Below are 68,946 nucleotides of genomic sequence, written 5' to 3'. Positions count from 1 at the left end.
TGATCTAGTACTTTTTATTACCATTTATGTCAATTATACTTTTATTTATTGTGATTTCTGTTGACTCAAACTCAAGTGATACCTAGGGTGAGGTTTTCTTTAACTTCTGTTATTTTCCTATATTCATTAAATTTTCAATTGGAATTGATGTTCCAGGATAGGAGAATCGTTAGGAGATGAGGCAGGAGTGGGTGGTGGGTGAGCACCCTCAGAGAGAGGGATGGGGATGGGATATCAGGTAAGAAAACTAGGAAGGGCAATAACGCTTCAAATGTATAATAAATAAAATGACCAATCACTTATGTAGAAAAGTAAACGAGTCTTTTATTAGTTCTTTGAGAATTCAACGCAACGTGTTTTTGGTCATATTTCTCTCCTGCCACCTCCTTCAGATCCACAACTGCTTCCTTTTCTAACTTTATTAAGTTTTTGTTTTGTAATCCGCATCAGCTAATTTGTGTTGCCTATATATTCTAGATGTATGTAGTCACTCCCTCAGTGTAGTTGACACTCTCCTGTGTCAACCTTAACAATAACAGAGGCTACCATCTTATAGTGGTCATTCACCAATCTAGCAATTTGCTTCTCAGTTATGATTGGGAATTCAGGCTCCATTTCTACTCTCCATGAGGTGGATTTTGACCAGGTTCGACGGCTTTGTCACAGATTAATGCACATGCAAGTCACATAATAGCAGCGAGTTCTTATGTTCCAGTAAACCATGTTGTGTGGAGAACTCACAGTTTCTTGTAGTCTTTCACCAACTATTGTTGCTATATTCTTCTCGCCTGCAACTCTACATTGGTCCCAATCTTGGGAGGAAGAATTGAGATTAGAAGTAAGCCCCCATTTAAAGCCTGAGAATTCAACAATATCTTTTGATCTTTGCACCTTACTGGTTGTAGGTTACCATGTAAGTCACAATTCTAAACTGCATCTTCTCCAATGAGTGCTGAAAGATTAATTATCTTATGGGTATCAAAAGCAGACCACAAAGATCATTATAAAAGTATGTCCACTTAACACAATGAAGGTGGTAGTATTAACATAGAGAGCCTAACATCCATGTAGACTCCTTAGGTTCTAATCTTATAATGGTGTCATGTGACTGCAGTATCGCCTACGTGGAGTTCAAATGGAACTCGAAAAATGCCAACCAACCAGAGTTTGCAGGGGACCAAGCCCCTACCTAAAGACTATACATGGACTGACCCTGGACTCTGACCTGCGTGAGGTTGCAATGAATATCCCAGTAAGAGCACCAGTGGAAGCCACAGGTCCTAAGCTAAGACTGAACCCCCTAGTGAACTAGACTGTTGGGGAGAGCGCAATGAGGGTGAGGGAACACTACAAGGAAGGGAGGGAGGGGATGTTTGCCCGGAAAGCGGAAAAGGGAATAACATCTCAAATGTATAGCAAGAAAGTACCTCGCTAATAATATAATTGTTGGTTCTCATGAAGACGCTTTCACTGTAACAGTGGGCATGTGTTGTGTCTCACTATAACTTAAGAGGGCATACCTGAGCATGACCGGTGATTGCTCTTTGTCTCTGTAAACATGCATAATACTTCCCAGCACATATAAAGCCTACGACAGTAGAATGGAGCTACGAAACAGTTCCAGTTTAATGTCTGCATTTTTGTTATGAGTGTTGTGTCTTCTACAGACAGGGTCTTACAGATAAATTTTATAGGAGAGTCAAGAATAGCCAGCACTGTGGAATTTTGGGGAACAGGTTATGGATCTACTCTCTGGCTCCTGCTTAAAACAAGCACACTACAGGCAACTTATTCCTGGCACTGAACTTTCATTTTGAGTCTCCTAGGTCATCTCATGTTGTTTGCATACATACATACACATACATTTATACATGCATATATTTATATACATACATATCACCCACATATATCTCAATATATATGCGAGCTCATAAAATAATGATTGTTCCCTAAGTCCATTTTCATATTTGTTGTTTAACCCTTCCCAATTCTGTTGTTTACTCTTGCCTTCCTGCTCTATATCTAACATCACCCTTCCAGTTCCAATATCTGCTTTCAATACTTTTATACTGCTGCATTACATATGCCTTGTTTAGAAGACCTCATTACCGGGATCCTGTATTACTCTAAAGATATTAAAAAGAAAGTAAATGTATCTAACTATTTCAAAACTAATAGCCAGAAGTTACAGACATGACAGTGTTTGTTATCCTGGATCTGCTACCTCAGATATGTTGTTTCCATCTCCATTGACTTAATCTATGACTTGCTAATTTTTCCCTACATAGAAATAATATTGCACTGTATCAATATCTCATATTTTCCTTATCTACTCATCAGTTGATGGACAGCTAAGCGGTTTTCATTTCCTAGCTATTGTGACTAGAGAAGCCAAGAACAAGGATGGAAAGGTATCTGCTGCAGTGGAATATAGTGTTCCGAGTGTGTGCCTAGGGCTCGAACAGCTGGCCTCTTGTGGTAGATAATTTCTAGCTTTCTGGTGGAGGAAACTTCACTTAAAGTTGAACACAGATCTCCAGTTTGCAGGGAACCAATAGTACCCTTTCTCCACATTGTCAAATTTTAAAGAAATTTTAGCGTTTTGACTAAAAAGAACATCAATAATGAGGAAGGCATTTAAACAGAAAAGAAACTACACAAGACTACTGCTTTTAGATTACAGTGTGAAAATGGCCAACCTATCAGAAGGAATTCGCAGATTTAACCGAATTCCTACCAAATCCTAGTAAAGATATTTACTTACGTTGAAATAAAGCAATTTTGAATTTGATATGAAACTCAGAAACCCAAGGTAACTAAAAGTCAATTTCAGAGCTCCTTTTTTTTCTGAAAATAAAATCCCTATATACACAAAGCAAACATTTTACTACTAAGTTGCATCCTGAAACCTTTCTCATCAAACTTTAATACTCACATTACGGGTATAACGATAATTTCCAAAGACAATAGTAAAAAATTATGACTACCAAATTATGCTGTAAGGAAAAAAGTAGAGCAAATGTTATTGAAAAAAATACTGATGATGCTGATGATGGACTTAAGGACTATCCGTCATAATTTACAAAGCACTAGTACACAGGAGGTTGTGGGTATGATTATATTACAGAAGCAAAGGAAATCTTTTAAACAAAATATTGTTATCAATTACTATAAGAAATATCACAAAAAGATTGTTAAAACAACTCTATATACAGGTTGTACATATTTCAAAAGAGTCCATGGGGTATCCTTACATGTCCTATTTTATTTTTTTTAAAAAAAGGAGGTTGGGGATTTAGCTCAGTGGTAGAGCACTTGCCTATGTTTAAAAGCCCTGGGTTCGGTCCCCAGCTCAAAAAAAAGAAAAAAAAAAAAAGGCTGGAAAAAGCTAAGCGATGTGTTCCGCTTATTCAGCTAATAGCAAAATTGTCATCAGAATAATCTTGGTTTAGAATATTGAAATGACATCATTTTAGTAGTTTGTAAGAACCTACTTTGGTTGAATGAATGAATTATTGGCTCTGTGAGCATAGCAGAAGAAATTCCATGAGTCTATTCATTATTCAAGTCTTGTTCATAACTATTCATACATTTATTCAAGCATTTTTCCTATAATAAATGAATATTGATGAAAACTGCAACCAAACGCAAAGATGGTTGTCCTATTCAAATAAAAGTCACAAATTGAATACATTCTTGACTTTTCTTGTTGACAGATTTCATCAATGTGAGGATCGGAAGTGATAAGAAAATCTGCCAGCAGGAATGAATTCTGCCAAGAGGAAAAATTATTGCTGTAAGAGAAATCAGCAACTTTAGAGAAAAAACAGTGGGCCTCAAATCATAAAGGACAGTTTTTAAAACCTGTGCAAAATATTTTCAAGAAAACTACATCAACAATGAAACAATATTAGAAATTGATTTCAATGGGCGTTTTCACAAATCTTCACATGTTTGATTTAAGACCTTTATTTCTTTATACTTGTCTGTTTTTTCTGAGAGTGTCTCAAGTATTTTGGATTTTCTTGAATTTCCTAATTAATGGTAGCATGGATTTCAGACTCCCTTTGAATTTTATAAAAGAATGACTGAGCTTCCTTCTCCTGCCTTCAATGCATCAGTGTAGAGTTTACAGACATGTTCTTGAGGGCAAGAACGTGTATTTCACCTAAATCTTTTAGTCCACTTTAATATTTGTCAACTTCTATATTTAAATTAAAAGCCCAAACACATATATTGGTGGTATGGTGTATGGTTTGTATCTCTTTCTCTTCTCTCTCTCTCTCTCTCTCTCTCTCTCTCTCTCTCTCTCTCTCTCTCTCTCTCCTTGTATGTGTGTGTGTGTGTGTGTGTGTGTGTGTGTGTGTGTGTGTGTGTGTGTTGCACATGATGTTTGGCTTATATACACTTATTGCAAGGAGAAAAACTTAAGGTTAGGAGCAGAAGATCAAAAGGCTTAAACTGGAATAGGAACAAGGAAAGAATGGGTCTTGGAACAGTGATCTCTAAGGAAAATATGTTTAATTCTGTATCATAAATGTTTACTTTAAAATCAATTTGAAAATAAAGTAAGGTTAAAAAACAAATATTAAATTCCAAGGAAGCGGATTCAATGAGTGTAGAAACATAACTAAATACATACTGCCATGGATACAAGGCATGCCAGTAGCAGTAGTATTTCAATATAACATAGGAGTGGATCAATAAATTATGATTGGATTAATCACATTCAATATGATAAACACATACCTAGCACTGGTATAGGGTTAGGAACTTACAAAGCTAAAACAGGCTGTATGTCCTAAGAAGCTATAACAAATTACCTCCTAACAAGATGGATATAGGGTTAAACTGACTGCCAATAACTTACTGGGTTATCTCTCTAGATCAATGCATCTTACAATTCTCAACTGCTAAGTTTCAATAATAATAATGATGGTATTGCAGTGATTCATGGATGACCAAGGTTCAGAAATTAGAAAATCATGGATTGCACAAAAAAAAAAATCTCAGTTTGGGACAAATTCCAGCATGGATAATAAAGAGATGGGAACAAAGATGCCCCCGTCCTAGCTAAGGAGCTATGGACATTTGATACCCGATCTGAGAGTAAGTTTCTTGTGATGTTCCTTAGATGACAGTATCCAAAGCATAGTCCCCCAACACCTAAGAGAATACAGACAACACAAACTGGACTCGTGGATTAAAGACAGCAATGATTAAAAAGTTGAAAAAGACAACAGGAAGCGAAGTTATAGGGAGCTAGGGAAGGAAGTGGGCTTAATGAGAATGAATCTGGTTGGAATGCGCTTTGTATGAAATTCTAAAAAGTAATAGCCGTATTGTCTAAAATAAATAAGTAAATGTATTTTAATTAAGGTAAATATCATTCAACCCAAGAATGAGAGTCCCTTAATTTTGCAGGGAAGGTGTATTTTAGAGAATTTGCAGTCTGGAAGTCAAGTCATCATAGGGTAGGATGCAGAACTTGAACTAATGAAACTTGTATACAAATATTAGTGACAATTCCAGGACACCTACAGAATGAAATATGGCTAGAAGGAAACAGACAAAATGGAGGGAGGGACTAGACTGGAAAGATGGGAGGAGGCATGGAAACCTGTGGAGCAGCGCATAAGAGGCAAAGACAAAGAAAAGATACAGAAGGCAGCTCTTTTCTAGAAGGACAGATAAACTGGGGCACAGTTAGAAGTTCTGAAAACGTTATAAAGGTTGAGGGATAGAGGCAAGGAAAGTCCACCATTTGCAAATAAATGGGAATTCCCAGACTACAGGCTCTTCAAAACAACCATTAAAGCAGCTGTTTGGCTAGAGGTTACCTGAGGATGAGGCACACCAGCTTCAGGGCAATCTCAGTCCAAAGAGCTAGAAAAGTTTTTTAAAAGTTCAGCAAAAGCAACCCAATGGACTGGATTTTCCTTTTCTATGTAGTTTGATGAGTTTCCTTTCAGTAATTACTAAAAAATTATTTATTAAGTAAGAATGATCTCCTTGAAGTATATTTTTCTTAATATTTTCACCCTTATAATATGAACTATGACATAGAATGTATTAGATAATAGATAACATAACCACGTGACTGATTTTAATGTATAGGATTTTTGATTAATCCTCATAAGAATGAATTTAAATTAAATTTATTACAGACAAGTTATGTTTTTTACTTTAAGCATGAACACTCAATTTCCACATCAATATTGTGATGTGTTTGGTTTTATTCTCTCCCTCTAAGATCATTCATCAATTTAATCCAAGACAAAGACAGATAGTAATCCCTCTGAACTGAGTATATTTTCTAGTTTCCTTGCAATTGATATAAAAATGCCTAGCCCTAAAGGCAACTTGAGGAACAAAGGGTTTTTAGCAACAGGTTCAGATCACCATCTATTTTGAGAATTCAGAACAAAAGATTCAGGACAGAATTCAGCAAAACCATGGAGGAATTCAACATGATTCACTTTATTCTACCTAAGCTGTTTGTGTTTATCTTGTTTTATAAGCAGCCAATGGACCACCACCACTGAGAATGATGCAGCCACAACACGCTAGGCCCTCTTATTATTTATTAATAAAGACAACCCTACACAGACATGCCATAGCCTACCATGTCTCAGTAAGTTCTCAGTCAAGGACTGTCTTCTCAAATGAATCCAGGCTGCGTCAAGTTATGACAATAGAGGACATTGTCTAATTTTCATACCCTCATGAAGCGTGTGTTAAGTGTGTAAAGTGATAGTACTCAACTTTAACTCAAGAATAATGCAAATTGAGGAGCACAAGTAACATCTCAGGTTTGAACAACTCAGAACGCCCCACGATATACATGGCACATAAAATAATATATTTGGCAAAAATCATTTGACATGGAAAACTCCACAACATTAAAAGTACAAAAGAAAAAGACGGAGACATGGCATAGTGTTATATAGCACATGCTACACTTTCATAGGACCTGAGTTTGGTTTCCAGTACCAACATTGAACATCCTACAACTACTGATTAACTCCAGCTTCAGAGAATCTGACACATAATTCTGACTTCTATGAATACCTTCACACACTCATAGATACTTATACATACATACCCACATACACACAAACACACATACACACATGAACATACACACACATACACACACACACACACACACACATCTACCACATATAAATAAGTAAATGCATAGACAAAAGGGGGAAAACCCCTTTCATTAGGCTGCATTCTGTTTTCCCTACTCACTATGGAAGGTCAAACACAGGAAGTAATAGAAGTGGTTCTCAACATTCCTAATGTTGTAATACTTTAATCCAGTTTCTCATGTGGTGGTGACCTCCAGCTATAAGATTATTTTCACTGCTACTCTATAACTGCAATTTTGCTACTGTTATGAATTATAATATAAATATTCTTTGGAGATAAACGTGTGCCCAGGGGACCACAACTCAGGCTAAGAACCACTGGGATAAGGGTCCAAGCTCAAGGCAGCGAAATGCCCTACAGCAGCCTTTATTACAATTAGAGTTTAAACATTTTTTCTCTGATGGGTAAAACTATGCTTTGAGCACTTCTCTCTATTTTTAGTAAATCCTCAAATACTTACCATTTCTATTGCTTTTACCTTTTAAATTAGTAAATACCACTCTATGGTGAACTATTTTCTAGTCCTTAAACTGAACAGAATTGAGGACTCATTAACAGAGACTTCCAGATGCAAATTCCAACTTTTATGGGGCGATCACAGTAATTATTATCATTTAAATCACTCAATGCTGCACTTTACTGCTTGATCTCAGACTCCAAATGTAAGGAACATTTTTATAGTTCGTCTTATTATTGCAAATAAACAGAAATATATGGATTCCCAATTAAATTTAGCCACCGATATGATTTTACAAGAGAATATTAAAATTATATATTATCAACATTCAACTGATTTTCTAGCCATAGCATCTCTCTCAGATAAACTGAACACAGAATTTTATTCTGTCTTTAAGTTATATTTATTCCATATAGTGTATGGGTATGTCAGTCTTAAAACAGGACTCACTGGACATTTGCCTGAAGTCAGAGTTGATTTAACAGAGCTAATAGAGAATTAGCATATGGTAAAAAATTGTTCGAGGCAGTGTGCAAAGATTTACAGGTAAAAATAAAAGGTGATTTTATGTGACTTTATTTCCCTTCCTCAAATGAAAAACATAAAGAAATATTATATGAATGATACTTTTGCATTTTAAAAAATATTTTACTTATTTACTACATAGCAAGAAACCATGTGCAGTGCTTGAGTGGGAGGTCAAGGACTCTCTCCTTCCACCTGGTCTACCCGTGGATTAACCCCTAGTCATCAGGCTTTGTGGAAAAATGCCTTTACACACTGGTTGAACTTGGGAGTTCTGTGTCTTACGGTATGTGTGCGTGTGTGTGTGTGTGTGTGTGTGTGTGTGTGTGTGTGTGTGTGTGTGTGTGTGTGTGTGTGTGTGTATCGGTGTGTGTACCATGTGTGTTGGGGGGGATGCCATGTGTGTGCTGGTTATCAGCAGCCTCACATATGTGATGGGACATGAACTCAGATCTTCTGTATGAACTGCAAGTGCTCCTAATTTTGATCTCTCTCTGTCTGTCTCTCTCTCTCTCTCTCTCTCTCTCTCTCTCTCTCTCTCTCTCTCTCTCTCTCTCTCTCTTCACCTCCCAATGCACTCCACACAAACACATACACACACACAAACACAAGCATACACACACTGTAGACACATAAACACCAATGTAATATACATTCACACAGAGTGACACACAAACACACATACATCTTTTAACTGAAAGAATCTGTCAGATTTATATAAGATTTAAAATTTCCCACACCCTTCTCTCTCAAAGCAATGCCACCAGCTTGTGACCAAATATTTAAACACATAGCCATCTTGGAGAATTCTTTCTGAGGATTCTGAGATTCCTCAGTCAACCATTTAGGAAGCAGTAGCAGTGCTGGGCATGATAGCTGGTGCCTACAATCCCTGCACTGAAGAAACCAAAATGAGAGGACTCAGAGAGAGTCCTGGCCCAGAGAGGCTGTGTTAAAAAAAAAACAAAACAAAACAAATGAAAAAATCTTTGTAGCTAAAAAGTGGTAAGTGCTGGCCAAGTACCTAAGAGTAACAACAACCCAAGAGCCATGTCTATGCTAAAAAGAATGCAATAGACAATACACAGACACTGAATGCTAATCAAATATCACTCGTGTGTTCCCATTATATTTTGGCAAAGGCAGCCTGAATTATTTGTGGGATTTCCTATGTCCCTAGCTTTCTTTTGGATGATTGAAAGGATGAAATATTTATTTTTTAATTTTTTTACCTTTATTAACTTGAGTATTTCTTAATTGCATTTTGATTGTTATTCCCCTTCCCAATTTCTGGGCCAACATCCCCCTAACCCCTTCTCCTCTCCTTCTATATGGGTGTTCCCCTCCCCATCCACCCCCCATTATCGCCCTCTCCCCAACAATCACGTTCACTGGGGTTCAGTCTTGAGGACCAAGGGCTTTCTTCCACTGGTGCTTTTACTAGGCTATTCATTGTTACCTATGAGGTTGGAGCCCAGGGTCCAGTCCATGTATAGTCTTTGGGTAGTGAAAGCTTAGTCCCTGGAAGCCTCTGGTTGTTTGGCATTGTTTTCATATGGGTCTTGAGCCCTTTCAAGCTCTTCAGTCCCTTTTTCTCTGATTCCTTCAACGGGGGTCCCGTTCTCAGTTCAGTGGTTTGCTGCTGGCATTCGCCTCTGTATTTGCTGTATTCTGGGTGTGTCTCTCAGGAGAGATCTACATCCGGCTCCTGTCTGCCTGCACTTCTTTGCTTCATCCATCTTGTCTAATTGGATGGCTGTATATGTATGGGCCACATGTGGGGCAGGCTCTGAATGGGTGTTCCTTTTGCCTCTGTTCTAAACTTTGCCTCCCTATTCCCTGCCAAGGGTATTCTTGTTCCCCTTTTAAAGAAGGAGTGAAGCATTTGCAAGGATGAAATATTTAAATCCTCTAATTGGCTATTAAATCTCCATACCTTTTATCTTTCTTTAGGGATGTCCTCCAGTTGAAGGATCTTGGTCTCATGATGTAAGCTGATTTTCTTCTACTTAGCAGGTGGCAAATGCTTGGTTTCTATTTTCTTAGGTGGTTTTCTCTTTTAGTCTTTTCATTCTTGTTCTTGAATCTATTTACTCCTGCTCCTTTATTAACATAATCTGATGTTCCGTTGTATTTGTTTTAGCTTACACAACAAAACGAGGAGTGACTTTCTGAACTAAAAAATACATTATCAGTTAAGATTCCTGGTGAGAACAGAGGTAGAAGTTGAGAGTCTGGAATTAGCATATCTGTAGCTATGCAGAAGACATTTACAGTACATCTGTTTCCACCTAACATCTTCCTGATGCCCTATAGGCGTCTGGATCATCTGTAGAGAAGCATTTTGTATCATGTTCTTGTGCTGTTTAAGGAGACAACTTGATTGTAAACTAGTAAGCAAACTGGCACGCGTACCACGTGGTTACTTATGTTCATGTATTCATTTTAATTTACAGAAACACTGTACATACCTGTGGAGTCCATGGTTATGCTTTGATACAAGTATACACTGTGTTCAATTCTAAGGTCATTTACCCCTAGCTACTCTGATGTTTAGCATCCCTATTAGTTATTGAATTATTCTTGTCAATCAATCATTCAGACTTTTGATAACAGCAATAATTACGACTCCCATTTATAACAAAGATAGTCAGTTGGTGATGAGAAAGACACTGGGAAGAGGAAGGGTGTCTTAACAACCTGTGATCTCTTAGCACGATCACTCTACTAGCGACTGGCTGTTAGCCTGTGATAGTTAGGATACACATTACAGCATTTTCTGTCAATTTATTCAGAGAAGGTATTTTAAATCTGAGTAGGTGAGATAAATATGATTGATTGTTCTTCGCTTGACTGTTTCTGCACACAGGGGCTCTTCTTAACGTTTCAATCTGGGACATGTTTATGGGTAATGAGCACTTTCCAACTCAGAAACATAGAAATGAATATTCACATACGATACAGGTTAGGGGTTGTATGAGGACCATGAGAAATGTTCAAAGAACTAAGTCCAAAGATACGTTAAGGAAGAGAAAAAAATCCTAACGCAGACCATGTTAACCAAGTAGTCTCGTAGCCTATCTATATTAACCCTCAGAGATCTGTCCGGACCCTAGGTATGTTCCACTTCCTATTGACTGAGTCTTGTGGTGTTTCACAAGTGGCTTGATTCTAAAGGAAGTCTCCACAGCCCCTGGGGGAGAGTTCCAAGAATAATGACTAGTTTGGACAAAATAATGCATCTCAGAAAGTATTGAATAATGGTTCCTGTGAGTAAGTCCACAGTGTAAGCTACCCAGTGTCACGATGATTGCTTTCTTTGTGGTACCTAAATTGCATATGAGCAACTATCCATTTACTTGGAGTGGCATTAAATCATCTTTTCTACAAACCATAAAAGCTCCATTTTCCCAGCTTGCCAACTTTTATCCTACCCTCCAACTACACCATCGGAAATAGTAAGAAGTATGGGGCCAACAAAGTGCTGAACTGTTCTATCAGGCAGTATGTCAAGGGCCAGGTCTTTACTGCCTTTTAAGAAAAGTTATTACTTTTCTTGTGCGTGCTGATAACCTATAGTTCACAAACGTAGCTGGTACACCACTCTCGTTGCCCTCGCTCCACCACCACCTTAAAAGACACACTGATATTTATGGGCACATAAAATCACCCATGATCTATTTATCTAATCAGATGGGTTCCATTATATGATCAGCTCAATTCTCAGCCAAAGATCTCCCTCTGAAATTTGTTAGGATACAAGTGTTTTCTGACACAACTCCCTGGGCAGAGTAGGGGAAAAAAAGGAATAACCTAATGTATTCAGGTTATACACAGAAGTGACACATATTGAAGTAAAAACTGAACTGTGATTGGAATTTTAAAAATGTTTCTCCTACCTGGAAGAGTGTCTAGAAGGAAAATCACGAGGTATTTGTTTATATCATTTTATAATTTAAACTGTTTTCTAATACATGTTTGTCTATGTATGTTTTCCATGCATCATCTGGTGTATTCATACTATTCCCATTGGATTTTCATAGTATTTCTTTTCAAGAAAATATAAATTTTGCTGAAACACATTACTTTCTGTGATCCTGGTGGCTAGTATTTATTGCAGGCTTATTTATATGTCAGATCTACTGACACACAGTTATATATTAGCTGATAACTGCAGCATTTCGGAGAAGACTAGGTTGATTTCGCGACAGGTTTCAAACTAGCAGGTAAGGAGATTAAGCCTAGATCTCTGTTTCCAAGAACTGGGCAACTCCAGGGAAGTCGAGGCCTCAGGAGCTGCCCTGCCACCTGGCCTGAGGCAAGGACAATGGGTCAGCAGCAGTTTCCAGACTTGCCCAGCAGGTTGCCAGCCCCACACCCTAATGGAGTAGCTATAGAGATGGACCCCCAGATTAACAAGAGGTCACCTGCTCCAAGATTCCCTAATGTGCTTAAATCAGGCCTGCAAGCTCACTTAGGTATCTCTTTATTCTGGTAACTGGAGACCCCAGCATGCGTTAGACTTCTGCAGAATAAAACACTGTCTGCATTTACATAGTATCTGGGACCAGGATACCATCCTTCAGCGAATCATGAACCCTTACATTCCTATGCTGTAGACAGTCGAATGCCCTCTATGACAGATAATTAAGGTACAATGTAGATTGGTTAAAAGCATTTTACAAATTAATTACTAAGCCTCAAATTGATCTGCTCCTTATTTTTAAAATAACAATTTAACATAATTATTATTACTTGTTACCTCTTTCGGGGACATTGGATAGGAATGTATGTCTATCCCCTTGAATACCTGCTTATAGCAGAAACTCTTGTAAAATATCAGGAGCTATCTGTCTGTAGCAAAAACTAAATGTGCTACTAATAATACAATCGTCAGTGCATCATTCCTTTTTCCTAGATAGTGGAATGGAAAAAAAAAAGATACTGCCACATGGAACTGACGAGGATATTAGTGCTCCAGTTGTTGGAAGATGTCTCCAAAGATTCCTGCTGACTCCTCAAAACACATTATTCTCAAACGTGTGCTTTAGGACAGGAGATGACGATATCAAATGATTTCTCACGGTATTCAACAGTGTACCGAGAGGTATTCACATGACTGAGTAGCTTACCAGGAATGCATTTTAATTTTAAAGTATCATAATTAGAACTTCACTGTATTTGGGTAATTTACCAAAGCATCATGGATTAGCTATGCTGTCTCCTGTCTCCTCTTAGTTGTTTGGTCTCCCACTGTCATGGCTGCCTGGCAGCAATAGCTTAATGCTTTATCTCACCATCGAAAGTGTGTGTCAAACCAGCCGTCCCTAGCCTGGGGTATGGCCAGAATTTCAATTGTAATCTCAATTGAATTCATATTTCTTTTGCATCATTCTAAAGTGTAAAACATTCTAAGTCAAATCATCAAAACTTAGGGAGGTTTTATAGATCATTTTAGCATATATATGAACATTTTTGCTCTCTGCCCGTTTCTTGATGGATCCTCAATGAAATTTCATAGATTGGATATTGCAAAAATTGTGTTAGAAGAAAATAAATGTAGCTTTAGCATATAGGGTCCATTACACACACACACACACACACACACACACACACACACACACACACACACACACACACCCGGGCGGGCAAATTGACAGTTTACATGGTAGTTCTACTTTTAAAATACTTTTAGTAGTTTAAGGAACCTCTATTTTCTTCCCGTAATGGCTCTACTACTTTAGGTCTCAATCAATAACAGTTTCTTCTCGTCTTTGCCATTACTAGCATTTGAAAGTAATAGACAATTGTATCGCTCTTGTCAAGATGAGTATTTGGGATTTTAATTTATGGAAAATACTTAATATACACACTGAAATCTAAAATTCAAAGTGGCCACATATTTTCTTTCTTTATACCACCATATTTTCTAGTGACCCTTTAAAGGGAAATTGTCCTTAAAATGATATCGCGTACATATCTAATAATGCTGATAACCTCAATCTTACAGAGGAGCAGTTTAATACAGTAAATGCTGCATCCTCAAACTCTCATCTTTACACACTTAAAATTGTTAAACTTTATAAAAATATACATAGTGAGGCTCCATTTTCTGATTGAAATTAGCATATCTTGATTGTTAGTGAAGTTGAGTTTTGTTTTCAAATGCCCACATGCATATATTGTTTAAGAACTATACTTTGAAGTGATTTGCTTCCTAATTCTTCTTCTTTATTTTATTTGTTTTTTGCTTTTGGCTTTTGGTATATTTCATGACTTTGTCATTTTTTATTTTTTTTTTTTTTTTTTTTCCGGAGTTGGGGACCGAATCCAGGGCCTTGCGCTTTCCTAGGCAAGCGCCTACCACTGAGCTAAATCCCCAACCCTCATTTTTACTTTTTAATTCCAGATAAAGTTTGACATTGTAAATAATTCATCTACTGTGCACGTCGCTCCTTTGCCTTGCTGACCGTATTCTTGGCTATGGGAAATCTTTCACTGCAGTGAAGTCTATCTGTGCTTATTGCCTGTGGTTTCAGAAAAAAAAACCAAATTAAAAAACCAACTCTTATGGCGATCCATATCACACAGTGCTTGCTCCATGTTATCTTCTAAAAGTTTCAAATACTGGCATTTTACATTGCCTTTAATCTCTTTTCATGCTCATTATGCACAAGCACATGTATCTGATAGTATTATTTTCTCTTCTTTTATACTTTTCTATGTTTTTCGTGTAATTTTAGATCAATCTGTACTCTTCTTCGATGACTGGGATATTTAAGAGGATATTTCTGCAGCAAAGCCACCAGAGTGCGGCATAATTGGTTTATTTACATTTTCTACTTTTCCATGACCAATCTCGATAGAATTTTATGTCTCCGAGATAACCCTGACTTTAGCTTTGATCACATTGCATTTCTTCTAGCTTCCTGTTTGGTAATAAAACATTAAGATGTTTCATACCTTTCTTTTATTACATGAGCATTCCAAAGGACTGTGGGCATCTGAATCCAATGCGTGTGTGACTTACTTGTTACTGAGGTTTGACCATAATCCAAAGCAACTTAAGTCAGCTAGAAGCAATGTGAGTTTGGCATTGATCCTACCTTATAAGACTTGCATGTCCCTGTTTAAACTTTAATGAATCTATACAGCTCAACACATGAGAAGACTTTAGAAAAGACTATTTACTGTTTTCAATACATTGTTAGGGACAAAGTCATAGGCTCATATTCGTCATTCCCCAAATGGATGTTAAATGTTTGCAAGGTGTCCTAACTGTGGTTGGTTAACATTTTAGCTACCTCGTCCACATCTTTATTGCATTTAATTTTGTACTGTATAATCGGGAACTATGATGTTCAGGCTTCTTCGGGTCTTGAAAATTGATTTTTTTTCCCATGTAACGCTATTCAAATTGATCTTTCTTTGGATAATGATTGATGAAAGGCCTTATCTCTCCATCTTACATTTCCTATCATTCTCCAGTATGCATTACCAAGCAGGTTTTTATAAATAATCAAAAGCAGAGAAGATGCAAAATTGTTTTTTAATATTGTGCTTCGATTTTTAAGTATATCCAGCACTAAAGAAAACAATGTCTTTTCCTTATATAATGAGCTAAGATGAATAGTAACTAAAGAAATATTAGCCAAGAGGAAGACAAACCGTTCTTTAGAGATGACTGTTCTTTCCTGGTAGCCATTGATGATTTATGACTTATAAACATGTTTTACATGAAGCAATCTGAGACCAAATAGATGTTATTTCACAGACCTCTTGATAAATAAGATATCTCACTACAATATTGACCTGAATTATATGTTGAAGCATCAATGCTTTGATATAATACATATATATTGGATCAAATGATCATTGAAAAATTATGACTATTTGATATGTTTTTTTAAAATTCTGACTGAAAATATCAGTGACATTTGGGATTCCTCTGCTCTAGAATATAGGTCAAAATACGTTTTAGTATTTATTACTAAAAATTTGTAAAATATGCTATCATCTATTAAGGACTATAAAGAGTGTTTTCCAAGTTCATGTTTGGAATACCTTACAATAAATTTTAGTACATTTCTGCAATATAATAGCTACGTAAGTACCTTAAAATTAAAAATCAAACTGTACACTAATATGTAATTTTTTTCAAATAATTATATGAAGGCTGGCATGAAGATAGGTGAAAGTGTTCACTCAACAATCCAACCTCCCACAAACCATGATACCTATTAATCAGCGCATCAGCAAAAGCTATCATCATGCCAAAGAATCTTTAATGCTCCCAAGAGGAGATAGTTACTGGATGAACCTTTCACACTATAAGTAAGAAGGCAGTGTATAACAAACACATACTAAAAGGCCCAGTTTCTGAATGGTTAGGGATGTGTCTTTTACCTTTAGCCTTCATTGTCTTCAATGTCCATGATGCTATATATCCTTGGACTAGTCACTTGGACTAGGTCACTGGGTTAGTCTTGGTTCTGTCTACCACTGTGTCTAAGACAAAAGCTTTTATGCTACTATCTTGCCTTATAATCTGACTTAAGGGAGGCAGGTGGAATGATAGGTGTAAAGATAAGGGGAGAGACACTGGTTTAAGGGCCATTTATCAGGCTGATTTCTACCTGTCGGACTTTCAAGGAAATTTTATGAATGTATCTGAGAACTTTTTGGAACTGCATAGGAGAAAAAGAGAAGGCACATTTCTCATTATCATCTGACTCTAATGGGTTAGAAATGTATTACATTTTTTTTGAGTTACTTTACATTATATTACATTACAATATGTGCCACCAACAGATGATATTGGTCTGTCTGTATTCTAGTTAAAAGGTTATGAGTGGTGCTTGCACCAGGGGATATATAGTTGCACTCACAATGAATACCAGAGAGTAAGGAGCACAGAGTTAGACTTCCATTTCACATGAGGCAGGGTGTGACTTCTTTGTCCAATCCATTTATATCCTTCTGGAATTAGATTCCGAAGGACATCTAGAAAAGAATATGAAACAAATTTGAAATTAATTCGTCCCACAGGCATCAAAATGTGCAGGAACCAGTTTTAGCATGCTAGAATTGGAATAAGAATACTGAATTCTACCCAATATGGTTGTAAAATTTAACAGGGATAAAACATTTAGCACAGTATCTACTCTTGTGCCTGTGCCCAACTATCTTAGCACTTACATAATTCAGTACCATTGTGCTGTATAAAACATGAGTGTGATTTAAATTGATTACAAAAGGAAGCTATGTTTTCTGGGTCTTTTGTTTGTTGTTCTGTTTGGTTTTACTTTGTTTCCTTTTTAACTGAGATTTGTCAGGAAGATGCTCATCAGTAGAGTCACTTGAGAATCAAAGTTGATGGAAGAGTTCCAACAGTGTAATAAGGTGGAAAAAGAAAAGCAGAGGTGATGGAAATAGAAAACAGATGACAGAGGACAGAAAGAAAATTTCGTATTATTTTTTTTTTAACTACACACGAAGTAACTCAGAAAAGAACAATATTACCTTCTTTCTCAAGGCTACCCACATATTATTTGCAAGGATATCACGTTTAAACACTGCCAAGGACATTAAAGACTGTATCGTATCACGTTGAATATAATTGGGTTAAGACCAAGAACTACCATGAAAGAAAATAAGAATTAAACTACGTGTCCCACAGCTAAGACTCGGTGGTGGTTTATGAACACTACAGGGGTCAAAATGATGAAAGGTCAGGAAATAGAGAAGGGGTTGTGTGGGAATGAACAGTAGCATAGAGGTAGAAGAGTTACACAGCTGGGTCCTCCTCTGTTTTTTAGAAAGAATACTAGCAGGCCCCATGGCTTCTGCCAGCATCATTTTTTTTCCCCAGGACCACTCCGGCAGTGCTAATGAGGTGAAAAGTGGCCTGCCTGCTCATTCTCTGGCTCTTTACCTAGTAATAGTGTGACAGGCTGAAAGGCTGGCTGTATGAGCTGTGTTACAGATTAGATCACGCAATCCTTAACAGATGCTCAGAGGGTTTTTGAAATAGCAAGTCTGAGGTTTCAAAACCGCATCTGTTTTTCATCTGAAAAGCTGAAGGGGAAACACAAACACAGCTCCTGTTAATTTCATAGCCTCTCACATATGGTTCCTTCATTATAATGTGTCACAAGCATCTTCCCTACAGATTATTCAATCAATAATGGTGAGCACCAAAACGTCTCCAAGTGCCCAATGTCACTTGATGGCATATACTCTGATCGTTCTATGAGAAGAAAGTGTCTCCTTTGGAAGGCGTTGATTCTTTTGATGGCAATCCCTTTAAGGTTAGGTTTGTAATTTCAGAACTGAATAAAATGTCCAGGTTTTATTTTCAACAAATGAGATACATATCTCTGGTTATATCTTTGAGGTCAGAGGAAAAAAGAATTTACATGTTTCTGTGTCAGTGCTTTCGAGGGAATGTAAAGAGTGGGGGAGAGTAATTTGTAAGAGATGTGAGAATAGCATATCTTCTGATTAATTGCATTTCAAAAAGATTAATGTTACCATAGGATGGAATCCGTATAAACATTAAACATGTTAATGTGTAGCCCCAATGTGAAGGAGATATCTGAACAAGTTTCTGCCTTTGGATTATGATTAAAGAAACAAGGTTCTTCTCAAGAAAGTCTGTGGTGGAACCAAGACTACTATATATATATCTATATCTATATCTATATCTATATCTATATCTATATCTATATCTATCTATATATATATATATATATATATATATTGTGTGTGTGTGTATCTTCTACAAAGTGCAAAGGAAAAAAAACAACAACAGGTTACAACAGTCAGAGTAGCAAGAGAAATGCTATCAATACTAGGATCACTTTTACTAACAGAATATTCAAAACAAGAAGGTATAGTTTGCAAAAAATATATGTTCATGTTCAAATTCACAGTGATGGATCAACATTACACCTTACGAGGCCTGATGAGATCAGTGGCAAAAGTACTAGTTGTGCAAGCATGAGATATGAGTTAGCATTTCATGCCCATGTAAAAGACTGGACATGGTGGGACATCATCTAATCTCAGACCTGGGGAAGCAAAAATGGGCATTGCTAAGGCTCCTCCTATATAGTACATTCTCCAGAGTAAATATGGTAATGGAATATATGTAGATTGCAGCTGGTGCGCTTTTGGGCAAGGTAAAAACTGAACCCAAGACTCCAAGCTAACTGACGTTTGAGAATTATCTACTTCTGGACCACAAGCATATTGGCGTTATTTGGCAAACATTTGAAATCTTGTGATTCATTGCCTGGAAATAAAAGTTCATGAAGATTTAGTTCTTGTTTAATTTAGATCACTTAGATACAATCTATTTGAAAATGATATGTACTGTGTAATGTAATTGCACACATATTGGGGCAGAAGAGTAAGTCAGCTTCTTTTACTACAAAGGTCTGAAATCAGGACCTTGAGCTTAGCATTAGACATTTTCCTCACAGGGTTTTCTCACCATCGCATAAATATACTCTTGAGACTTTTGGGAAACCCAAACATACAGGAACTTAAGACATTTTGTAAATGTTTCTATTTCTAAGTAGAAATAGAAATATTCTAAATGGTAGAAGTTAGGAGGAACTAATGCAATCCTGGTTACCTCAGCATATAATGAGGCTGATTAAAGAGTTCTACATAAACACTAGAGAAAGTAGTTCTGATATAACATGGAAAATGTACTCCCTTATCACACAAGGCAGGTCAGGATGTTTCCCAAGGACTAGAATATAAAGTAATAGCAGGTATTGTCTGAAACACAGGTCTCAAACGGCAACACCTTTGTTGGTTTTGTTTAATTCTTGTTTATTTGTTTTGTTGATTTGCTTCTTGTTTTCTGAAAAGAAAGAGTTGGAGGTATAATTTGATAATATATAGAAAAATATACCACGGAATGAAATATTTTGATGATGTTCAACATAACAAATGTTCTATTTCCCTACTCTTTGATCCTGACCCATTTTAAGGTCATTAATCTACCCCATCTGTTTTGATACTTTAATAAATAATATTTTCCATTATTCTTTTCTTCAGTGTCTTGAATTACATGGATAAAGATTGTGAGAAAATGTGGAGAGTATCATAAGTCTGTATAAACCCAAATGAGGTCAGGGCAGCAATTTTCAGTAGATCTAACTTTCTAATTTATTCTATTAAATTTCTATTTTGACAACTCATTAAACATATTCTAACTTTTAAAAGACCATGCCTCACCTTTAGAGCACAATTTTTACCTAAAGGTCACATACTTCAGCTAATAATACCCCTTGGCTTCATTATCTTCAACATGTCTCTAGTTTTGTTCTTCACTGGTACTATCTAACATTTAAAAAAAAATCTCAAAAGGACTTCATAAACCCAAAGCCATTAGACAAGTTGCAAGAGGAAACTCAACTGTCACTCAAGATATTTGATTTAAAAAAATTCAACCAAAGCAAAGTTTTTCTTCTAGTAACGCTTAAAGAAAATCAACGTATATGTTTCCTCAAAATAAATTTGTTTATACAAATGCACATTATGTATTCAAAATGATAGCAGAAAACTTCATCTAGGCATCAAATTACCTTTTGGGTGTATAGGTAAGTCTAAAATTTGAGCATCTAAGAGTGAGTGAAAGTGAGAAATGTTAACATCCAAGCTCACTGTGAGAAAAAAGTGCTACCAATTTCTTCTCATATCTGAAGATGGTTTGGAATTGGTGTTGAATTATGGTTTGAATTATGAAATGATTACCTAAATAAGCCATGAGTATGTTTAATTCTGTACCTAAATAGACTCATATGTACTCCTAGTCTAAGGCTAGACAGGAGTCTTTTGAGTCTTTCTTCCTTTTATGTAACTATAGATATTAAGCCTATTCCTTCTCTTAGTTCATCTGAAAGTCATATGAGGAATCATTGTTGGGGAATTTAAATCATAATAGAAGCTATTATTAAACTTTTTTTCCCTTCTTTTGAGTCATGCCCAATTTGGTTTTGACCACTGAACTAATCTTTTCCCAATGATTTTCATTATCTCTTTTGTTAGCTACTGTTCCATCAATAATTCCAGGTCTATCAACGTTTTGCTGGTACATTATGATCTTTCTTATTCCAATTCTTTCTTCTTAAGATAATATCTTTTATTCTAATAAGTACAATATGTTTTTCAAATTTCTGAGATGTTTCAGAGGGAAAAGTTTTATTCAAAATGGAAGGAGAGCTACTTTCTGGTGCATCTCATGTGACTTATAAGTTCTTTTTCCCTATTACCCAACTCGAATTACATGCTCTCTGACTATATACAAATTACTATATACAATTTTACAAATGGTCTATGAAAATGTGCAAAATTTCCCAAAACATGGTCAGAAGAGTAGAATTTTCCTGCTGTTGAAACTCTTTCCTAATTCTAAATTAGTTACTTTACTTTTCAAGCTAATTTAAAGTTAAGAGCCTAATTAGCTTTAAAAAAATTATCCTAGAACTGGCACTCAAAAAAAAATCAAAAGAAGGAGAAAGCGAGTTTCAAAAATGTGAGAAGAAAATGGGGAGTAAATATGGAATTTATTTGTTTTAATGTATACTATCAGAAAGTAATTCCAAATTTTGTGGGCTTGAGGAGAATGAAGGTATTACTTAACTAGTAGGGCACTTTACATGTGACTTCACTAAGTACAGCATCTTAAACTGAATCCTCTAATAAAATATAAAGCATTTTTATAAACATTGTGATACATCAAGCATGTATGTAACTGAAAGTATATTCAGGAGAATAAACTAGAAATTGCATTCTGTTGCAGCGTAAAATAATTTTTTTCACAAATAGATGTTCATAATTTGCAATTCTCAACTTTACATACTTAGAATTCTTGAAATTGAACTAGTGTTTATATGATAATAATACTGATGATTTTCTCAGTAATAAATGACTGAAGATCAAATGCAAGCTAGTATCATGACTAAACATACTTTTCAAGATATCACAGCTTACTTAATTTAGCTAAAAAGAATGTATTCTTACAAGCTCTTCGCTGAGATCCTAACACCTCAGGAATTACAAGCTTACTCTCCCAGACTGGTTACTATTAGCTATATCCTGACATTTGCAACCAGTGAGTATTGTAGCAAACCTTCATTAGCATGCAGCCTGGTAGACTTCACTTCAAAAAGCCTGTGCAAGTAAAAGAGGAGAGACTTCTCGTGCTGCATATTGATGACTGTAGAAAAGCCTGTGTGTACACGTCATCGTACAGAGCAGATCAGAAAGGCATCGTGATGTTGAGCCACATCTTTTAACAAGGACTGACGTAAGTTCTTAAGAAAGTGTCACAATTTCCTGAACGTAAAATTGCCTAATGACTGGTGACTTAGTTCCATTTCTATCGCAGTGATAAGGTGCCATGACTGAGGCCACTTATAGAAGAGAGGGTTTCTTTGGCTTACCGTTCTCTGCGGGATAGTAGTCTATGATGGTGGGACACACGTAGGTGGTAGGCAGCTGAAGCAGAAGCTGAGAGCTCACGTCTGAATAGGAAAATAGAAAACAGAGAGAGCTGTGGGGATGGTATGGGACTTTTAAAACCTTATAGCTTGCACCAAATAGCAGAAGTTCTCCAGCAATGCCATACTTTCTAAAGGTCCCAAGTAGCACAAAGAGCTAGGGACCTGGTACACAAATGCCTAAGACTTTGGCACAGAGGGGTGGGTTGTGGATGGCTGGGATATCTCAATTAAATCAACGCTGCTAATAATTTACCCACATCAAAATATTAACATGTACATTTAAATTTTTACATGACAAAGTTAAAGGTATCAAAAAGGAGGGAGAAGTTAACACGTCTGTCCTTTAGCTATGAAAGAGATCGTGCCAAAAGGAGAAAAGGTAATCATGTGAAGCACATGATTATTCTTAGGTAAAAAGGTAAACAACCTCCCAGATGAGAAAGTAGTTTAAAGATCTCCCCATGCATTACTCTGTGAGGTTAGATGACGGGATAAAATGAGGCACTCCGAACCCTTTATATTGCTGACCCAGTTTCTATCCAGTAATTGAAAAACAAAATCAGTTAGAAGCACTTTACACAAACTTTCTTAGAATCTTCAAATCTTCGCCAGAGAGACTCAACTCATTAAGAGAAGCTATGGTTTACTGTCATATGTGTGATTTTGAAAAAAAAAACCAATGATTTCTTGAAGGGCTTTATACAATTAGAAATATGCCCTATAATCAGCAGCGCTCAAATTTTATCCAGATAATAATTAGGATTATTTTCTGACTGGGCTCAACTTGGATGAATTCCTAAAGTGCCTAGGACCTTTGACAGTAAACTTTGCCAAACTCAAATCAATAGGCAAAGAAATACTCAATGAAAGTTATTGTTAGTATTTTATATACAGGTAAAATATAATGAATATTATCGTCTAATTATAAAATTTCTCTACTAAGATCATACCCTAAAGCCTTTGTCACAAACTACTAAAGGTAACTTGTGAGGTTTTAGAGCCGTGCTTCTCCACCTTCTTAATGTTTACTAAGTTGTGGAGATCTCCCCACTCAACAGTAAATTACTTTATTGCTATTTCATAACTGTAACTTTGCTGCTGTTATAAAATATAAACTAAAACACTGTTATGGAGGATACCTGACATGGGACCCCCAAAGGAGTCAGGACCCACAGGCTGAGAATATCTGTTCTGGAGTTTAGCCAGTGTTACTGAACTGGTAAAGTAAGTCACTAGTTGAGTGTCCTTGTGGGTTTTATATCTTTGTACCTGGGAGGCTTCTTGGCCACCATGAGATGACAATATATTCTATGCTCCCACTTGCTTTAATGGTGTCTAAAAGAACAAGGGGCCAGGGATCTTAGACTGATCCATACAAATCCAAATAAATCCTTCTCTGAGTTGTTTCTGTCAGTTGTTTGGTCAGAGAAACTCCCAGTAATTAATATTACTGTGGTGACTACTTTTGTACAAAATCACCTTGCAGCTTAACAGTAGATACACAGGTACAAAGCTCTACTAGGACACAGTTGATCATTATGCTTCAAGAGAGAAGCACCATTGCCTAATATTCTAGATCTGGGAGATAAGATTATGCATGACATATTCAACTGATTATATTCTCTTAAACTTACACATATGAGAGAGCAGAAACACATGGCAAAATTTTATTCTTCTTTTCAGGAAACTCTCAGTTATCCCACAAATGAGTAACCTAACACTCTAGGTCTCACTTTTAACCACTGCCAGTGATGCTTGGTGATGACAGTATCTGAGATTTATCCTTCCAACGAATAATTTGTGAATGTTGTTGAGCTGCAATTATACTAAGGGCTTACATATTCTGTAAAAAAAAATGCAATGTTCTCTTATCTTCATAGAATTATAAACATGGTTACATTTTATCTACTTTATCTAATTCTTTTTAGAAAACACATACACATATACACACAACTGCATTGTCTATATACCTTAAAAAAAGCAGGCATTAAGGAAAGAAAAGAAAAACATAATGACTATAAAACAGGCTCAATTATTTTCGTAGATGTCATCATACAAGTCAAAATTCCAATGGCTGACTATATTTTAATTTATTTGTAAAAGATCTAAATCTGAAGGCTACTGATATTACTGCTCCTTCTCCTCTGAGTCTTTGGCATCTTCTACGTGATGTAGTAATATTCTTAGTTTGCTTATGAGGCAATCTGCTCTTCTTTCATACATAGCTGCCACACAGCTTCCCTCCAGGTTCCTGCAAATTAAGAAAACTACAAAGGCCAGTCTATCATATTGCTTCCAGGGGACTCATACAATCTTGAGCATACATAAATATTTGAATGACATATGTAGGATATATACATATGTATTCTTTATAACTAGTTGCTAGTAATTTCACCCGTGTCTTATACATTTCATATATTCTCATAACATACATGTGTCCTCTAGTAGTTTTGTGTCATAATTTACATAAATTTGACTCAAATCTTACTGAAGTAAATATCTCTTGGAGAATTGCTAGCATGGTTATGTCTAAAGGTCGTAATGCCCCTAGGTATTTTTTGATCAAACTATATACCCTGATTTTTTTTAGTGTGCATAGTCTCTGTTCAATGTCAAAATGGTCCCTTTTTATATGTACTTGAATTCATTTGTAAAAGATATCTCAAGAGATAGACCATCTGTCTTCCAGAAATCATACAATTCAATGAGACATAAAATCTGTTGTCTGAATTATCAGGCATGTTGTTGAAACAGAATATCTTGTATTTAGTTGACCTGAAGTCTCATTCCCATAAAATGGTTCCTGAAATTAAATGTTATGCAAAATCAAACTCTCTCCAACCCCACTTTTCTTCTCCATGCTTTTCCCCTTTACTTCACTCTTTCATATTTTGTTTTTTAGGAATGAGTTTCCTTGTAGGGTACTGAAACATAAGCCTCACAGATTACAATGTCATTTCACAATGTCAAATATTTTAAATACCCCTATGAAGTTTCACATGCTGGCTTAAGAAAAGACCCTACTTTCTTTTGAAAGAGGCAATTTCACACTGCAAATGTTGTCTCAAGATCTTGTCTATATTTATCTCCATTGTGACAGTTGTCACCAGCAAACTACTAATAAATGCCCCCTAAATCTTTACTTTAGTTTCCTCTTCTATGCCTTAGTTTCTTTATCTATTAATCATTAGTTTTGAAGTCAAATTTCTTCTTTTCTCTCGTAGATTTCTCTCTGTATCAATGAAGCAACCATCATGAAAGCTGAAGACTGTACTTCTGTATGTCTTCTTTGCTGTGTGTGTGTGTGTGTGTGTGTGTGTGTGTGTGTGTGTGTGTACTTTGCTTTCTACATGGTCAGTTGTTTCAATTCAAATCCCGTCTTCTGTTTCTATATGTCATACAGCCTTTTAATCATATTCCTAACACCTTGTTTGAAATGTCACAATAAATTACATCTTCCATTATGGTCTCTCAAAGTTGGAAGAATATACATAGATTTCTAAAACAGTGTTGTAATTATGGTATCAGTGTCTCAAATATTCTTGAAAAATTCCTTTACAGTATTGATAATTGTATGATATTGTGCAAAAATAATGATTAGCATCCTAGAAATACCTCACATCACATGATAAAAGTAGAAGGTTTATAAAATGTTTTGATTGTAATATGAATAAGGAAATTAATTTACATGGAAGTGAAATTTCTGGACACAATTTTTAGGTTTGTACTTGACAGGCACAGCACATGCATTCTACACATTATTCTCATTGGAACTAGATGGCTGTTTTATAGTCATTCAGTGCTCCCCCTAAGAGAGCCTGTGCTAGTTTACTTTTCTCATGTGATATCATTATGCATCTAATTCTATGATGCACTTGGATTATACTACTCAAATATGTCAGCTTTAAAATAATTATTTCTCTATGGAATTCTATTCTTTTCTTTTATATTTTTGTTTCTTTTACACATCTCCATAGTTCTTCATGAAGTATTTCTTGATACCACTTCAATATGATCATCCTTTTCATTTTAATTTATTTTGTATGCACCTTTTCTTATGTCCAAATACTTAAAATTAAATATCTTCTTATATAGTTAATACAGACAGGAAATTTACTACCTAAATCATTCAGTATGAAATGTTGAATTGATATACTGATATAAAAATTTATACTCAATTTATGTTCAAAACAGTGTGAAAATTTTATTGCCATATCTGACCTATAATTCACTCCTTTGTTAGAACCAGGGGGGGAAAGGAATTAAAGAAAAATATACTTATTATTTGTCCTGATGGTAAGAAAAAGATTGGAGAGATGGTTCAGCAGGTACAATTGCTTTCTTCATTATCAAAAGGACCAAAGTTAAAATTCCCATAAGCATATTACAAATGAGTTTCCTTGCAGCTATAGCTCTAAGAGATCTGAAGTCCTCTACTTGTCTTCCCATGTGTAGAGGAAATATACATACAGGCACACATACAAAAACCATTGCATAATCACATATGTGAATACATCTATATAGACACATCTATACATAAAATATTTTAAATGATTGTAAGGTAAACTATTCATCCATTTGGGACGATTTTAATTGCTTTTAGGATGATCACAGTAGTATAGAAATGTTCTCAAGTCTGCACATAACAAAACATCTTAAACTATGTAGCAATAGGGGAAGAGTATATTGTTTTCTTACCTATAACAAGAATCATGTCTCCCAAAATACTACAAGAGTGAATAAATAGATAAAAGGAATAAGTCTTATTAATATATTATATATCACATATTTTATATACATATTATATGGATTTATACACATAATATATATATACATATATATGATACATGGCATAAAAAGGAAATGATGATCTAAGGAAGGAGATAAATGTGCTTTAATGTATATGCATGGTAAGAAGTGTGTTGTCACAGAGAAATATTTGATTTGAGAACAAGAGTGTATGATCTGATGCTACCAAACTAGAGGAGTCTTAGAAAGGACTCTGTGTTCAGATTGTTCCTTGATTCCTTGTGTATTCAGAGATAAAAATGTGATTTCCTCTTGTGTAGACTCTTTTGAATTAATACATTTATGGTCTACTTTATAAAGAACTACAAGGATAAGATGAGAGTCAGCTCTTTGCCTTTCTTTCTTTTGAGTGACAGGATTTTGTGTTAGCATATCTATACTTTATTTGTATTAATCTGCTTTTCATCATTACAAAAATACCTAAAACTAATAAATTTATTAAAAAATCTTAGGCCATGATTTAAAACTCCTAAAATCAGACCAGTTTTCTACTTCTTAGAAAAAAATCATAGACAGGATGATTTCCCATGAATGTGTTTATGAGAACTAATAAGTTCCTACATTAATTGTTCTTTTTTATTGTTTCATTTATTTACATTCCAAATGTTGCACCCCTTCTCTGTCTCTCCTCCAAGAGTTCTTCACCCTATACCAAATCCCTTTGCCTCTGAGAGGTTTGCACCCAACCCCCACCTGCCCACCTCTCTTATCTAAACATCTGCTCCCAGCTTATCCCACCTATATCCCCCTTCCTGGTGCATTAAGCATTATTTTTCCACAGGATTAGATCATCCTCTCCCACTGATGCCAGAGAAGGTAGTTCTCTACTACCCATGAGCCCAGGGCCATGGATCAGCCCTCTTTGGTTAGTGGCTTAGTGTCTGGGAACTCACAGGGGTCCAGGTTAGTTGATTCCATTGGTCTTCCTATGGGGTTGCAATTCCCTTCAGTTCTTTCAATCTTTCTCTCTTCCAAAGGAAGCCCGGACCTCAGTCCAGTGGTTGGCTATATGTATCTGCATCTATCTTAGTCACCTGCTGATAGAGTTTCTCAGAGGACAGCCATGCTAGGTGCCTGTCTACAAGCACAACATGGCATTGGCAATAGTGTCAGGGTTTGGTGCCCACCTATGACATATATTAATAAGAAGGAAGGCCCAAATAAGGATGCCTCAATCCAACTTAGAAGGGTGAACAGAATAACCATCAGAGGCAGAGTGAGGGAGAAACCAGGGTGGGAGAGGGAAAAGTGAGGGAAAATGGGTCAGGGGCAGGAAATGGGAGGGGGGAGCCCAGAGGGGCAGGAGAATGAATGCAGATATGCATCTGTGGGAAATGAAGGCAGGGAACCTCTAGAAAGTCCCAGAGAACTGGAATGTGAGAGGCTCCCAGGACTAAATGGGAATGACCTTAGCTGAAATGGGCAACAGTGAGGAGATAGAGCCTGAAAAGGCCACCTGCAGAAGATAGACAGGAACCCCAGTGGATGGATGGGGTCACCAATCTACCTTCAAAAATTCTGACCCAGAATTGTTCCTGTCTAAAAGAAACTAAAAGGAAAAAAAAAAAAAAACAGACAAGATGGAAGGAAAAGCCATCCAGTGACTTGACTAAGTTGGGATTAATCCCATGGGTGGGCACTAAACATTAATTGCTTTTTAAGGCAATTAATTATTATGTGACTCCTAGGCTCCACTTCTCAAAAGGTCTTATCAGGCCCCAACATCACCACAATAAAGCCCAAGATCCCAACATAGAAATCCTTGTAGGTAGGGTTATATCAAACACATTAGCTCACAATGAGCAGAGTGAGGGTGTCAGAAGATTACAATTTCTAAAGTTGTCGCCAATGTTCAAGAAGCTTCCTAGGTTGCAATTGGTTACATTCTTGCTACAGGAAGTTAGAAGAATTACCTACCACGAGTAGAGGAATACAGACTAAGCCAGTTTTTCTAGTTCTGTTGCTACACCCGAATTAAACAGGCCAAAGAGCCCACATAGGAAAGCCCTGAGGGGGAAGAGAATTCTGAAGAGCCAGTCTCATGTAGACTGCTGTGAAGAGGTTGTCACATGGTATGCAGGACAAGAGGGAAATGACGGTGTTCTTCTCTCAATGACTAGATACATATCATTGTAGAAGAATAACTAAACTTTTTGCCTAGTTTTTTTTTTTTTTCAGTCAGAGCTTCATCCCACCATGTTGCTCAGGAAAAACAGAAAGGTCCTTTTCACTACAAAGATTAGTAACAAGAACTGATTGTAAGAAGATGAATATTAATTAAAGAGAAAGGAATCTAAACTTATTAACATGTATAGCAAAGAGTCATGGGTCATAGATCCTAGGTTTACATGAGCTACAGAAAGGAATGGAATCATGGCTTTGGGATATTGTATTCCGTATCAGTAGCCATCTCAGGAAGTATTGATGACTCGTTAACTTGTCACAGGCACCAAGAGCTGCGCAGTTGTATGGACTACCAGGCTTGGCTTATTTTTCTTCCACATTTAACTGCAACCTTTCTCCTAGAATGCAGCTTTCACAATTAAAGAAGCCACATGCAGACAGCTCTCCTTAGTATGTTTTTCTCCGTTCTTTCTGCTGCATTGATTTAGACGTCTTCTGTCTCAGTTTCAGCTATGTCGCACGATGACAATTAAGCTGAGACATTGCTTCCCAGCCAGCAATTTACTGAAGTCGTTTGAAAGTTCGAGATAATATATTTCACAGTCTTAAGTATGACATGTTCTAATGCTTGATGTTTTAGCTGTAGCTTGATTGTTTCAAATTAAAAGATTTTCTTTTAGGCTGAGAACTGTGATAGCTTTGGGTTGCTAATTACACCCAGATTAGTTTCTCATGTTCACTACATTGTGCTTTCTCACACGAAAGTTGTTATTATATTCAACTTTGTGTGAAGGTTCTTATTCTGTTTTATTGTGATAATACGGTATTAATTAATTTATGTTTTTTCAGGTTATATTTCTTGATATTTTAGTAATGGGAAAGATGTCACCTTAATGTGTTCCTGATTTTTTTCCTTTGTCATGCATGTGTGTATGTTCACATATATGTGGGCACATACCTATGTGCAGTACTGTGTGCACATATATTTGTAATACACAGGATTGAATCTTTCTACATTGCTATTTCACCTCATTAACTAAAGAATAGTCAGTTAAAACTTTAGGGTTTTTTTTTCTTTTTTTATTGGTTATTTTATTTATTTACATTTCAAATGTTATCCCTCTTCCCAGGTTCCCCTCCACAAGCTCCCATTCCCCCTGCCTCTATGAGGGTGTTCTCCCCACCCTCCTGTTCCTGCCCCAGCGGCCTTTCATTCCCCTATCCTAAGTCATCAAGCCTCCACAGGACTAAGTTGCTTTCCTTCCAGTAATACCAGATAAGGCAATCCTCTGCTGCATATGCAGCTGGAGCCATGTGTCCCTCCATGTGTACTCTTTGGTTGGTGGTTTAGTCCCTGGGAGCTCAGGGGGTGGCGGGTTGGTTGGTTGATATTGTTGCTCTTCCTAGGTTGCAAATGCCTTCAGCTCCTTCAGTCCTTGCCCTAACTTTCCCATTGTGTTTTGATACTGCCAGTCTCTAGCCAGCTAACTTTCAGGATTCTGTTTCTGCTTCAAGGCTAGAATATAGAACTAGACTGCCATACCCACCAACATTGTATTTATGTGGCTTCTACGTGTTTGAACTTTGGTCCATTTACTTTAACCACCAAGCAATATCCTAAGACATGAATTTTAATGATATACTGTTACATTACTCTCCATTTAGTACTGACTGTAGAGAATTATACTCGGGAGTATAATCCTAGTACTCAGCAGGCTAAGGCAGAAAAATCATGGGTTCAAAGCAAGTCTGTTCTAAATAGTGTGAATGTGTTTGAAAAAATAATTTTAATTAAATTTTTGTAGCAGACATGTGTTCGTGAAATTGGGGTTACCTCTTTTGAGTCATTTCTCTTGCCAATAAAACGATTTTTAGAATGGAAGCACAAGGACAATTTTATTGGCATGAAAGAGGGGAACACAAGCTGTAAATCCTGGTAGCTTCTTGGATTAGCTAGGAATAAAAGCGATATGGAAAGACATGTCCTCTGTGCTTGACTTGAGCAGACAGTAATTACAGAAAGTGGCAGAAGAGAGCTTCTGAGAATGAGCGTACAGAGAAACTGAATGTCTGGGAAACCATGCTCAATCCAGGCTTTGGTGAATACCTGAAAGAAAATGGGATGAAATAAGGAAAAGGAAAGGCTGACATTCAGAAAATTCTGCAGAGAAGAGGCTCCACAATGCTATTTGATATAAGCCCAACAAGCAGCTGCCTTAGGACTGGGGCTTCTTTTAAAAAAATATGTAATTTTTTTAACACTTCAGGCTTTATCCCCCTCCCAGTCCACCCTCTGACCGTTCCTCATCCCATACGTCCTCCCCAACCCTGTCTCAACGAGGACGTCCCCAACCATACCCCAGACGCCACACCAGACCTCTAAACTCCTTGGAGCCTCCAGTCTCTTGAAGGTTAGGTGCATCTTCTCTGACTGAACCCAGACCTAGGAGTCCTCTGCTGTTTATGTGTTGGGGGACTCATCTCAGCTGGTTTATGCTGCCTGGTTGGTGATCCAGTGTCTGAGAGATGTCAGGGGTCCAGGTTAATTGAGACTGCTGGTCCTCCTACAGGGTTGCCCTCCTCCTCAGCTTCCTCCAACTATTCCTTAATTCAACCAGAGGGGTCAGCAGGCTCTGTTCATTGGTTGGGTGCATATATCTGCATCTGACTCTTTCAGCTGCTTGTTGGGTCTTTCAGAGGGTAGTCATGATAAGTCCCTTTTTTGTGAACACTGCATAGCCTCTGTAATAGTGTCTGGCCTTAGAGCCTCCTCTTGAACTGGATCCAACTTTGGTCATGTCACTGGACCTCATTTTCCTCAGGCTCTTCCCCATTTTTTGTCCCTGCAGTTCTTTCAGACAGGAACAATTATGGGCCAGAGTTTTGACTGTGGGATAGCAACCCCATCCCTCAATTGATGTCCTATCTTTCTGCTGGAGGGTGGGGCTTCTAAGAAAGGAAAGGCATATAATTTCATTCAAGGTATTATTAGTCCTCCCTTTTCCTTGTTATGTCTTCATGTGACTCTGATTTCTTGGACAGTGGACTTGACAGGCTCCTCTCAGAAGGAGACTATAGTATGTTTCAGGTCCACCCAGATCCATAAAGGAAACTTAAGATTCTATGGTGTTAACCTCGAGGAAGTGCCTTTGTCTTAAGTGGCTTCAACAACTCCAATGCCTCCATATTCTCATATAATACTGTGAATCTAAGCAGTTGTGAAGCTCTGAAGCTTTACCTATCTGATGTTACTAGGAAAATAAAGGGTGGGGTCAATGTTTCAATAGCCTCCAAGGCTATTGTAACATCGCCTTTTTGCCTCTTGACTGACCCTGAAATAACCATTCACTAAGATTATTTTCTAAGGGGTCTCGGGAACTTAAGAGCATTGAGTCTACCTGACCCAGGTGATAATGTCCCTGTGTAAGCCATTCCTATTCCTTCCAGAGTCCTCCATGGCTTTCCAGAAAGACAAATGAATCTTTTGAAATTATGGTCACATAACAGTGTTTGATTTTCATGTGTCAGATGATTCGATCTCCGGCTTTCACATAACAATTAACCATCCGCCTCCAGGGTATGCATATCTTAAGAAAATAAAATGTCAATCTAGTTCAGCCTATGTGACTGCAGGAAACTTACCTCTAAGTTATAACCAGAACATGTCACATGCCAGAGAATGACAGGAAAATAAAGACGTGCTGTATATAGATTGTCACCCACTTATCTTTGCATGTTAGACTAACACCAGTAATAATCATTTAAATATCAAAAATATCTTTCAAAAATAGGACTTAGAACAGTTGTTCTGGCCTTCATCAAAAGCTACTATAGTAACAATTAATAAAAACCATATTTGGATTTAAGAGAATAATGATATTTTCTTATCTTTATTAATAAAAAAGAAACCGAAAATAGAATATTTTATATAAAAGTAAAAAAGTTAAAATTGCCCAGATATGATGATATATCCCTTCATTCCTACAACTGAGGAGACAGAGCAATGTTGAACCAAGTCCATTTTGTCTACACAGTGAATTCCAGAACACCCAAGGCTACGTGGAGAAATGCTGCCTTAAATAAAAAAAAAAAAAAAGAAAGTAAATTAAAAATTAAAACTAATCAGTTTTGTGATTTGAATGAAAATTATACCAAATCATTCTTGCATTAATTGCCGCATTCATGGAGTTGTTTGGAGAGATTCATGTAGCACCATCTTGCAGGAGAACTTATGTCATTGGAGATGGTTTTAAAAGCCCCAGCCTGCTGCTGGTTTGTTTTCCTGACTTTCTGCTTCCAGTAAAAGATGTGAGCTCTGAGCTGCATACGGCCACTGTCATGCCTGCTGTTTGCTGTTCTGATAACATTTCACAATGGGTTCCTATCTCTTTGGAATGGTGAGCACCAATAATCCATCCTTCTATAAATTGCTTTGGTCCTGATGTTTCATCACCACAACAAAAAGTAACACAAATATTCATCACTTGTTAATTAATGTCTTTTATATGCTTTTTAAGACAAAGGACCACAGAAGAATGGCACATGCTGTATGAGCAGAAATGTTAATTATTTGCCATAGACTGCGTGTTAAATTCTTGGTAGCTGGTCATAGCACCATTTAGAAGGTCCCATATACTAGGGAAAACTTAGTGGAAGGGAAGTTATAGTGCTAGAGAAATGCTCTTTGAAGTAAATATTGAAAGGGCTGCTTCTCTCCTTTTTTCTCTTCTCCTCCTTCATTTCTGGTTTCCCCTCTCTCTTTTCTCCTTTCCTTTGTTTTCTCTTCATTGTCTATGCTCGCGCTCTATCTTTACTGACTACAAGTAGTTAAAGAGCCCCCATTGCCATGTATTCCCAACCATGATATTCTGTCCTTTCCATGGGCCTGAGGCAATGGAACCACATGACCAAAAGTCTGATCCTTTTGTACTAAGGTTAGAATTGAATCATTCTTCCTTATAAAAGATTTGTACTGTGTATTTTGTCGCAGTGACCGCTGACACAGCAAGAGTTGGAATTTGTTCTCATCTCAGTAAAAATATCTACCAGAGGATATTTAATGTCATCTACTAATACAACTATTCATGAAACCATTGCTATATGGGAAATAATATAATAAAAGAAGAAAAGAAAATCTATGTATGTGAGGAGTTTATTTATTACTTTCCAATAATAATACTCACTAGTCATAAGATTAATAGAGGCTCAGGGAATGTATATTTATCAAGACTCATGCATAATTATCTTATTATTATGTTTTTAAGAGTGCCATAGGTGAAATATATAATATAAATGAGATTGAAAGCAATCATAGTGAATTTTATGCCCTTTCTAATTAATATAGTATTATTTTAGCTTTATGAATCCTTCATTTTTATGCAAATATATTTGTTACAATGTCAACTAAGCTTTAAATTGTCCAGATGACTCTATAATGCGGTAGTGAATTTACAATGACAAAAACCGTCCCATGGTGCCAAAGTTTCTCTGTGGAATCTTTCTACTGACTCGCCTGGATGATTTATATAACAGCACTGTGACTAGGCTTCGGAGGAGACACATCAGTGTATAATGTGGACATTTTTTAATGTGGAAACTACTGAGCTAAGTTATAGTACAAAAATAGATACTTTCTCAAATATTAGAAGAAAAGAATAATAAAATCCTAGTGATAAGGAACAAAAGCAGAGTAGACCTGTCTTGTCAGGGTTAATATTGCTGTCATGAAATGCCATGACCAAAGCAACCTGGGGAGGAAGGGGCTTATTTGGCTTTTACATTCACATCACTGTTCATCCTTGAAGGAAGTGTGGAAAGGAACTCAAGCAAGGCAGGAACCTGGAGGTAGGAGCTGATGCAGAGTTCATTAAGGGTTGCTGCTTCCTGGCTTGTGTTAAGTGGCTTGTTCAACCCACCTTTTATAGAACCCAGAACCACTAGCTCCTGGATGACATCACACACACTATTGTGGGCATTCCTCCGTCAATCACTGATTAAGAAAATGCCCTGCTGCAGGATCTAATGGTGGCATTTTTCAATTTAGGTTCCCCACTTCCACGTAATTTTCGTGTGAGTCACGTTGACAAAACTAGCCAGCACTCGAAATAAAGTATGCTGGTGTTAAACAAAATTTCCGGTAAATGCCAGTTTTATTTGTTATATATGAGGACTGTGAGCATAGAATAGCAAACTTTTCAAAATCAGGAAGTATAAAAGTATGGTGATGCGTATCTATTAAACAGTCATTCATCTTAAGAAAACAATTTTTTCATTACTTAATTTCCCTATAATCTTCTCAATATTCTATTCAAACAGATACAAGTCAGGCCACATTATTATAGGCACCCACCTAAACCCTGAAATGTGAACCATTAATTTAACTAATCCATTTCAAAAATTATTACTGCTCTGAGTATTAATATTCACTGTATAGACTTCCATAACAAAGTGAACTAATTTCAAATAAAATCACCTGTCACTTTTTCTTCATTTACTTTTCTAAAGTGCAAACATTTATATTTTATTCACTGTTATAAAGTTGTAAACATCTGCTATACAGAATACCGTAGAAAGAGAGGTGACTGGTATGATCCCAATAATCAGAAGACAGTGGTCAATGGTGCTTTAACACAGAAGCATATTCATCACACAGTTTTCAGATTACAAAACAGAAGGAAAAACAGGCATTCTGCAGCATAAAAGGAATTTATATACATGCATGTAACGTGATTACAGCTAGAGAATATAAACCAAATCATCAATGTTACCTTATTCATACCATTCATACTTATTCATACTATACAAGGAGCTTTATTTTTTTCCCTTTTGCATTACATACATTTTCATGAATTTTCAAAAAGGAACTAAAATGATTGACAGAAAATAAATTCTTAAAGCTACTCTTAATAACAAAATTCCTAGAAAAAAATGCACTTAGATTTTGTAGAATCATTTACGATTTAACTCAAGCTAAAGATGTAAATATTTTAATTAATCAGTTGAATATATATGTACTGGACACCCACTAGGTCATTGTGATCCAAACTGTTTCCATCACTTTGGCCTGAAATAAAATTTTTTGTAATGATTTGCTATTGAAAAAAATTAAAATGACACCTACAACTCTTTTAAGGTAGAAAGCATCAGGAACATCATGATATATTCTGTGCACTAATGCCTGTGAAACTTCCCGTGGTTATTTCAAGTTAATAAGTGCTAGAAGGTAGAGGAACAGAGTGTAAAGTACACAGAGAAGCTGCTTCCTACTCTATTCCATTTTTAGATCTTTGTGATGGTTTCTATATGCTCAGCCCAGGGAGTGGCACTATTAGAAGGGGTTCCCAGGGACTAAACCATAATCCTAAGAGAACACAGGGATGGACCCATGGCTCCATCCACATATGTAACAGAGGATGGCCTTGTCAGTCATTAATGGGAGGAGAGGCCCGTGGTCCTGTCAAGAGGAGATGCCCCACTGTAGGGAAATGTCAGGGCGGAGAGATGGGAGGGAGAGGATGGGTGGATGAGGGAGCACCCTCCTAGAAGCAGGAAGGGTGGATAGCAGGTTTCTGGAGGAAAAACTAGGAAATGGGATAACATTTAAAATGTAAATAAAAAACGCCATTTAAAAAGGAAGGTGTGGCCTTGCTGGAGTAGGTGTGTCATTGTGGATATGGGCTTTTAAGATCCTCATCCTAGCTGTCAAGAAGCCAGAATTTGGCTAGCAGTCTTCAGAAGAAGATGTAGAACTTCTCCTGCACCATGCATGCCTGGATGCCACCATGTTCCCATCTCGATGATAATGGACTGAACCTCTGAACCTATAAGACAGTAAGTAAAATACCTTGATAGCCTCTGCATCTGCTCCTACTTTCTGTCCTGCTTGGGTTCCAGTCCTGAAGAGCAATGTGGAAGTGTAAGCTGAATAAACACTTTCCTCCCCAACTTGCCACTTGGTCATGATGTTTGTGCATAAATAGAAACCCTGACTAAGACAAACTTCCAATATGTCCTGAATATTTTTAAAGGAATGCTACATTCTAAGAGAAGAAAACATTGGTTCTATTGGTAGAACTTCAAAATAATACAAAAGAGTACAAATTATTTCAAAATCACAGATTGAAACGTATACAATTTTTGGAACATCCATCTCATTCAAAGCAATCTACAAATGTAATGGAAGCAGCATCCATATTTCAATGTCATTCTTCATGGGAAAAAAATCTACAATGGAGTGGAACTAAAAACAGCATATATAGCTAATGACATTATTACAAAAACTAAAACAAAACACAAAGCAGTCTGAGGTGTCCTATCCTTGAATTTAAGTTATAGTTAAAAAAAAACTCTAGAGATTGAAAAAATAAAAATATATGTATATCGCAAGACTTCCTGTCCTGGTCCTAATTCATTACCCAAAGTTCAAGCAAGGATGAACTTCTCAGTGAAGTCTTCCTCAGTGAAGTGGTCTGAGTGTGTTGTGTGTGTAATGTGAAGTCCAAATGAAGAAAAAATTTCAACCTTCCCCTAAAAATGGGCTTTTCTCATAGGTTAATCTTAATGGAGTTTGCTCCAGGCCCTACTTTTCTGACACTATATTTTTCTGGATTCAGGTGCGAAATCTGTATATCATGGAAGAAATTCAAGGCAGCACTAGCTTGAAACAGTCACAATACACTGACTAAAGGAAACAGAGAAAGGAAAGTAGATCTGTAAGTAAATTTCCCTTTCTTCACGTAAACAGACAAAGATCTCATCTACAAAATGATGGTACCAGAGTGAACTGGTCTTCCTACTCCAATGATACAGTAGAAATTTTCCTCACAGATAGAGACTTGATCTGACTTCATCCAATACCTTCAGTTCTCCTTAATGACATATCCCACAGTCCTGGAAAAACTTCCCATTATCATTCTCTGGTCTTCCCTTATAGGGGCTCTGTGTAAGACACATATTGCCTGGACTCAGCTGCCCTGTGAAACTAAACTTTCAACAAAGGCTCCATACCACCTGGCCTGTGAAACCAGAACCAGAGAAATGACACTTCCAAGTTCTGCTTGATGCTTCCAAGTTCTTGCTGTTGTCACCTGGCTACCTTGGACCACAAGTGTATAAGCTCTGATGCTGAACCCCATGGAAACACTTTGTTAGACAACTGCCTTTATACTTTTTGACCTTAGTCTTTCTTCCTTTCAATGATTTTTGTATTGTCAGAAATGGAGCTTCTGAGAGGTAGGGTTTTACCTACATGGAGTTTTCTATTATCTCAGAGGAGCAAGGAAGAGTTGTGCTAATATCTTCAATAATTACAGCTGTTTCCACAGCAACAACCTGGATTCTCTCCAAAGTATCACATGAATGGCTCTTGGTCCCATCCTTGGTAGACTCTGTATTCCACTCTGATACCTCATGGGCCAGGCCTGTACTGTCCATTTGTCCGTCGGTGTTATTGTCTTCCAAGCTCTTAACAGCATGGCTTATTAAGCTTTGCTTAGGGTATTCAAAGGCTTTTCTGGTCTTCCAAATTCTCTCTTATTACTCCCATGAATCAGTTCCAGTTTTCTAAGAACCAGATGGCCAGATTTATTACATCATTGTTACATTTTTGATAATTCCGTTGTTTCTTTTATGCTACTGTATTAACATACTCTGACAAAAACAACTTAAAGGAGAAAGGTTCATTCTGGCTCATAGATCGAAAGGGCATGGATGAAAGAGTACCATGATAAAAAGGTAATCTAGTTAGCAAAAGTATAAGCTGTTGGTCACTCCATAATCACAACCAGGAGGCAAAGAGTCATGAATGAATCCTGTTGCACATTCTGTTTCTAGATTCATACAGTCTGGGATCTTATTCATGGAATAGTTTTTCCTACAGACAGATGGTATTCCGACCACCCTTAATCCAGTCAAATAACCGTCCACATGTATAATCACAAGCCATTTCCCCACGTGACACAGGTCTCTGCCAAGCTGACTATTAGCGCTACCTATCACACTAGATGAAACAGGAAAACATCAAGTAAAATATAGTCTTAAATTCTGGAGCCATCTTCTTTGAAGACTCACATGCGTCTAAATTAATATTCTTTAAATCCAGTTATCTTTGCTTTATGCCAAGAAACTGCTTTTTTAGGCTTTCTATGAATACTGTTGAAATCACAATGAGAACACAAGGAATGATGGGCACTTGAAACACTATTAGGCTATTTTTAATGAAAATTATATTACTGTATTAACATGTATGCCACAGGTTTTTACAAATAAGAACGTTAACTCTATTCTTTACTGCGATTAACATATTGTGTTTTATTTTTAATATTTAAATCAGTGGCTACATAGAAACCCTAATGAAGCTAACTACATTTTTCTGAGACATCCAGTTCATTTTAACACCGCTATTGTCCAACCTGCTTCTATCCTCTCAAAAAACAAATATTATTCAAAGTATACAAACAACAAAAACCTCTAGCCCTAAAAATAAATGTAGGAGATAATGAACACATGGTATAGTGTCACTTTCTCTGCCCTGACATCCAAGAATGCGAAAACTAATGTGTACTCACAAAGCTCATTTGGAAAAATCCCGATCTTGAAGTAAGAGTTTGACATACAGGTCTAATCAAGTCCAAACAAATGTTAATAGATTCTCTTTTCATTGTTCAATAGATGGGGCTAGGTACTTCAATCATTCTTTAGTGTACTATCTTCCCGATATCATCTGTTCTGAAACATTTTGTTTGAATAAAGAGACTATGTTTAACTTTATAATACAAAAAAACCATGGAACCACTGACACTTCAGAGTTTATTATGCCAAAACCACAGAAGGAAATTCCTTTTGCACAGGATGTACAAACAATAAAGGATACTTGATTTTAATCTAAGAAAAGCAAAACACAACAATATGAGTGTGCATAATAATAATTTGTGTGTGTATGTGTGTGTGCATAGTCATCCAATGTGATTTCAATGCATCTGTTCACTATGAGGCAAATCCCACTATGGGATAGAACATTTATGACTCTATAGTTCTATAAATAATGAAAATAAAGCTAGTCAATGATACTTATATAAAAAAATGTTCTTTTCTGTATCCTAGAAAAATGAAGTGAAAACATTTGAATTTTGTAATATCTCTTGCTCTTTATCATTTCCATTAGCTCATTAATTATGAGCCATAATTATTGAAAAAATTAAAAGTGATTCAGATAGTACAGTCACTTTTACATGCATCAGGGTCGCAATATTTTATCACACCTCAGGTGAGAGAACCACCATGCTTTCTTTTTTTTTTTTTTTTCTTTTTTCTTTTTTTCGGAGCTGGGGACCGAACCCAGAGCCTTGCGCTTGCTAGGCAAGCACTCTACCACTGAGCTAAATCCCCAACCACCACCATGCTTTCTTACTGTCATGCTTCCACACCACGACGATGATGATGCCCTCTTATCTCAGTGCTACTGAAATTACAAAATGAACCCTTTGTTATGATTGTTGCCTTGGTCACTGGGTTTTATCACAATAAGTAGAGAGTGACTAATATTGAACAAATAGGAGATTGAGCATATTCCTAGAGAAGTTCAGGCCTGCCTTGTAGTTTCTCAATGAAATAACAAAATTTTGTATTTCTCAAACATATACAGAATTATTTGTTTAAACCAAATATTGCATAAAATGCCATCCAAGTTTATATATTTGTGATGAGCATATTACTTTTAGCCATTAAAAATTTAACTTGAAAAAATGTCATATTCATACTGAATGTTTAAATTATGTAAATTTCCATATATTTATTTTTTAAATTAGAAGAAGCACACATTCCATATGAAACAAATGTCAATTTCAACTGGAAGATATTAAAGAAAACATGTAAGATTCTAGATTAGAAAAATTAGCAGAAGGCTGTGGCTTCTTAGTGGTTCCATCACTAAGATGAGAAATGCAATAATCTGAAGGGGAAAATGAAATTTAGGTCATCCAGATAATTTAAAGAATTGAGCATATATGTATCATTTGATTTAACTATACCAATTACTGGCTACAAAGTTCATTTCTTAGAAAATATGTTAAACCAACCCTTATTTATATTATAATTTTCATATTTTCCTCTGGAATAATTATAATCTTTATTCTCATAGGAATAAAATTTTAACTGTGGCTAAAATAACAGAATAGGTATGCTAAATTGACTTTACTAAAACAGATAGCTCTAGATGAATTTTATTTAACCAGCATTGTAGAGAAAAGCCCTAGCTTCAGGAATCCCAAATCACATGGTCTTAGCTACCCATTCAATACTGCAGTTAAGGAGCTCAGTACTGGCCAAAAGTGAAAGTACAGATTTAATTAGGGGAAAGCTAGGAAGAGACACAGATAAAGGGGTGTAGTGAACCCAAGATCATTGTTATGGCATTAACATGAGGTTTAGCTCTATAGAGAAGAAGAGTTAAAGCAGGGAGGTTATAGGGGTGTACATTAAGCACCCTGAATTTAGTGTGGTCTCCTCTAGCATTGTCTCTGTTTTGCTTACACAAAAGTTGGTTGGAGAAAATCAAGCTTGCTAGGGGACAAGGCATTTTTCAGGCAATGATTACTTATGTACTAGGGTATGATCTTACTTTCATTGGAAGAGGGATCTGTCTTGTGAGGGAATAAGGTAACAGCATGTGTGGGACCATTATTAGGGACCTGTAGATGTCTGTATTCATTTATTTTCTGTTGTCATGATAAAAAACTAACAAAAAAATCCCCTGAAACAAAAGCAAAAACAAATCCCTGACAAAAAACATTGAGGTTGAAGGCTTCATTTGACTTACAGTTACGTTGGTGGAGAACATGGCAGGATGGCAAGAATCAGGGACATCATGAAGGCTGGATGAGAGTGTTAGTCATATGACTCCTACACTCAGAAACCAGAAAAAGAACAAGTCAGTCAGACAGTCACACCTCAGAGCCTTTCCGCAGGGGCATTCTTCCTCCAACATGAACCCACCTTCTAAACCTTCTATAACTTTCCAGCTGGGCACCAAGTGTTCAAATGAATGAGATCATGGAGACTATTTTTATACTCAAACCACATCAAGTACCTTTAAAAATCTTGGACTAGAACATTGTACAAATCTGACAGCTAAATAACGTCATTACTCTTGCATTTGTGTTCTCACACATGAAAGCGGGTAGGGCAGGTTTTCAGTTAACACAGATACTCCCTGAATCATAGGCACAGCCACAGGGAGAGACAATGATAGTGAGTGGCAAAGTAAAGGACAAGGATGCAAACTGATACCAGGAGCGTGAGGACTTTTTCATTCCTTTAGTTATCTGGTCAGTGAGGAGTCAATGCTTCTTAGCTGAAGCAACTTCCAAATGCTTGCTATATTCATAATCCATGATATTTTATTCAATGAAAGGAAGCCAACATTTGTAATGTACTCAATATAAAAAGCATCTTAATTGTTTATCCTTTGCTTTAATAGATTCATATATATGATATATGTATGTTTTCCAGAATAAATACTATTTTATTATAAATGTAAATGGATATTAGACTCAGTGTCCTCTCCTGATGCTTGAATATCAATATAGAGGAGACAAGAGTTGAGTGGAAGAATATGGCTCCAATTCTCAAAAGATACAATGTGCCATTGTCCAGCTACTAAAAGAATGATGCTATGGAAATAGGCATTTCCAAAGTACTTAATAGAAATACAAAAGATGGACAGCAGGGCAAAGGGAAGAAAAATCTGGGTATTATGTGTAATCTTCCCCATCCACACAATCTGTCTCCTTTTTTCCAGTAGGAATATTACAATTGACCTTAATCATATACAGGAAGTTCCTATGTGTTCACTAAACAAACAGTCTTACATAAGTTGAACATCATATCAATTTTCATGATTTATGGATTTTGATAAACAACAACAAAAAAGAATATGGAAGGATTACCTTTACTCATGTTTCTTGAGGTTATCAGAATTTGTGTGTTCTATAAAACTAAAGACCATTCATCAACTCATAATAATTTAGAGTTTATCTGTTTTAGATTTGTGAAGAATGCAGTTGGTATGTACTTCAGTGATATAATTACACTTATGGATCTGGGTTCAAATACCCCCCAAAAAGATTATTTTGGCAACGTTATCAAATATATTTCAGCAAGCATATTTCTGTCAGTTATGACTAAAAAATTTATAATAATTAATCCTTATTTAGTGATAAGAGGAAATTCTGTACTAAAGAAAAAATCACAGAAATAATTATAGTGGTAATTTAAATATGAATTTATAACCATAGACCTACAATGTAGAAATGAGTTCTTCACATCAAAAACAATTTATACATTTTGATTGACTTTGAACTTTCGAGCAGACTCAAATAGCCTTGTAGACTTAGTGAACTTACTCTAAAATCTGTGACTATAAAACCAACTGTAATTCAAAAACATTTCTGGTAAAGGAGATAAATATTCTCCTTCTAAATGCCTTCATTTCCTTCGTATTTAGTTTAATCTTATAGGAAATCATATGCTCACATATAATTGAAGATGTACAGTTCTTTAAATATAAACATTAGGTTGGCCTTGGCTCCTTGACAATAATTTTGGCACTTATTGGTTCTACAGACTCCTCGCTTGATGCAATCACTGATTGTGGCCGTATGTGTCATCTCATTGAATTTCTTGTCCCATAGAATTTTATTCCTGAAGATTCAAAGTAGTTGCTGGTAGGAACCATTTTGTTCAATGATTGCTAAGTCCTGTCTAACTCTTTGATTTATATGATCAAATTCAAAGAAAATAAAATGATCATCGGAGTCCTGTCATCAAATTCAAATATCTGTAAACTAAGTATTTTTAGAGAAGGTATACATAACTGGGCTAAAAATGAAGAAGTATAGAAGAGACACAAAAAAAGTGTAAAAAACTACTACAGAAAATAGTATAGTAGACCTTTTTTTCACAGGCAAGTCATAGTATATTCTACCCCAAGAAAGACACATTTCAACTTTACCAGATGTATTTGAATCTGTAGGATTTTTCTAAGAATAATATTTAAATATTCATGCTTGCCTAGAACGTGAAGACATGTACCACCGTATACTGTGTGGACCTATGTATCCATTATGTTTCTAGGTGAAGGTTTTGCCATATCAGTATGAACTAGTGTTACCAGTTTTCAATGCTAAACTGAGTCCCTTTTCCTCTTGCAATTGTGAAATGCACAAGATGACTAAGCGCCAACTGACTATTAAAAGATGTTTTCTTAGCTAATTATAGAATTTGAAAAAAGACTTCAACATACATTCGGTAATCCATTAGAAAGTAAGAGTTACAGATACATGGTAAAAGAAATTAATATGAATAAGATATTAAAGGGAACAAAATTTCTTGTCTTTGCTGGAACCATGCAAAGATCTATGGGAATTTGGGCACAATTCCTTGAATTCTCTTGTGGTTCACTCATCTTTTAATACCTGCAATTCTCAACTGTCTGTGAGCATTAGTCAGCCTATATACAGGATTATAATAAAACTGGAAGTTGTCATGATTCTACTATGGCAGCCATCTTTGGTCCAACAACAAGTTTTGACTAGGTAACCAAAACAGAACCTTCTGAATTATGGGCAGCCAATCTTCAAGACTAAATTAGATTAAAACTGTAGAAATTACAGTCATAGAAATAGAAGTATTAGATTTGGAATGGGTAGCTCTTGGGGATGTTCAATACCACAAGAGAAGTCTCGACATAGATAATAATTTTATAATATCCTCTCAACAAATATTATAACTTGAGTAAATAACTAAGCAACATTAGCTTCCTGTAGAGCTTCAATTGTCTAGTCTTTCAAAAGCAAAATCATGATTCTTATACATACAACTGACAAACATCAAAGCTTTATCAAATAATCAATTGTCCATTAAGATAGAAGGTCAAAGGAGATAAAACGTAAAAACAAGTAAAAAAAACAGGAAAATTTTCTGAATACTATTGATGCTACATGCCTATTAACATGAAGATTTCCTGGAGTTATCCAAGTGGTAGCAAGCTAGCCACATAATCATATAAAATCATATACTTTTATCCAGCTAGATATAAGATAAAAAGATACAGCAAAAATAGGTAAAAGCTTAATTTGAGGGAAATTTTATACTAAAAATAACTTTGTGAACAGATGATAGTGATATTTATGTAAAAAGTTGAGATTGATTCTAAATTGATAGAATAAATTAAAGTAAGGATCCCATTCTCACAAGCATAAAGAAGCCCATTCTTCTAACTAATGAGTAGTGGATCTGAAAGGGATCTATCTGCAAGATTCCCAAGATCAGTGAATTCTTGGTTAATATTTCTATTTCAGACTGAGAGCTAAACAGAAAAACAAAAACAAAAACAAAAACAGAAAACAAAACACTTGATCAGTAATAGACTCCTGACCCATCAAAGTAGTGAGATAATAATTTTTGTCTTGCATTAACTTGCTAAATTACTACAAAACACATCTTGTCTATGCTCCCACTTTTATATACAGATTTTATTTGTATGGATTGAATTTTTTTTTCATATGTGTGGGTGATCCATCATTGAATTATGATGCAAAATGAGTCTTGTCTGCTTTGCTCATTTAAATATCTAAATGCTCTAAGGGCATAGAGAAGGGCCAGCATTTCTGAATGGCTGCCTGATGTGTGGTGCTTTTAGCTTATTTGAATGCAGAGATACTGGGTTAGAAAAGCTTTAGTTATTCATTTTAGAAAAAAAATGCTTTTGCGAATTAAGTGTTAGAGCTATTTACAGGAAGCATTAAAGTAGTTCATGTTCACAAATGGCACACTCCTGTTACTTGATACTGAATATCTTCCAGCTTTCTACTGCCATAAACAGTTTGGGTAATTGAGTTCTGAAGACGCTGTCAAATAGGAGAAAAATTAGAGAGTATTCAAAGGTTAAGAATAGGGATGTGGAACGAGTTTAAAAATACCACATATAGTACTTGTCAATTATGATAACAAATTCAGTTAATAATATACTGCAAGCATCTGAAGTTTATTAAATAACAAATGTAGCAATCAATTGGGAAGACTATTTTACTTCCATTCCAGGATAGATTGTTGTGTCATTAAGCATTAAGGTACAACATACTCCTCAGGATTAAGTAACTGATTCAGTAGCCTAAGTGCACATTCAGAAGCATTATGAATTCTGGCCTGCATCATAACCCATGTGGGTTTGAGAAGAGTTAGAAAAGCATTGCTTTGTGGAGCAATCTTGGGAATCCAGACTTTCCGTTTACATACCAGAATCTTTGGCAACTGTCATAAAACCGGAAGACAAGCATGTGTGGCACTTACATGCCAGAGGCTTCACCTCTACAGAAGTGTAGTTGTAAATATAGTTTACTTCGATGTTTAACCAGAAAGAGGGCATCAAAATCCTTTATCAGAGATATTTTGACAGTCACAGAATTCTAAACAGTATACCAATGCCAAGTTGCTTGTTTACAATGTGTAACACAGAACACTGAAATATATAAAAATATTAAAGAGACCTGTAGAGTAACAATGAGTCCCAATATTACAGATTATAAATTCAATATTATAAAATTTGTTTTTCTGCATTATAATTTCATAACTATCTGGCCAAATTCCTGAATACAAAACCTGAGGGAATTCAGTGCACAATGTTTGGATCATCCAGAGTGATTTAGGATTTTCCAAAACCACGAATTAAATAGATACAGGGCTATTCTCTTATTTCCATGTGATCTTTCTGGAAAACATGCTGTTTGAATTGTAAGATCCTTCTTGCTCAGATAACTGGATTTTATTTTCTAAGCCATAATTTTAATTTATGAATAAGTAAATAATTTTAATTTATGAATAAATAATTTTAATTTATGCATAAGTTGAAATGTAGAGATTTTAAATAAACAAAGAAAAAAAGCAATGATTTTGAAACAGGGTGGAGTAAATACAGGGGGGACCTTGCAGGGAGCAAAGGGAAGAGGTAAATAACATCATTATACTCTAGTCAAAAAATAAATGTCCTTAAATAAATATTTGAGTATTATATAGATTAATACAATGTGATCATTTTGGCTCTGTTGGAAACAATTATTATATGGGTTGAAGGAAAACCTATGTACTTACCATGTCTAGAAATTCTATTTTTAATCTTTCTCTAGTACGTCTACATTTGTATACATTGGCATGTTCTTGACAAGACCAGACCATTCCTTCTTTGAAGAAAGCCAGTATGTTCATTACAGTACATAATCTTTCTTATGTCTGAATCATGCAAAGGACTAGTCTGTAAACTAAAAGTCCTAGCTGAACTCATCCCTCATATCTGCTCTTCGGCTGTCACAATTACAATAAACTCTTTCACACTCACAAGAATAGACAAAGTAAGTTGGCAAACATCACTCCAGAAACTCTTTCATCAGAGCTCTGTCTATGCTGAGAGTTCTTTGAACATTTCTCTGAGTATGGTGGGAATGGGTTTAGACAGCTCCTTAATTTTGGTAGGAAAATTTTACCCTACATGTCCAATAGTGCTTCCAAAAGTGACCTATATTTCTAATTCTCTCTTCTCATTGGATTTTTTGGGTGGTTTTGTTTTTATTTTCAGTTATAAAGAAATGTTACCATTTTTTTCCTCTGCAGTGTATTAGGTGAGGCTTTAATCCATCTGCTATGTCTTTTGTGTTTGTTTGTAAGGCGAATCTAGAAGACAAGCCATTCCACCATTGCCCCTGGTTGTCACAACAGCTAAGGTATAACTACAAGACAAGACATTTCAACATTCCACCCAGTTGCCATGACATAGCCTCTACAAATGACATCTATTAAAACTATGCAGTGTAAAACTCTGAGAAACATAACTTCCCAAGAGTTTCTAAAATCAGGATACCATTATAATACCCAAAAGGTCTTTTAATATCTTAGCAGTGACTGCAGAAACACTCATTATAGATTTTTCACTATGAAGGACAAAAAGAAAAGGATTCTACATTGTGAAGCCCTTGATTTTTTTTCTCCCCAGTCTCACAATGGACAGCTTCTCTTGAGATGCTGTCATCGCCTGTGGATTGCAATTTGCCACATTGAGAAGTGCACTGGGGCTCTGAGACGCCTGTGCTTTCCCATGCTGTTTTGTGAATGGGCTCTCAACTGTCAGCCTAGTATGTGTCAGATGAGGTCGGGGCATACAGCACTGAAAAATATGTTGTAACCTACATTCTAAAGGAATCTGCAATGTGTTTAGACAAAGCCTGTGGGAGAATGTGACCAGCCTTTAAACAATAGCAAAGATGGGTTAGGGAGATTTTTCTAGGTTATGATGTTAGCTCTCTAGAAACTAATGGATATACTTATTCTGGGGGAGCCCTCTGCTGAGTCACCTTATCGTGTTCCCAGTGACTTTTTAATAAGAATTGTTAATCATGAAAATCTTGGACTGCATGTGTCTAATGATCTAGCTCACTAGACCCTTAGCTCACCATTCTTAGCACCTGTTCCTACATAAAAAATTTTATGATCATAGATCGTATTTCTCAGAACTCTTCACTTATGGATGCCCAAATTAACATTTAGATATACTGAATCTTCTCATACCAGACAAACAAAAACAGCAACAAGCCAGTCTAACCCCCTCAGCAAAATATCTCCATGTCATGTAGAATGTCCCATGTACATATTTTGGAATGATTATTAATTGTAAAATTATGACTGCAGCAGGACAAAAATACGGTTGTCATTGTCTGAATAAATCAGCTGTCCTAGGTTGACAATTGGCTGCTGAGGGGGAGGAGTCAATTTTCTTTGGAGGGCTGGCCCCTAATGGCCTGGGCTGTAATTGTTGGACTATTGACATTTTGGGAGCATTTACTGGACTCAGTGAGAACTGGGATATAAAGTAAAAAAGAGAACTTGAACAGGTGAGCATGATCTACAAGAGGGGACGTTAGAGGAAGAAAGTCAATGTGAGTATGTGAACGCAATTAAGGTAAATACTACACATGTATGAATTTATAAAAATAATCTAAAGCAGAAAGCACCTATTGGCATTGCAGATTGTGTCAATGTGCATCAGTAGGCGGGAGCGAGGACAGAGGTTAGCTTCAATGTTCTGACCTGTGAACATCTGAATGATTAGTGCACTATTACTCTCTGTGGGGAAAAAGTGAGCCTGAAACTACCACCAGTCCATGCTGCCCAGGCCTTTGTGTTTGGAGGTGGGCATACTCAGGATGACCTCTAACCAATGCCGTAAGGCACAGCCAGGGAATAGCCCTACTGAGATCACTTTTTATTTATTTATTTATTTTTAATTTTTTATTGGCTATTTTATGTGTTTACATTTCAAATGTTATCCCATTCCCACTTGCCCCTCAAACTATGAAGATGCTCCCTCCATTTCCACCCACCACTCCCACCTCAACATCCTGGCATCCCCTATACTGGGGAAACGAGCCTTCACAAGACCAAGGGCTTCTCCTATTGATGCCAGACAATGCCGTCCTCTGCTACGGATGTGGCTGAGGTCAAGGGTTCCTCCATGTGTACTCATTGCTTGGTGGTTTAGTCCCTGGGAGTTCTGGGGGATCTGGTTGGTTGATATTGTTGTTCTTCCTATGGTCAACATATAACAAGGTCACATGCTCCATTATGTTTATAGAGCCTTATTTATAATAGCCAGAAGCTGGAAAGAACCCAAACATCCTTCAATGGAGGAATGGATACAGAAAATGTGGTGCATTTACACAACGGAGTACTACTCAGCTATTAAAAACAATGACTCCCACATGTGGCCCATACATATACAGCCACCAAACTAGATAAGATGGATGAAGCAAAGAAGTGCAGGCTGACAGGAACCAGATGTAGATCTTTCCTGAGAGACACAGCCAGAATCCAGCAAATACATAGGCGAATGGAGCAGCAAACCACTGAACTGAAAATGGGACTCCCTTTGAAGATATCAGAGAAAGGACTGGAAGAGCTTGAAGGGGCTCAAGACCCCATATGAACAACAATGCCAACCAACCAGAGCTTCCAGGGACTAAGCCACTACCCAAAGACTAAACATGGACTGACCCTGGGCTCCAACTGCATAATTAGCAATGAATAGCCTAGTAAGAGCTCCAGTGGAGGGGAAGCCCTTGGTCCTGCCAAGGCTGGACCCCCACTGAACGTGATTGTTGTGGGGAGGGCAGTAATGGGGGGTGAATGGGGTGGGGATCACCCATATAGAAGGGGACGTGGAGGGGTTAGTGTGATGTTGGCCTGCAAACCGGGAATGGGAATTGAAATATAAGTAAGAAATTCCCAATTTAATAAAGATGGAAGAGAAAAAAACAAAACAATGACTACGTGAAATTCTTAGGCAAATGGATGAAATTAGAAAATATCATCCTGAGTGAGGTAACCCAGTCATAAAAAAACACACATGGTATGCACTCCTTGATAAGTGGATATTAGTCCAAATGCTCAGAATACCCAAGAAACAATCCACAGACCACATGAAGCTTAAGAAGGAAGACCAGAGTGTGGATGCTTCAGTTCTTAGAAGGTGAAACTGAATACAGAATTGAGTGAAAAAGGATTAATAATCATTTACTCCTAAGAAGGAAGCACAATTGTGAAGAATAGAAGGAAGAGGAAGCCAACTGTAGGGAAAGCAAAAGAATGAGAACAGGGAAAAATAGAGATTTTTTTTTATGGTAGTATCCAATTCTTCCTTTCATCCTTCCTTCCTCTCTTCCTTCCTTCCTCCCTTCCTCCCTTCCTTTCTTCCTTCCCTCCTTCCTTCCTTCCTTTCTTCCTTCCTTCCTTCATTCCTTCCTTCCTTCTTTGTTACGCTCCCTGCCTTGCTCTCCCTCTCTCCCTCTCTTCTTTCCTTCTTTCATTTCTTTCTTCATTCCTTCCTTCTGTTCTTTCATAATATTTCACCACGTAGGGCAGGCTATCCCTAATGATCAAAATCCTCCTGCCTTAGCCTCCAGAGTGCTACTACTATAAACAGGTACTAATAAATGTTACCTGTCAGTTTTCCTTCTTAAAGGCCATAACAGATGAGAATTATATAGAGGAGCAGGTGAAGCCCCATTAGCAACATGTGAGAAGACCTGAAAGGCCTGTGAACTGAGAGAGGCACTTCTTAGCACAACACACAACTTTCCAGAAAGAAACAATGTGTTGTAGCAGAAATATTTGCCACATTTTAATTACCCAAGTTTGCTGCTGTAGTCTTTGGATGAAAGGTTTATGTTAGAGAGCAACAAACAAAATTGAACATTTTAACATTCAAGAGAATGATTTAATATTGATGAGATTCAACTACTTAGTAGGTCAAGCCCAAAATTTGTTATTTCTCTTTTATAATGAGGCAGTGAACACAGGAGAGATGGTGGCCTAGTTAGGGCAAATTGGAATAAATGAACAATTATGGTTAAATTAGCACATGGTTGGGATTTTTATTAGGTGATAGAATTAGAAAATAGTGCTCAGAGAGGAAAGGATGAGCCACCTTATACCTTTGCACTCAGTTAGAGGGATGTATAATTAGAAAGTCTGCCTAAATACTGATCAGCCTTAAGCCAAGAACATAAAACCAAATCTTAACTCAGCATGCAATTAGAGTTTGTGAATCACAGAACAATTATATATAAAAAATAATTACTAATTGGAGTTTTTACTGATTGTTATACTGAGAGACATTCAACAGTGTTTTATAAATATTAGCTTATACATATACACATGAAAATACTGATATTACCATAAATTCAAATAACACAAACTAAAAATAATTTTTAAAAAAGTGAGTCCGATCCTGAATTTCCTTTATAGCTAAAATCTGGAAGTAAAAGAATTTATTGTCAAAATGAATGTTCTTAATAACTATTAAAAGCCAAAATGTGCACAACCAGCATGATTAAAAGCACACACCTATTCAGACTTACGTAAAATATTTCTTAACAAGTCAAAGGAGATAAAGAGTAGATTAATTGGTTCAAAGAAAAGATAGGATAAATTTCTCCTTTACCTATGGGGAAGACTTTAGGGACTAGAAAGGCAAGTGAAGCAAGTGACTTCAAGGATAGATGTGGAAAACAACAGTGGGTTTCATGTGTAGTAAGGAAGAATTAAATGTGTGACGCAAAGCTGTGAGATAAACAAGAGAAGCATCAAGGAGACAGTGGGAAGAAGACCGCTCTGGCAGTGCGAGCAAGAGCTAGTGTGTTTATTTTTGAGCACTCGGTTTTGTTCGAAGTCTAAATATGAGAAAAAAGGGAGAACCAAAGGAAGACATTAATATAAACAATGGAAGGTTAACCCAAAGGAAAATGAGCAGGAAGGTAACCACAGATGGAAACCCTGTTTCCGATAGAGAATAGGATGCATATGTTAGAAAGTAGGTACCAGGAATCCACAGTCAGAGCTGGTGGCAAAAGAGAAAAATATATACAAGGACACAGTATCATAGGTCAAGAAGTTCTTGAAGGTTTATCTTGTAACTCAAGCAGCACAGCCACAAAGATGTCAAAGAAAGGCACTTCATGGCTCTCTGAGGAAAGAAGAAAATCGAAAGTGAAAAGTCAGGAAAATAACAAAATCAAGGAAGAGCAGTCTACTTACAGAACAGTCCCAGTGTTTAGTAAATAGAAACACACATACAAACATGGAACATGGCATTCTTATTATTTATTCTTCTCTCATACAATATATCCCAAGCTAAATATCTTGAATCAGATTTAATCTTTTGAATGGATGATTTTAACCTTATTAATAATTCTGTTCTTATATTTTCAAAACCATCCTATATTTATTAATAAGTTGTCTATACTATGCTTCACAACAGAGTTGAGACCTCATGGTGTAATATGTCATTCCCCAGGCCATAGAATTCACACAAGTTACTCTGTATATCCCTGAGTGCTACCTGTTACGTTTTGGTAATGATTTGTGGCATGAATGTCCTTTGAGCATCACTTTGTAGTGATGGGAGGTCCAAGGCCTATGCTCAATTTGCAGAAAAGAGATTTACCAGCAGCAGTTCAACCTAAGAGCAAGTTGTTGCCTGATTAATTTGACAACAGATCAATCTTATGAAAATATGTACCAACGAATGAGAAATTAGCTTGATGTCTAATCCTGCTTCCCCATAGTTTTTCAATTTTCAAATATTATCTAAAATATGTCAATTATTTGGAGAGCAGAAACTTTGAATTTTATGTAAATAATATGTGCTTGTATTTAAAACATCAAACCCTTACAAAGTATTTTATAAAGGTCTATTTTATGGACAAAACGGCAACCAACAGATTGGGAAAAGATCTTTACCAATCCTACAACAGATAGAGGGCTTATATCCAAAATATACAAAGAACTGAAGAAGTTAGACAGCAGGGAGACAAATAACCCTATTAAAAAATGGGGTTCAGAGCTAAACAGAGAATTCACAGCTGAGGAATGCCGAATGGCTGAGAAACACCTAAAGAAATGTTCAACATCGTTAGTCATAAGGAAATGCAAATCAAAAACAACCCTGAGATTTCACCTCACACCAGTGAGAATGGCTAAGATCAAAAACTCAGGTGACAGCAAATGCTGGCGAGGATGTGGAGAAAGAGAACACTCCTCCATTGTTGGTGGGGTTGCAGACTGCTACAACCATTCTGGAAATCAGTCTGGAGGTTCCTCAGAAAATTGGACATTGAACTGCCTGAGGATCCAGCTATACCTCTCTTGGGCATATACCCAAAAGATGCCCCAACATATAAAAAAGACACGTGCTCCACTATGTTCATCGCAGCCTTATTCATATAGCCAGAAGCTGGAAAGAACCCAGATGCCCTTCAACAGAGGAATGGATACAGAAAATGTGGTACATCTACACAATGGAATATTACTCAGCCATCAAAAACAATGACTTGTGGAAATTGTGAGGCAAATGGTTGGAACTGAAACTATCATCCTGAGTGAGCTAACCTAATCACAGAAAGACATACATGGTATGTACTCATTGATAAGTGGCTATTAGCCCAAATGCTTGAATTACCCTAGATGCCTAGAACAAATGAAACTCAAGACGGATGATCAAAAAATGTGAATGCAGATCGCTCCCTGAGAGACACAGCCAGAATACAGCAAATACAGAGGCGTATGCCAGCAGGAAACCACTGAACTGAGAACAGGACCCCTGTTGAAGGAATCAGAGAAAGAACTGGAAGAGCTTGAAGGAGCTCAAGACCCCTATATGTACAGCAATGCCAACCAACCAGAGCTTCCAGGGACTAAGCCACTACCCAAAGACTATACATGGACTGACCCTGGACTCTGACCTAGAGGGTGGAATTGCAATGAATATCCTAGTAAGAGCACCAGTGGAAGGGGGAAGCCCTGGGTCCTGCTAAGACTGAACCCCTAGTGAACTAGACTGTTGGGGAGAGGGCAGCAATGGGGAGGTTGGGAGGAACACCCATAAGGAAGGGGGGGGGAGGGGATGTTGTCTTCGGAAACCGAAAGGAATAACATCGAAATGTATATAAGAAATACTCAAGTAATAATAATAATTAAAAAAAAGCAAAAAAAAATTAAAAAAAAATGAGTACATTTATGAGTAAATATTAATCTATTTTTGTAAATTGGGTATTTATATTCTGCATGTAGCTATCTATACTCTAAATGAATTTATTTACATCTTATAAATGAAATTAAAGTAATTCGACTCTGAGTCATGATAAGAGATTTTAGTGTCTTTCTGCCTTTATGTATGTGCGTTAAACCAATAATTAAAGGAACGAGCTTAGCAATGTGAGAGTCAGTGAGTAGAGGGGCATGGGAACGGTTGGATTGGGGAGGGTTGGGAGGCTTTGAAATGATGAAAGGAAAAGGCAAATGGTATAATAATTTTTAAAATGTAATGATAAAAATAATGGTTCATAGTCCATGATATTAAAAATAGATAAAAAAATATTATGTGCTATAACCATTTATGACCAAAAAATATTTTTGTCTTTATAGTTATGAATGTGCTATGGCAGAAACTTTGATGAACACATTTGTGTCTAGTCACAGTGTCAGAATGCACTGCCTTTTAAAGTCTAGGGGCCAGGTGTATTATATAAGAATTGGTTATAACATCTTTCCTTATAGCCACTGCCTCAAACGATCAAAATCTCTAACTTTAATTCAGTTATACTCTCCATGGAGTCCTAATTCAAACCCAATAGACATATTAGTTATGTATAATTTTGAAACTCACTTGCTATGCTATTAATATACCTTTTTAAACATGCGTATTTTCTGAAAGATTCGGTCTCTTTATTTGCCTCCTCAGTGTTATGCCCAGATCTTGAGCTCCTCAAAGACTACTAGAGACAAACGAGAGTCCAACTTGTATACAAAAGGAAAGAGTCTTTATTCAAACTCCAGCTTGGACCTCCAAACCTCTCCAATTCAGTTGATGTGCATGGAAGACCCCAGGCTGGTAAAGCCATGGGTTTTTATCATGGTGACAAGGAGGTTGAGAAGCTTTGCAACATAGCATGTGTGATTGGTTGACATTTAAAGATCATAACCTGTCCTTCTTGATACTGGTTGGTTGTTGCTAGGGTAGAGTGTCTATTGCTAGAGGGATCACAGTAGAGTGGTTCCTGGAACAAGGTTTAGGGTTTTTTTCCAGTAACTGAGCTCAAACTGTGGGCTTATCTTAAACATAAGATGGAATCCAGGTGCGAAATGGTGTCTATTAGGCTAAAGCTAGCTAGAATACTAAGGCTGGGATCTTCACAATATACAATGTAAAACAAAAGTCTTTACATACAATGAACAACTATGGGGTTCATGAGGTCATATTTTGATCACTTTTTAGCTTAAACGGAAAATAATTAGAAAACAAATTTAAGTTCTGCCATTTTAAAAATGAGAATTTACATACCTCATTGGAGGTATGTAAAACTGTATTCATATTGACAAGACATCTATCTATACATGAAAGTACGCATGCGTGGACTTGCAACTGTATGTAAAAGTCTCTAGTCATACTTAAACTATGTTATAAATGATTGAACCGAGAAAACTGTTCAGAACTATGGAGGAAAGAAAACAATGGCATCATTTTACTTTTTAATATTTGAATTTTTAGTATTGACCTGAATATGTATTACCTTTTTTTTAAAGAATTTGTATAACAGTAATAAAATCAGTATCCTCAAAGGATTCAAACCTATTGTTCCTGCCTAAATAAGTACAGCAAATGATATAATAAAAATTAATAACTTCCTCAATGATTTCTATTACAAAACAACACAGAAGAGGCAACTTAGGTTATAAATACAAAACAGTCTAATAAGCACAACATTAACCAGGGCCTAGTTTCCTTGTTTTTAAAATGGAGCCAGTAAAATAGGTTACTATAAATTTTTAATTCTGTGTAATGCATTCCACAAATGCAATTGTGAAAAAGACTCCTACCATAAATAAAATGAGAGCAATTCCAAGTACCAGAGTGCTGAAACCACCCTCAGCATCTCCTGGCCAATCTGAGTTTGTTTCCATGACTAACCCTTGTGTCTGAAGTATCTGAAAGGATGTTTTATTTCTTTTGAAACAGCTATGTGCTCAAATGTTGTTTTTTCCAACCTTGCAAAAAGACTCTTTTATTTGTTTGCTGTTCAGGTAATGCTTTCTCTTTAGCCCTGTGAGGCGTAGCATCCCAATATTTCCACGTCTCTTGCAATTTTAACTACTACTGAGTATGAGGTCTAATTGCATATAGATCAAGACTAGGAATTGTCTTTGAAAGAGAAGATGGGTGGTTAATATTCCAGTGTCATCCTCACCTCACCAGGTGCTATTTGTCTTCTCAGAGCTCTCTTCGCAGGAGGAAGGATTCAGGAGACGGAGTCAATCACTTCTGCCAAATCCCAATTAATGCCACAGCAGTAATGAGAGGAAAAACTCTCCTGGCAGCAAGTGGTGCCCAACTCCAAGCTAGGGACCTGGAACCTTTCCCCGATCTCCTTTCATTCACATAGAGCGTGATTGAGAAAGTCACGTTAGTAGTCAGTCATTGTCGTAGTTTTAGAGGCAAATTGATTTCACAGATAATAAATAGTGCAAAGGAAAAGGTATGATTGTTGATTTCTCATGCATTTCCCGTGTGTGATTCAATATTCCCAGTGTAAGCAGGATTAAAATGCATATTATTTTCTGTTTGTATAAAACATATTTTGATAACTTGGCAATATCAGGGTTGGTGTGTATGTGTGTGTGGTGGTGGTGGTGGGGAACAGCTCCTTGGATTTTTCGTGTGAGAGTGTAGGTGTAGTCATAGGGAAAGACGCACGCCTGACTATAGCTTTTATTCCTTGCACTTCTTTTCCTTATCTGTTAAAACTGAGGAATATATTGACAAACTCCATGTTATGCCAGTCCCACATTTTCTGGAATCATCTCCATATAATAATGATGCGATGAGTCTTTAAAAATGTTGCTATGCAGTACTTCATGATCGTAACACATGGTCAATAGTGAAGATCTCTACATGTCAGGGTGCTGAGAAGGACTTGAGTCCTGCATTCTTTTCAGGGGCTAAATTATGTTTGTGAAACGCCGTCTGCTAAGTCCATATATTAGAATGCTCACGGGGTGTCAGAACTGACAATATGCAGGAGTCTCTGGTCCAGAGGACAAACCCAGTTCATATAACAGCTCATGTTTTAACGATTGTTTCCAGACACAGGGCTTTGGGGTTCATGTAAAGATAAGAGGCTTTTTCCACAGTTAGGTGATTATGCTTACTTCCCATTACGTAACGGAATTGGCTGCAGCCTTCTATGGAGGCTGGGACTTTCAATGGCTATGATCAGCAGCAGCTCTTCCAGCTGGCTTGGACTTCTTCAGTTCAAATCTAATCCTGCAATGGGAAGCCCCCCTCCCAGCTATGAAACTCTCTGGGCAGAAGTGTATGTACAAATATTAGAATATATATTTATATATATTCTTGCTGGGTTATCCTCCTAGGTCTCTAACATTATATTTTCAGCCTTTTCATGGATTATTGTTAGTTTTACCATGGCAAATCAACTAAAAATACAGGGGAGGGCTTGTAACAGTTCTTCTCTGTGAGTTTTTGAACACTGGACATCCCCAGGCATCCATCTTGATTCCACCTCTTGTGTTCTTCTGTTCCCAAGAAGTTTGAATCAGTTTTAGGTTGGAGTTGTGTTGTGGCATTATCTCAATATGTGCTGTCTTATAGAGAGAATTTTCCATTATTTAAGTATAAAAACTTGTTTGTTACAATTTTATTAACAAGAAGAATATTGAGATAACTGAAGAAATTTTCTCTATTACACAAAAGAATATTTGAAGATGTGCTACAAGTAAGTAGACGGAGCCTGAAAAACTGTCATGTATGCATTTGATGCATTATTAAATTACAATGTGTTTTTTTTACGTATTTTCAAATGATTAGCCATATTTTAGGATATATTACATACTCATGTTTTAGATTTGAAATAAATTTAGTGTTTTGTCTTAGTAAATGTTCTTCAAGAGAAATGTAGGAGAAATAGTTGAGGTAATATAAACAAATAATTTAAATGCATATCCTGTAAATTTTATGCCTGTGGACTTCTTCTACCCAATTCAGTTCATCTTAATTCTTCATTTGGATGTGACTAGAAATGATAAAAAATTTAAGGATACAAGTACACAAAATTAATACTTTAAACATAATATACTGCATTTGATATTTCAAGATTAATTCAGTGAACTAGTCGCTTTACACAACATCTATTAATACTTGCATGTTTATAAATGCTCAAACATATAAATACATACATATGTACATATAATAGGTACAATTATGCATGTATAATAGATAGGAAGAACATTTAAAATGTTTGGCTTATGAAATTATTGTTACTGCTCCATCAGGGAGTACAGCTGAGTTGGTAATTAGGCTGCACGTCTACTGACAGACCTGCAACTATGTAGCACTCATCCACAGAACACCCGGGGACTCAGATTCAAACAGAAAGACACTTTAAATAAGCTTATTTTGTACAAATTCAATTTCTCCTCTTGGAGAGTGCAAATTATAAAATGTGTTCTGAGAGAAGTCAAGTAATTCCTATGCCTATCTAACAGTATGCACAAGGATATTGGAAAGGTGGCTTTTATTGGATGAACTTAACTTCAAATTATGAATCAAAGTTCTATAAAAATTGATACACAATATTTCAGAGAATGGCAGGCAACTATAAACAAATGTACATTCCAATAACAATAACAACAACAACGACGACAATGATGACGATGATGATGCCTGCTATCTGTTAGTTGTTTTAAGACAATGGAGTGTCCCTAGATTTCGGCATGCTTTTTCATGGATTATTTGATATAGTAGTTTACATATCTAAGTAAGTAAATGGATGACAAAAAGAATAACTTCCATTCTTTCCTGAGCATGTATTTTTTTGTCACCTACAGTGTCTGAAACTTTATTAAAATTAATTTGAATTATTTGGTTCCCTCATAAAAACATCTAGCTTTTTTTTTAACCCAAAAAGAGAACAGGAATCAATCCTCTCATTCACTCTTAGAAAAAGTTAAGTTCTATTTTGAAAATGACCAAAAATGATAAATAGCTCTTGGCTGCTAAGATCATGTAAAACTGCAGTACCTTCCAATCTCACTGAGCTCTATAGTGTTCCCAACAATGATTGTCTCAGGACTGTTTCGATGTAGATTAATGTACTGACAGCTTTGCCGTGGGACTCAGCTTCTTTTTACAGATGCTATTCTTTCTTGCATTGCATTTTTGTAGATGTAGAAAATAACTCCCATATGAATGAAATAATTACATAAGAAAGAAGAATTTTATACTTATTCAAATATAAAAGCAAACCCTGCAATTGTATTACATTTTAATATAACAGCCTTGATATAAATGTTTCTTTAATTACTGATGCAACCTTTGTATCCCAAGTACATCCTGAATAAATTCTTTGTTATATCCTCTGCTGATATCTGTTAGTTGCTGTAGGACAATAGAGTGTCCGTAGATCCTAGATTTCGGCATGCTTTCTCATGGGTTATTTGATGTAGTAGTTTACATATCCAAGTAAGTAAGTGGATGACAAAAAGAATAAATATTCTGTTCTTTCCTGAGCATGTATGTTTTTGCCACCTATAGTGACAGGGTTATTATTTTGAGTCAGGGTTTAACATATGGCAAGCAAGTTCTCTATCAGTAACCTGAGTCCCAATCTTTTTGTTTATTTGTTTCTACATAATTACAACTTTTATTTTTTAATTGAAATATAGTTACATATTTTCCCTTTACTTTGTACTCTTTTCCATGTACCTCACTTCCATTCTCTCTAAAATTTAAGGCTTTTGTTTCTTTAATTATCAATGCATATGATACATATACATATGTGTATATGTATGATTACACATATATGCATATGTGTATTTACATAAACACATTTATATAAACTGTCTCCGTCTCTCTGTCCATATACATATATATGTATATAAATACTGAAATATACATCTAAGCTGCTCAGTTTATATAATGTTGCTGACTTCAGAACTGAGTACTTGGTATTGGATAACAAACTGAGGGTGCTTTTCATGGAGATAATTATTACCTTTGCTTTAAATATTTCTTAATTTCTTATGTTTCTTTGTCTGAGGTTCATGACCTATGAGCTTCTCCCTAGCCATGTAAGCAGGCCTATAATTCCCCTTGTCAGGTCTTGTTTTGGTAACAGAACTTTGTTTTTTAGAGACTTGCTATGTAGTTCAAACTGGTCTTGAAGTTCTTGATTATCCAACCTATCGCCTTCAATGCTGGGGTTAATGGATTATGTCTTCCTTACTGGCTACTCACCAACTGTTTTAATTGAAAGTTCCCAAAGAGCTTGTGCATTATTTTGCTGCGACAGTTTGTTCAAAGAGAAGAAAAAACATTACAAGAAGCCACAGTGACAGTGAGAATGTAACACATCGAATAAGAATGGTGCTGAGCATATCACTGTTTTCATGCAATTGGTTGTTTACGTCTCTAAGTAAGAGTTATATAATGCTGATTGTGGGGTTATCTAGAGAAATACTGAGCCTCTGACCTAATGAAAATAAGAACAAAAACAACAAATATTTATTGCTACATCATTGGTTAGCACTTAAAATTGTCCCTATCAATGTTTTTTAAACCTGACTTTTACATCAAGGAATTTTATATTTGGAATTTTTCTGAGTAATTTCCGATGTATATAAAAACATTCTCCTTTTCTAATTACCATCCTGATACTGATCAGTAGCCTTCCACTGATGTCAGTGGATGATTGGGCACCAACACAGACAGCACTTTGCCTTTTGCCCTCTCAAGTTCAGCATCTTCACTGACATGCTCACTGTTCCTTTCTAACAGGTCAACTGTCGGCAACCTTCTGTGTCCCTTCTCCTGGGTATTTCTGCCTTTGCTGAGCCCATTCACAGAGTTTACTTCACTCTAACTTTTATTGACTTGGTCATGGTAATAATTTATATTCACTAGGTTAATATTGAAGAATTGGAATCCAATGCCATACTTAACATCCCTCACACTTTTAAATCTGTGCAAATGGCCATGTATCCCAGGAAACCAGACTTATAGTCAGATTTTCTCATAGTCTCTGATTTACTTTTATAGAATGAATGGGACAGGTGGCCTTAAACTTAGGTAGAGGGATTCCCTTCCCTGGCAAGGGGTCTCAGGACATTTTCTATGTGCTAAGAGTCATGGGGGAGACATATAGAAAAGTTAGCAGTAGATGCGGTCTCATTGACAGCGAGATAAATACATGCCACACGAGGACTTGAAACACAGAGATGGCTGGCCTCTAGGAGAAGATGCTGAGTGCGACCCTACAGCTCCTTCAAGAGAACTGCAAATGCTAAGGCCATGCTTCAAGTCTGATATTAAAAGACAGACCTCTTTTCTTAACACCTCTCCTAACCCTAATCACCACCAAGGACCTATAGGCTGAGCTTGCTAATTCTCTACAGCTGGTCCTGAGAGAAAAAAAAAAGTCACACGTAAAATTTTGGCATAGAGCCAGACTCTGCAACAACTTGTAATTTTTGTTGAAAGCTAGACAGGTTATTTTCAGTAATGAGAACTGAGCTAAACAGATCTATCGTGTCGGGGGTTTATGTTAACCTAGCTGGCAACCTGGCAGTGTTTAGTGTTTTCATTATCTACCTGTACCACTGTATTGAGGCTTTTCTAGTGCTCTCATCTCTGTTTCTACTCTTGACTTCATGTTACCATTAGTAGTTCTCGAAGGATTCTATCTTTCAGCTCTTTCAGCTGTAACCGTCATACTACAATCCTCTTGCTGTGATAATCAATCCGGGATCCAGTCTATGTTTTTGGCTTGCAGAGGTCACATGCATATTTTCAGTGATATAAACTTCTCTTTTTTTTCTCCCTTTCATATGAAGCCCACAAGTTAAAGACTATAAGACATTAGATTAGGAACAAGGTTTTGCTCCGCCTGGAAAAGTGTCTGCTGAATTCATTTGTATGTATAGGAATCAATCCTTCTTACTGAAAATACGTTTGGTAAAGTTTTCAATGATTATGCTTCTCTTACAGTTGAGGCAAACCGGTGTGACAAATAGCGTAGCAAATCGAGATCCCACTTGGTTTGAACTATGCATATACTTCTGTCCTAACAATTCACTCGGCAGCTTGGGATACCCCAGATGCTACACATATAGCCCTCTTCAAACAATGGAATGAGTTGCTCTTTCTTAACAACATGATTATAAATCATATATGAATCATTTACAATTATAAATATGCCCCAATATTCATTTTAACACACCATGGCATGAGTCTGATTACTCTAATCAATGGGATGATCAGGCCTGTAAAGGGTTTGGCTGCAAGTGCAGAAAGAAGGCTAGTCAGGACCTCCAAGCAGAGTTTTAGGAAATAAAAATCTATTAACAATTTTATGCCTATTCATAATAGGGCAGGTATATTATCAAAGTCAGCTGTTTCATGAGAAGGAACATGGGCAATGAACAAAAGCTCATATAATCTGTACCTCCTGCTAATCAAAACAAAGGGCCAGACTTTCTATGCCCCTTAGAAATTAAAACCCCCTGAATCATGCATCCTACAAAAGGGAAGGAGAAGAAAAAGCCAAGCATCTTGAATACTTTCTCATTTGTGTGTCCAGTTGTCCCTTCTGACCGTGCATTATGATTCGTACTATCAATTTGCTTTCAAATTAAGATTCTTTGCTACTTTTGGAATTTGGTGGGCTTTCAATTCATTTCCCTGAAGAAAAGCCTGAGCCCCTGGAAGCATAGATGTAGAGCACAGGTAACATTCTTGCTAAAGATACAAAAGAATATTGAATATTCACAATGTTATCCTGGCTATTTTCCTAAGAAGGAAATCATTGAATGTACAGACCTTCCATCACAAACTATGTTTTTCAGGATTTTCTCACACAAACCAATCTACAGCCTCCAGTGACAATAACATCTGCATTATGTATGCCAACAATGTTATGGCTGCAAAAGTTTCTACCTCTACCCATGGGCTCTGACTCCCAGGATTTACTTATTTTTCTAGAAATAAGACTAGCATGTCCCTTGAAACTTCAGTTTTGTGATGCGTATACAAAAGTAATTCATGTTTAATGTGTTACTTTTCTTTCTAGCAAAAAGCTGAAACTAGAAGTCTGACAGATTTTCTCTTCTCCTCTTCCACTTTCTTAAATAGTAACCATGAAACTCTTTAAATAATAAAAAGAAAGTTACACTTTCAATTGTCCTTATGCTGCAATTGAAGATGGCCAGTGTTTCTAGGAAACTAGAGAATGAATACATTCAGTAAACACTGGCCTCTTGGCAACTTGAAACATTCATACAAAAGAGGAGGGTTCTATCTCATATAGGTTAGGATAGTTACAGACTCCTTTTCATTTCTTTTAGTAGGAGCATAAATAGTACCCTGCCTAATGTTTGTTTCATAGTGAAATTAAGACTTACCATTGTTTTTCTTTATCCCCTTTCCTTGGATGACCAACTATTTATAAAACAGGCAACTCCTGTCATTCACTACACTCTCCCTCATGAATTAGTCCCTTAAATATAATTGACAATTACTAATAACCATATGTTTTCCACTATGAAATTCTAGTAATGAAATATTTAGAATTTTAAGATTATATAATGCTGGCACAGGACAAACTCCAGCCTCTCTAGTTCGGAAGAAACAGTTAAGAGTCATCCTTGCAGAGAAAAAAATTATATTCCAGTTGTGAAATATTTCCAGAGACCAGATTTTCCTTGTTCCTAGAGGTCTACAGAGATGATGGGTTAAAGGGTTGCAGACAAACAAAGAGCAGACAGAGGAGTTGAGGACAAAGCACACTTGTGCAATGTTGCAAAACAGAGTTCCTTTCCGAGATTTGTGCTGCCTTCCAGTTTAGCTCATCCAATTTATTGAAGATTTCTCACTTACTGGCTTACAACCAATAACTATTTTCTAAAAGCTTTATTGATCACTGCCTCCAAGTACAATCCCATGAATCATTCTCTCTGGTGGGGAGAAATTGTCTGAAGGAAAGTGTAACTCTCTTCAATAAATTTACATTTACTCCATATCGTCAGGGACACCCTTAGTGTAAATCACCCTGCTCGTTTCAACCTTCCCTGTTTCATACTCAACTGAATCTTTCCTCATTCAGCTCAGCCTCGGAGTATGACTCCAGTTTTTTGAGACAGAGAAGGGAAGTGCTTATTGTAGAATATTTTCTCTCTTCCTCATTTTGTAGAAGTAGGTCAAGCTTCTCCAGGGTTGAAATGAGGAAGGAAGTGAACAACTGTAAAAAGGACTGCCTTCAGTAAGCTGTGAGCATCTCTGCTGATAATTTTGCATTTCTCACTGATACTTGCAGTGTATCGTGCAGAATATCACTGGAAATTACATTTTTGAATCTGTGGTCCAGATTTCTGGATTCTACATAGAAGAAAAAATATCTTTGTTTGGTGGCCATCCAAATCCTCAATCTACCAAGACTCTTTGAGATTCTTGAAGCCTGTGAAAGTAGCCTTTGCAATAGTTTCTTGGTAACAAATAAGCAACACCATCATTCCTTACTGATAAGATTCTTTTTATTTATTATTAGTTATTTTATCCATTTAGATTTCACATCTTATCCCCTTTCCCGGTTTCCCCTCCACAAGCTTCCTATTTCCGGTCTCCCCACCTCTAGGAGGCTGGTCCTCTACCTGCCCACCCACTCCTGCCTCAGCGCCCTAGCATTCCCCTACCCTGGGTCATGGAGCCTCCACAGGACCAAGAGGCTTCCCTCTCAGTGAAGTCCACTAATTCTATTCTATGCTACATATGGAGCTGGAGCCATGGTTCTTCCCATGTATAATCTTTGGATGGTGGTTTACTCCTTGGGAGCTTTAGGGAGGGGTCTGGTTGGTTGATATTGTTGTTCTTTCTGTGGGATTGCATACCCTTTAGCTCCTACAGTCCTCGCCCTAACTCCTCCATTAGGGTCCCTGTGCTCAGTCAGATGCTTAACTGCATACTGGATGAATATCTTTCCTGGCTTGGAAATTACCAAGCTAGTTCCTTGCTGTGCTCCTTAGGGTTTGATTAATTCAGATGGTACCTTGTTTTAGGACTTTGAGTGGCAACATCAAGAAATATCTGAACTCCTACTCTTGACCTGAACATCCATTTTTTTTTTTATTTAACTAACACAGATGGAAATCAGGTCACAGGTCAGCAAACCTAGTGAGGATAAGTGGGAAAATTTTTCTATACTCTCACCATGAAATCTGAATTTCTTGGTTCTCTGTAGTAATGATTTAGACTTTAAGGTATAGCAGAGGAAGTGAGAGCACTTTTCCTATCCCTGCAGGCCAATCTCAAGTTACAATCTAGCCACAATCTCAAGGTTCTTGTTACCTTTGGATTTCAGTTTATCTATATCAGGAGTATCAGTAATTCAGACAGAAAACAAAAATATATAGTGACCCAATTTTAAAAGAAGACTTTGCTGGTATCTGTATTTTTTAAGAGACCATGATTCTTTAAAATTATACAATATAATGTTCTTTTAAAAACCGATTCTTGTGTAATATGAGTCTCTCACAAACACAGTATATCTTGAATTTGATCTGCCCTTCTTCCTAGTAAGCTTTTGATGTTATCTTCCCGATGTCTATCATTTGAGAATCCATATAGGAGGGGTCTAGAAACATTCCATTTAATATTTAAAGATATATTTTTAAGGATTCTGTGAAATCCCAGAAGCCTTTCAGCAGTAATTATTCAGCGGCACATCAGCATCTGTAATCATTTTCTTCAGAGCATGGGATGCAAATCTAGACTCGAGTGGGTGAGAAATACTTAGTAATTTATGAACTGTGAAGAGAATAAACCATAGGCATTTGGTCCATCATTGGTCTGCTGAAAAAAAAAAAAAGGTGCCTAATGAAGCAGAGGAAGCTTGAGCTTCACCTTCCCTCCTCAGTCGGTGACCTTGCGACGCAGCCTCTGTGTCTACTTAATGTATATACCATCAAATAATGAAAGCATACATCATAATAGGAGAGAAATGACAGGCAAAACTCATTGTCATTACCCCAATATGAAAGCTGCTAAAATACAAGTGTATGCTTGCTTACTTTAAGAAGAGCGAACTTCGCTTACATTCATTTTCAATCGTAAAAGCAAAAGGCTGCACATTTCACCTTTAAGTGTTTCATATATTTATCAATGGAATGTTGAGAATATTTAAATAATAATCTCTTCTATTGTTTTTAAAATAATGGTAGAATTTAAAATAGTGCTTTATGTATTAAAAGGCCTTTACTCATATCCAATATCCCAATCACAAAGATAATCCGACACTTTACGGATCACTTTACAGGTTCTTGCTCCTTCGCTTTTTTATAGGAAAGGAAGTTCCATTTATCCATCTAAAATGCTGAATTTTTAATATCCCTCTGTTCGTCTCCTTCCCACTCATCCCACAGTCCAGTTCAAGTATAAACACCCATTAGTTTCCATATGTCGTGGAAAGGGAGGGGGCAGAGCAGGATGCATGCCCTATCCTCGACCTTCGTGTCAAGCTGAAGATAAGCTCCCAGTGTTATCATTTTTAAGTGTGTCCACTCCGCACATGAAGCAAGGGCACTGATACGTCGCTTTTACTCTTTGAAGTAAACATGCGAACTTGACCTGCACTCTCTGCCGTGGAGACAGCCTTTCCTGTAAAAGCAATTTAAGGCAATTTAGCATGAGTTCCTGCCCAGTGAAATCCAGACAACACGGAGAACTGAGGAAGTTTAATTCAAAATAATAGAGCTTTTCAGAAAAAAAAAATGTGAGGGGATTTTTTTTTATAGATTTATAAAATTTGTTATACACATTTTTCCATTTTAATGTGTACTGGACATGCTCATACATTCATGTAACATTAATGAATGCTAATATTTACAATACACAAAAGATATATTACTTATGTATTTAAAAGTAATTAAAAGTAGTAATTAAGGGGAGTGATGATAGCTCCGTGTAATGAGGACCTCGCATATGTCAAGTCTTCCCATCACCTTATAGATTAGTGTCATTTAGGCTTGACAATAAGCTGGCGTGGTAGTTTCCACATGTAGAAAACAAAAGTATGAGAAGACTGGGTGACTTGACAGCAAAGAGCTATCATGAACCTGACTATCCTAATTCAAAAGTTTGTCCTATCTATCTACTTTGCAAATGTATTTGTTTGTTTGTTTGTTAATTGATAGATGTGGTTATTAAGCAAATTTTATCACTCTGGTATAATTTTGGTATACAAAAAACAAAACAAAACCGTGCTTTCTGTTAATGCTATCAAACCTAATGTTAAGCAGGAAATATATATTTCTACCATGTATTTATAATATATGTTTGAAAAATAACTATTCGAGATATTATTGTTTTTAAAACATTTAAGTTATTTTAGTGCGTTGCCTCCTCTGTGTGTGTGTGTGTGTCTGTGTGTCTATGTGTGTGTGTGTCTGTGTGTGTGTGTCTGTGTGTGTGTCAGTGTGTGTGTCTGTGTGTGTGTCAGTGTGTGTGTCTGTGTGTGTGTGTCTGTCTGTGTGTGTCTGTCTGTGTGTGTCTGTGTGTGTGTGCGCGTGTCCGTCTGGATGTTAGAGTACAACCAAACGAGGTGGTTCTCTCTTTCCAACAGACAGATTACAGAGTCTGAACTTGACTTACCAGCCTGCTCAGTACTCATCTTGACCCACTGGACTATTTCAACA

General features: G+C 36.6%; 1 pseudogene; it reads left to right on the top strand.

The window, feature by feature from the left end:
• The first annotated feature begins 49,642 nt into the window (after nt 1–49,642).
• Nucleotides 49,643–49,759, top strand: LOC116899903 (annotated as a pseudogene).
• Nucleotides 49,760–68,946: the final 19,187 nt, after the last annotated feature.

The sequence above is a fragment of the Rattus rattus genome, chromosome 4 (assembly GCF_011064425.1).
Source record: "Rattus rattus isolate New Zealand chromosome 4, Rrattus_CSIRO_v1, whole genome shotgun sequence".
Taxonomy (NCBI): domain Eukaryota; kingdom Metazoa; phylum Chordata; class Mammalia; order Rodentia; family Muridae; genus Rattus; species Rattus rattus.
Note: the sequence above shows the minus strand (reverse complement) of the source record. Positions and strands in the feature narration are given on the sequence as shown.